Source organism: Emydura macquarii, unplaced genomic scaffold, assembly GCF_026122565.2.
Source record: "Emydura macquarii macquarii isolate MOO-44397 ecotype Brisbane River unplaced genomic scaffold, CSIRO-AGI_Emac_v2 contig_71, whole genome shotgun sequence".
NCBI lineage: Eukaryota > Metazoa > Chordata > Testudines > Chelidae > Emydura > Emydura macquarii.
In genome coordinates this window covers 6,669,004-6,741,092 of record NW_027130208.1, presented here as the reverse complement: position 1 = coordinate 6,741,092, position 72,089 = coordinate 6,669,004, and the positions used below count along the sequence as shown (strand labels likewise).

Below are 72,089 nucleotides of genomic sequence, written 5' to 3'. Positions count from 1 at the left end.
TAAATGAAAAAGCAGCCATTTCTGGGGAGGAGAGTAGCAGTCAATCAACACACAGCAATAACGCAGTAGGAGAGAGAAAAGTTGGCAAAGAACATGAATTCTTACCCCAAAAAATGGATTTTCAACAGCACTCAGCATCGATCTAACTCTGCTCCCATTGGAGTCAATGGTAAGATTCCCATCACCTTCAGTTAGGGCAATGTTGAGCATTTTTGAAAATCAATATCCAACCCGAGCAGACAGGATGTATGAGGCCAGTTCGTGTCCTGGTGTGAAGTCATTGGAGCTATGCCAGCTTGCACCAGCGGAGGATCTGGTCTAGTTTTTAAGGTATCATCCAAAATGCTCCCACACAATAAGCTGCATGAGACTCTATTTATCTTCTTTGGAAGGGTGAGTTTGGCTTGGCGGGATTTGAACCTGGGGCTCTAGGGAATCTAGCTATTAGGAGCCAGTGCTAAAACCATTACTCTCTTGGGTAAAGGCAAAGTTGCTCTTTGAAATAGCACTTGCATAGAGGTGAAATGGCACCTTCTAGCAAGCTGAAGCATTTCTTCATTGCATCTACCCACCTTGTAATCTACCAGCAAGGATTTGTAACTGTTCTCTGTCAGACACAAGCCGGGCAGGCCAATTGGGGGTATGGCAATGCCTTAACATATGATATCTCCATGGTAAGTTACAGGCCTTTATGGGACTGTAAGTATAACAGAGCAATGGAAGGCAAATTTAAATTTTGCACAAGTAGGCAGCTGTACACTAGGCTAAGCCATGACGTGGGCGGATAAAGACTCCTGCACTCCTCATTGGAAAGACTGGAATTTGAGGCATAGATTCCCTTGTAGCACAGACTCCCTTGCATAGCTACTGCAAATAATCATTGTACTCTAGATAGTTGTGCACGCTTCTGTCCTCTGAAAACTAGAACACAAAACTACACAGACTTACCCCATCAATTTTACTGCCCCTTCTGCACCTTTTTGATGTCTCTCTCTCTCTCTGTCACACACACACACACACACAGATTAGGAGTGTGTGTGAGAGAGAGAGACAGTGCTTGCTGCAGGTGAACTCGGAGGCATCTTAAACAGGGCTGCCGCCTGTGGCATTTCAAAAACAACCCTGCATGTTTTCTGTCTGCTTCAAAGCAGGTTTGCACGTTTTGCTGCTGGCCGTCGCCGTGGTGACTCCAGCCGCCAGCACTGCCAGCATTTGCTGTCGTGGGATAAAGACATACGTCAGGCCATAAAGCTCCTCGGGCAAACGCCCGACCGTTTGTCAGAATTCTCCAGGCCGGTTCCTGCCTTTCCCGGCACACATTCAGGGCCTGATTCAGGTCTCACTCACCGGTGTCAATGAGGAATAACGCAATGGCATTACAATGGCAGAAAACCAGCCCAAAGGACACCCTTCTCACAAGAGGCTCAAGGGAATCCTGTGATTCGGGCACTCTTTCTTCTGAGCCTGATATGTTTGAAGAATAATTTAGTAAGCAAAGACAGCAGATCAAGCTCAGGGTGTATAAGCTGGGCAAAGATGTGTGGTGATTATCATAGATGGGTGATACTCAACCTTGTCCATAACAGGGACCCCCCCCCAGGCTTCTCCTCTCATGGAACAATTCAGGACAGACAGGCTTCGTCACAGCTTCATGGCAGCGGTTAAAGTAGAGATGGCACTTCCCTTCTGAATCTCACCCAAACTGGAGGGTCAGGCTCATGGCTATTCCTGTCCCTGTTTAAAATGGTTTCTTGCTCTAATCTGACAGTAATGAAGACTAATTAGGAGTCTCTTTTACTTACTTATTTGGCTGTTACCTGGAGCCAAAATGTATTTTATGGACTCCCATCTAACTAGATTGTCTTGCTCATACTTAAGTAGCGAGGTCATTACTACAAAAGATGCACGCATGCATCTGCTATAAAAATGGGCTCTGTGGACTCTCAGCCTAGGCATGCAACAGATCTGATTCTGATCTCACTCACACCAGTGTAAATCCAGAGTAACTCCACTGAGGCTAAGGGGAGGTAAGCCAGTGTACAAGAGATGTGAGAGCAGAATCAAGTGTCTGCACTGACTGGTGTTGGGCATTTGTACAAAGTCATATTTTTGATTAAATAATATTAGCTAATAGTAGAAAGAACACTGAGAAGGGGCCAAATGGAGCCAATGATATATACTGAGGGCATGTGATGGTTAGGGCAAGAATGAGTCTAAAGTTATTGGGCTTGATTTTTCCTCTAACTCCCACTCCCATAGTTCATAGAATATTAGAGTTGGAAGGGACCTCAGGAGGTCATCTAGTCCAACCCCCTGCTCAAAGCAGGACTAACCTCAGCTATATCATCCCAGCCAGGGCTTTGTCAAGCCTCAGCTTAAAAACCTCTAAAGATGGAGATTCCACCACCTCCCTAGGTAACCCATTCCAGTGCTTCACCACCCTTCTAGTGAAAAAGTTTTTCCTAATGTCCAACCTAGACCTCCCCAACTGCAACTTGAGACCATTGCTCCTTGTTCTGTCATCTGCAACCACTGAGAACAGCCTAACTCCATCCTCCCTGGAACCCCCTTTCAGGTAGTTAAAGGCTGCTGTCAAATCCCCCTTCATTCTTCTCTTTTGCAGACTAAACAAGCCCAGTTCCCTCAGCCTCTCCTCATAAGTCCTGTGCTCCAGCCCCCTCATCATTTTTGTTGCCCTCCTCTGGAATCTCTCCAACTTGTCTACATCCTTTTTGTAGTGGGGGGGTCCAAAACTGGACACAATACTCTAAATACGGCCTCACCAATGCCGAATAGAGGGGAATAATCACTTCCCACGTCCTGTTGGAAATGCCCCTCCTAATGCAGCCCAATATGCTATTAGCCTTCTTGACAACCAGGGCACACTGCTGACTCATATCCAGCTTTTTATCCACTGTTACCCACAGGTCCTTTTCTGCAGAGCTGCTGCCTAGCTCATCGGTCCCCAGTCTATAGCTGTGCATGGGATTCTTCCTTCCTAAGTGGAGGACTCTGCACTTTTCTTTGTTGAACCTCATTAGATTTCTTTTGGCCCAATCCTCCAGTTTGTTTAGGTCCTTCTGTATCCTATCCCTACCTTCCAGGGTATCTACCACTCCCCCCAGCTTAGTGTCATCCGCAAACTTGCTGAGGGTGCAATCTACCCCATCTTCCAGATCATTAATGAAGATGTTGAACAAAACCGGCCCCAGCACCGACCCCTGGGGCACTCCGCTTGTGACCAGTTACCAGCTAGACATGGAGGCATTGATCACTACTCGTTGAACCCTATGCTCTAGCCAGTTCTCTATCCATTTTATAGTCCATTCATCCAACCCATACTTCTTTAACTTGCTGATAAGAATACTGTGAGAGACAGTATCAAAAGCTTTGCTAAAGTCAAGGTATATCACATCCACCGCCTTCCCTACATCCACAGAGCCAGTCACCTCAACATAGAAAGCAATCAGGTTGGTCAGGCATGACTTTCCCTTGGTGAATCCATGTTGACTATTCCTGATCACCTTCCTCTCTTCCAAGTGCCTTAAAATGGATTTTTTAAGGACCTGCTCCATGATTTTTCCAGTGATTTTTTTGAAGTGAGGCTGACCGGTCTGTAGTTCCCTGGATCCTCTTTCCTCTAGTTCCCCTAACTCCCTACGATAGTTTTACTATAGTAACTCTGCTGACTTATGTGGAGTTGCTTCTGAGCACACCAGGGTAGATGTAACTTCCATGAACGATTGTAAGGCTTGAGCCTCCACAAGAGTGATGCAGCTTAGCCCCACACCCTCCGCGAGGCCTCTCTGTTTGCAGGCACAATTTACACTCACTCTGAACTTCTGCTCAGACTCAGCCACAGCGAATCATCGGTGCAAATCCGAGAACTTACGCCTCCCCGAGCTGTGCTTGCAAATTGTGCCTGCAAAGAGGAGGTTCTGGCCCAGTTTGTACAGTCACAATCACATCTAAGACGCTGGTTCTTTTGCTAAATGAACTCCGACCCATTTCTTCAAATGGTGCTTATAATGCCTGGGAGTAAACCAAAGCAGTTGGCTTTAACATATTGTCACCTTTATTTTTGTGCTATAAGATCAATTTCACAAACTTTTCTAGGTAGGCTGATTGCCAGCAGCAGGAAGTGTGTAGTAAATTAATTATAGATGTATGCTAAATTACTTTCATTACCACCCTCCGTTCTGGGACGCAACCAGGAAGACTGATGAAACAGCATTTTTATGTAGCCCCCTGGTAGTAGACATTTTTACTCGACTGGCACTGTTGTTTCTGAATTCGGGAAAGCTGGAATGATGTGTTTCAGAAAGCCAAGGGCCAATGTAAAATAACCCCCAACTATTATAAGAGTATTGTGGCTAAAACATGCATGCTAAAATCTGAGTTCTTTAGCTTGATTCTTATGTTAGCACCCCTTAATGGAGCATATGACCACAAGCCACTACATTTATACATCAGGTAGAGAATATGAAGAAAGGAAATGGCATTTTCAAGTTGAATAAAATAGTTAGACATAATTCAAGAACCTAGTTAGCTACTGGGGACTATTTCTATAGAAATGCCCATGACATAGCAGCTGAAACCGAATCGGCTATGAAACAAATCCTTCTACATTTTTTTTCCCCCTGTGTTTACCTTTATATCAAACTTGGCATAGGGTATTTTCTACGGAGCCATGATGGAGTTAATAGCCCACAGCTGAACTTCAGTCGATCAGCGCTTCATGGGCAGTCATTAATCCCCAGGAATGATCCCATTCCATGATTTTTATTAAAATCAATACATCACATGAAGAAAAAGATGTTGCTAGCGCCTCATCATCATCCACCAACCCCAATTACTAGCTTTAGTACGCATCACATGACAAGTAAAATAACTACAGTGTAGTTACATTGCAATTATAATGTAATTACAGTACTGTCCTAATCCTTGTTACATGTGATTACCACTAACTCCTAAAACTGGAAGCTGTACTTAATGACTGAATTACTTACTATTATCCCTTCCATCTCATACCCTAATGTATCTACACTCTACTTAAAGAACCTGCATTCTGAAGTGTATCCATAACTTGTAAGTGACTGAGCTAATTTTACACTGAATGGATTACTTAAATAAATAGTCAAGGAGAAATATTTTACTCACAATCAGAAAATCAGAAAAGGTAATACATGTTGTGAAGAATTTAGGACAAGAGTGGAGAAAGAGGCAAAGATGTGAGAGGTGGGGCTACCTAGCAGCGTAGACTTTGAACACCACATGGTGTCTTCCTCAGAAGACGTATAGGTTTAAATGAAGATTAAATGGTGGTTCAGCTGTGGAATGAGCAGCTAACAAAGATTAGGCACGTAATCAGTCTTGCCCCATTAAGGGCGTATGGCAAGACCCTCTGCTTCAGTAAGCCATCCTCATTTATATACGACTAATCATTAATCGTGATACATTAATAATAACTATAGGCTAAGATTTTCAAGAGAGTCTAGCAAAGGGCTAGTGAGTTATAACACGGTTTACCTATAGAACAGCTAAACATCGGTGGCCAGATTGACCCCAAGAGATGTGATTTAGACCCAGAAATAAGGTTATCCAGAATTAGAGGCTACTTTCACAGAAGTGTGGCTCAGGGAACACCCTCTGAAAACAGGCTCTTTAAGCTAGTTCATGTTGGACACCATAAATGGAGGTACCCCAAATCACTCTGGGTAAGTGGCAGTATAACTCGCTAGCTCTCGGAATAAGCCACTCTTTGACTATGGTAAAATGGATAAAATGTTTGCACTTCATTCAGAAATCCTCCAGAGCTTTATCCCACTCTCAACACAACAGGGAGGTTTCACTCCGGGTACTAATTTATCACCACAAGTTATAAAGAGAAAATCTATCTTCTTTATTAGCTTCTTGAATGAAATGCAACAACTCATTCATCTTAAACGTATCAACTTGCTAACGTTATTGCCAGAGAGAATAATGACGGACATTGCGGAGAACACAACCTGGCAGGAAGGAATATATTTTCTCCTAAGTCATTCTGCATCAATGGACACACCCTTATTCTTAATAGCCTGGTTGTGGGAATAAAAACTCAGTCACTGAAAGGCCAAGTGACTTACTTAAGGTCACAGAGGAAATCTGAGGCACAACAAAGGAGCAAATTCAGGTCTCTCAGGACCCAGGCTACCACTCTAGCTTCTGGACCATCTTTCAGGAGAAAAGCACAAGGTCTTCCTTTAGGGACGTCTATCAGCTGTGCCAGCTTTGTCAGCATGACTCCTTCAGAGCGGCATTCCTCTGGGGGAGGAGTGCCAGTGGAATCCAAGAGCTAGGGCTTCTCCATCTCTGAACCTAGCCTCCTGCTGTTCCTCCAGGATCCGTTGGGTGTTAGGTGGAGGGAAGGAGACAACCAATGAAATCATGGGGAGAATTTTGCAGACTTCTTTCCACATTTCTTCTTCTTTCCATTATGAGGCCTTCCGTAGCTCCCTCCAGAGCTGTAGACATGCCAAAAAGCTGTAGACTTGGCAAGTCTGGTTTCCAAGCGCTGATTGCAGATGCTGGGTTGTAAGGAGGATGTGTGGGGAAGGTCGTCATGGCCATTCGGAGACACTTTGGAGCCTTGCTGAGACAAAGGATGGCCGGCACCGATTATTGGCCTTGCTACTGAATTACCTACAGATTAAAAACATGAGCGTGTCATCTGTTCAGGAAGAGAAGGCAAGCCCTGTCTCTGTGAGGAAACGCTCCCCCGCTTTTTCATTTCAGCTGTAGCAGCACATCCACCCCACTGATAGCAGCCACCAGCTATCACTCAGCGTTGCACAATGAAGAGAATGCAATATATAATACAGCTTTAATATGTTCTCATTTTAATCAGAATTAGACCCAGAAGATAAAGCTCATTGATGAATGATTGTCTGTGCTCATAAATTATAGCCTGTGATGGTAAAAGAATGAAAAGTATGCTAGCTGTTGGTGAATATCCCTATCAAAAAGAGCAATACTTCCCTATCTCCTGGTACAGAGCTGAAAGTTTCTGTGGCAGAGAGTTGTGGCTGGACGTCTTTGTGCTGATCAGATGCAGGTGTAAAAAGCGTTAAGAGACAAGCACTATTTGGTAATGTTTTGCTTCTCCTGGATTTAAACTGCAGGTCTAGCCTAATGACAAGCAGTATAATTTTAAATAGATCAGGGGTACTCAGTCTATAATACCTAGGTGCCCTAATGCAGGACTTGATGTTATACATTTTACATTGACGGGGGGAAGCTAGTCCTCTTCACGTTGAGGGGGAGATGAGCTACCTCTGCAACAGCAATCCCACTTTCCTCCATACCCCTCTGAGTGCTCGTTCTGTTTCCTAGAAACTATGCAAGACATGGGAGCAGGCAGTGGGTCGGGCCAGACGTACACAAAACCCTCCCACCAATACTGTAGCAGGCAGGGTTTGGTTGCCAGGGGCCAGACTGAGTGTGCTATGTTTGCAATGTGCTGACTAGTAAACTGTAGAACTTTGCTATGGAGCAATTAAATCTGGAACCTCATGAACTTAGCTGAGCAATCGTCTTCAGAGAATAACCCATCTGAATTTAAGAACAAATATTTGAAAATACCCAGCCAATCCTGACTCTGTGTGTGTTATACCAGCATTTATATCAGATGTGTGGTGCTGATTTCCGTGTGATGGATTGCAGCGAAATGCAATACTATGTGAGAAATAAAACGTGGCAATATTCACCAATGAGGTTCTTTGAATTACATCCCAACAAGTGCCTCACAGAAATCCGAGACCACTACATTATCTGCAAAACCCACAGGCAGACCAATGTGGGATTCAGCGTCGTGAAATTACCGCTCACAAGTTCCCAAATCAGAATGAGAAAGATAGTTTCCCATCATCTAAGTTGCAGGGGCAATGCATAGAATAACCATGCCAATTAATCATGTTGTCATTCACAATTTTGGTAATTCTGGCCAAGATTTCCAAGAGTGACGAGTGATTTTACGTGCCCAGATTTGAGGCATCTTAAATTGCCCTGATTTTCAGAAAGTGCTGAGAACCCACACTCCAAAAATCAAGCCCTTTTAAGGCGTTTCAAGATGGGCACTTGAAACTGAGTGAAAAATCACGAGTCATTTCTGAAAATCTTGCCCAAATGTGTGCAGAAACGAGCAGAGGACTAATTTATCACTGTGTTACTCAGGTTTTAATCTAGTGAATCAGGCTGAAAAATGGCAAGAGAAGTGGGAAATCTGGCAGATGAATTATCTTCTTCTGTACCATCATGACTGTATTAGAATGCTAAATGAACACAAATGTGGGGAAGTGCTAAATATTTCTTTTCAATGAGCTTAAGAAGATATTTTAGGCACTGTTATACTTAGAAGGTACAAAACGCCAAGGTCTGTACTAGACTGGGAGGGAAACCATCTAACCTCTGATGCAAATCGTGCAGTGCTATTCTCCTGAAAACCCTCTGCTGTGTTTGCAGCATAACAAATTTCCTAAGCTGGCCTGCAAAGTATCCGGCAAAGATACAGCTTGAATTGCTGAACAGAATATGAGCCGGGCTGTTTAATTGACTTGGTAAGTGTTGTAAAAAATGCTGAAACCGGAAAAAGTTGATTTAAAAAACAGAGACAATACGGTGTGACAGAAAAGGTCACTGTGAGTTTGGTGTGCCTTAATGAGATATCTTTTTTTAAAGCCACTGGAAGAAATATTTTAAGTCCATATACATTATTAATAGGAACAATGGAGAGCAGTAGAAAGAGATTCAGGTGCGACAATCTGCCATGCGAAAGCAGAAAAGTTGTACATACTGATCAAAACGGAAGGATTTCAGTGAAGTAAAATAGATTCCATTACAGTAATTTACACTCTTTCACTGTGTTAAACACGCACGTCCTTAGACTGTCTTACGCCCCCATGTTGCTGTGAAAATGAAGGAATACAAGTCAGTGTAGCTCATAGATTAAGGAACAGGAAGAACGTATAAGCAAATATAAAACTTGAGATTATCCGACTCTCACTAATGCAGTTTTATACTCTCCTGTTAGTTGCTTATCTTGCTTCATTCCTTTATTTTGGCCCATCGGTATAGAATTCAACCAGCTGAGAGCCCTTCTAATGCATTAGATTCAGTGGGTCAAATTCAGAGGCAATGTGTAAGAGAACGGGGAGGGGCCCTCTCAGCTGAATCGAAGTCTAAGAGACTCTCTAAAGGGTGTAAATTACACCATATTCAACCCCTTTTCTTGTGCTCTGGTTCTTTCTTACGCTGCGATAAAAGAATACCGCTCACAGAATATAACTGTTAATGAAGAAAAGGGGTAGATCGGGCATTCTCTTGCAACTAACGAGGTGCTGTTAGAAATGTTGAGTGTGTGAAATTTTTTACATCTCATTTTGTGGGATGAGTTATCGCTCAAGCAATTGGCGATGCAACGTGGGGGAGGTAATATCTTGTGCTGACCAACTTCTGTTGGGGTGAGAGCCAAGCCTTTGAATTTACGCACCCAAAGCGCTTCTTCAGTTCTGAGCCAACAGAAGTAAATGCCCAGCTTCACCCATAGATGGTGCTAGTCAGGCTTTCCTATGAAACAGCAGCCATTTTTTTTAAAAGATAGAGGAGGCTGCAGAGCAGAGCCATGGGATGCTTCATGGTTTCAGCTTGCCCGGCTTCTGTGACCCTAAAGCAAACGGGAGTGCAAACCCTCTGCGAATCACCTGTCAGTCAATTACAGGGCCATTGCAGGAGGAGAGGGGGTGGGAGAAATCTTTCACAGCCCTTCCTTTGCTTCTGTTTCTTCAAGGACTCGTTCATGGATATAGTTTTGCCATCTGTCCTGGAATTTTGCTACATAAAAGGGAATTGTTGGCTAAACAACAAAATAAGGATTCTTTGAAAAACCCCACGCAATCCCTGCGTGTCAGAGCAACGCTTTTTCCATTAGGTTACAAGTTAATTTAATGTAAAATGTATGTCTAGTACTTGAACTCAAGGGAAATGGTCTGAAAGCCATCCCTGCACATCTAAAATCTTAATCATGCCCCATGTGCCTGTTATATATGTTTATTAACTAACAGTCGTGCCGCTTGACTCACAGTCACAGATGCTTTTCAGACTTGAGCATGCATGTAAATGTGATTTGTGTGTCCAAGTTGCCATGCAAATCACCAAATTAGATGCACACTCAGAGTGCATTTCGTCTCAAGAGCACACTCTAAAGGATGGTTCTCATTTTCATTTTCAACACCTGAAAAATGAGCTTATCAAAGTTTACTTGCCGTGATTGTCTTTGGAGGCACAGTTTAGGGATTGATCCTGCAGGGTGCTGAGCGCTTTAGCCCCCAATTCAGCAAAGCACAGAGTTAATTTTAAACACATGAGTAAATCTCACTGGGGCTACCCATATGCTTCAAAGCTTTGCTGGATTAACGTCAGAGCGTTCCGCACTTTGTTCCCTGGCTCTATAAAGATTTGATGCTACAGTCATTCAGAAAGTTACTTTAGATCTAATGTCTGTTTTAAAATGTGCTGGCCTCTTGTATGATGGAAACTGTGTCGTAATCTTACAGAAACCACATAAATACAGAATAAGGAGCAGCTCAAGTGATAAAGAAAGAATATAGCTTGAAGGAAATGGTGAGAAAACTGGTTGTTTAACCAAAGGAGCGTTATTAAGACATAAGGAACTTGTTATTAAACATACTGACAGGCTGTTCTGTGCCAACATTAAGCTTTATACGTTTATTTATGCTTTACACATATGGATACTTGCATTTGGCTGCATTAGAAATGTTACTGTCTGTGGTAATGTTATTTTTTTGTTTATAACACATTTATTAAGCGCCTTTTGGATTCCCGTTCAATCATGGGGACAAGCCTCAGCCAGAGGCGGATTAAGAACATTTGAGCCCCTCACATCCTGGAGACCCAGAGGGGCCATGGCCCCCCACTACTTTTTAACATGGGTGAAGGAGCCTCAGGCAGCGGTCGCCGGGGCTGTGCTTTGCGGCGGGAGAGATGATAAAGTGATCAGCACAGCCTTAGCCAGCGGCGCCAGCCTCTTCTTGGTTGGGGGCTGAGACGGGCCTCCCTCACTATGGGGCCCTCACACTCTCCTCCCTGAGGCCCCCAAACCCTGGCCAGGCCAGAACACAGAGTCAAGCCATGGTAAGAGCCACCTAGGCTGCTGTGGGGAACCCCAGACCTTCCACCTGCCCTGGGTGGGAGCGTCAGGGGGCCGGAGAGCAGCCCCCAGCCCGTGTCCCCACCCCCTGAATATACCTCAGAATATTGACTGAATTGTGCCGGGTCTTCCTTTTAAAACAGTTATAGTAGAATAATATAACAGAAAAACACCTGACAAGAGGCAGAAAATGATTAGAAGAATGGAGGTGACCTTGGTCAAGACAAGCAGTACCGAAAGAAAAATACAGAGAACATTATGCTTCGGATATCTCGGTGAAGTCCAACCGTGTTTTCCAGGCCTTGGTATGAGAGATTACGGTTATGCTTATTTTTCACACTTAAGTATTAATGTGATTTTCTTAAGCCAATCTGTAAATAATCTTTCCAGTGTGTCGTAGCTTTTCTCTGGGCAATTCTTTATGAAGAGATCTAGCCACTATTTAACCTGTCGGGTTGTAGCTTTAGGAAAGACATTCAGACTTGCTGTTAATGGAAGATAAAACACGTGAGGGGTCCAGGAGAATGATCGTGAATGCTTGACTTAGATACAGAAATCCTGGCCCACATTATATGTATCTTAGAACACGTGCAAAAAAGTGGTTTTTTTTGACGTGTCCACCACCTTGGTTTAGCATGGCTGGAGCATGAGTGACATCTGAGTTGACCAGCAGGAGTCAAAGATCGACCTGATAATCCAGTTGAGGTACATTTTTAAGGAGCAACCAAAACTATGCAGTCCCCTGTGCTCAGCGTGGAGCTCTGCATGGTCAAACTGTTGTTAATAATAATAAATACTTAGCTCTTATACAGTAGATTAAGGTTTATTTCCTGCCCATTATTAAATGGGCTGAACTCCTGGCCTACCTGTGTCAGTTACACAGCATCCGTATCGTGATTGGCAGGTACCTGGCAAGCCAGTGCAGAATTATTGTTGTCAGGTGTTGGCTGCCTGTGTGTTCTCTCATTCAGCAGGCTTGGTGACACCCATTCACTCTCGCTGGTGTCTCCTCTCCCTCTAGTCATTCCACGCTTTCTCCAACCTTGGCCGCAGCCTCGGGAAGAGAATCCTGGTCCTTTTGTTCTCCAAACTGTGTTCGCAACTCATTAACAGGCGTTCCTTCCTGTTATTTGCCAGCCAGATCCACTTTTTCCACCCACTCAGCCCAAGGCATATCTATTCCTTCATTCACGTACCAAGCATTCATCCATTCTGCCACTCCTGGAAGCAGCGCTTGTAACAGAATCTGCTTTAACTCCTCCGGCTCTATACTCCCAGCTGTTAACATAACTTACGTTTGAATTCTGTCAGCCAGTGGAGCAGGAGCCTCTCCTGGCTTTCTTGTGATTCCTTTTAGTGTTGCTAAACCACACAATAGCTTGAAATGGTTCTGAGCCGCACATTTAACCTTTGAGCAACATCGTCATCGACACCAATAGCGTGAGTTCTTAATGGTCCTAGCAAGGTTTGCACTAGCGTCGGCGCCTGTGCTGTATTAATCCCCACTGATTTTAGCAGTAGTGTACATCTGTGTAACCATGCCAGAAACTCACTGAACTTTTCAGATCGGGGGGGCATAGCTCTGACGAAAGCAGTTAGTGCATTAATTTTCATGGAGCTGAGCCTGGCTGTTAAATGACTAACGTGGGATGAGGGAGGTGTATAGTGACCATATGGGGTGTAATATTTTCCCTTCTGTTACGAGCACTAGGGTGCCATCGTTGGGGCACTATTTCTTCTAATCCTCGAGTTGTGTGTTCTACATCACTTAGTGATCTCAAGCCACTTGGAGTGATTGGTGGAGTAGTTTCAAGGGTGAATCGGAGTACTTGAAAAGGCCTGTGCTCAGTTTCCAAATATGGGTCCCTCCCTCTTCTTCACCCACTGTTCCCATTCTCACAGGAACTGATCTAGGTTTTGGGTTAAGTTTTTTCCAAAACCTGGTTCGCTTCATAAGGTGGTGCTTGTGGTGCAGTAGCCCCCCCCCGGGCTATTGGATGGTGGCTGACCTGGGACATTCCACACATCCATGGTGCAGTACCCATTCCAATTATCCCATATTCCATCTTTCAACTTGGTTAGAGTGACCTGTTCCCATTTCTGCCCCCGTCCTTCAGGCACTATAAAAATCACCCAACGTCTGCTGGTGTGTAACAGGATGGCACCTCTTTCTTTTGCAGGTTTTCCACAGCTGGTTCCAAATTTTTAGTCTTCTACTTAATTTGTTCAAGCAGATTGTGCGTCTGGACTGCCTGCTGTCCTGCCCAAGAGCGCCTGTGCCTTCCAGTGCTCGACAGCTTGAGTTACTTCTCCTAAACCCTGAGTTAACTCGTCTACCTCCCTGATTTGCTCCATTACTTGCCTGGTCAGCGTTGTGACATGTTGTTTAAGCCATCTCATGGCCATGGCCATTCATTGCAATATTCTACATTTTTTACTCTTTGCATTATTTTTCAAAGAGTGTTTCTGCCATTGCTTTATAGTCCATGTTTCCCCACTTTCTTTTTGAAATTCATATGGACCTCCTTTGCTGGCCCCCCAGCGTGTCCATATCTCATCAAGCTGTGGGAATCTGCAGGGAGGGGCTCAGTGGGTTACCCAGCTTGTGGTTTTAATGTCATGTTAGATGGTGATTCCTGCAGAGGACAGCTCGCTTACTTACCAGATCTGCCGCTAGGATCACCAGCGTTGTCAGGTGTTGGCTGCGTGTGTTCCCTCCGTTTGCTGCGCTGGCTCCGGTCAGGGAGCCGGTACGTCAGTCTCCGATCGAACTGCTCAATAAATCCACAGGCCTGGCTTCAGTAACGAAGGCACCCGGCCAGGTTTATTGCCATCAAAGCACGGTGCTAACTCCTCTTACCTTGGACATGATGGGTCGATCAAAACATCTTTAGCCATCATTCTGTCGTCCAGACATTATCTTTGGAGGGGTCAGTGTATCCTTGTTATCATTGGGGAGTGTACTTGTACCAGGCCTGGTACTGGGGTACCACCTTTCTGGAATGTGCTCGAGTGCGTATCGTGTGCCTACCACTTCTTTAGGACTGTGTTTGCCCGATTCTGTGACCTTGGAAGCAGGCTCACAGACTGCCTCAGGCTCTTTACTTTGTTCTCTAACAGCAGGGCCCAACTACTGCTTTTAGCTCAGGCCTCAGTGCCGGCCTGCTACACTAGGCCTCATGTCTCAGACTCTCGCTTTCTACTGCAATGACGTTGTTAGGCCACATTTCATATGGGTTTGGGTTAAATAACATTCCACCAAGCGCAGAGCAGCAGGCATGGAGGCAAGAGCGGCGATTGTCCTGTTTGTTTAACTGCCATTAACCCTAACAAGAGTTATGCACATGCATCAAAAGGCGATTAGCCCCCACGGTTTCTGAATACATCAGGGATACTAGCCAGCAAGAAGCAAATCCCTATGTTTGACTTGGTGATGCTTGCAGGAGCAAATGGAAGAGCTTGCATAATCTGGAGAAGCCGCACCACTTTTCAATAAAGCTGCAGTAAAAGATCACTGTGTCAGCTAACTGTGCCAGGTACGGGGCTCAGAGAAGTCGATGGAAATCTTTCCATTTGGTTCAGTGGGCTATGAATAAGGTTCACAGTCCGCTTCCCATGGAGGGCAATGGCAAATCTATCAGATGTTATAGAGTAGCTACAGCAATATAAAATGGAACCTCCCCCCCTCCCCACCCCAATACGTAAAAAGCCCATTCATTTTAAAAACTAGGGGGGAACTTGGGAACAGCCAGACTGCATCAGACCCAGGGGCTCTCCAGTACAATAGCCTCCTGCTGACATTGCCCAATGCCAGCTACTCCAGGAGAAGGCCCACTAAACCCGGCTATATGTAGGTATGGCATGACCTGCTGCCAAGCATATTCTGCTGATGACCTTCTGTAATTAGTGGCTGGTTTATGCCCTGGGGCAGGAAGATTTATAGCCCTGCCTGAACTCTTGTTTATTCTTTTACTATTAACTATGCTAATGCTGTATATTCTGGTTATCCATATAAATAGCCAACCCCTCTTTGAATCCTGCTCTGCTCTTGGCCTCAATGATACCTTGTGGCAATGAGTTCCACCGGCTTGGGGAGCGGCAAGGATAAGGATTAGTCTCCCTCTCTGTTTGTTTGCAGTGATCTATACTGCCAGTTATCTGCAGCAGGGACAGATACTACTGTATATGATGATATCACCTGACTCTGAACAAAGGGAAAGAGCAATATTATCCTCACAAACGGACACTGAATCCACTTCAATTGTCTGTGTTGGTTTTTTTTAAAGAGCTTTATTGAATAGCTTAAAGCTTCCAAATGACACGTGCTGTCAGGCAATGTTCTGGCCCCTCCATCCACACCATTAGTTCTGAATGGTACTGTTCACAGAGAAACCAATAGTTACTTGACTGTGATAAAGAGTATGGTTTCTTTTTTTTTAAATCCTATGTCATTGGGATTGGCTGTCCACAATAAATACAAGATGGTGCCTAAGGATGAAATGCTAGCCCCACTGAAGTCAATAGCCAAATTCCCACTGACTTCAATGGAAACAAAATTTCAACCCCCCACCCCGCGTGTTGTGGAGGAAATTATTGGCCTGTCCTACGGTCAAAGGGCAGCAGAGTACATCGGAATGATTCATTTTTAAAAAGCGATCTTTCACAGCTCAGGCTATACACCAGGTTTAATTAAATACTATTCTCAGACTACAGAGCTAAGAAGTATGATTTGGCTTCAATATTTGCAGTGAGTGAGGAAGTCAGTGATAATACTTACACTCAGATCCTCAGAGATATGTAGGTGCCTAACGCCTATTGAAATGAATGGGAGTTAGATGCCTAAATACCTCTGAGGGACCAGGACCTTCGTGTTTATACAGATCCTTACCTGTTTAACTAATGAGCCCTCACAGTTCCCTGTGGTTATTATCTGCAGTTTATCGCTGGGAAAACATGGGGATGGGGAAACAGCTACATAGGACCGTGTTCAACACTGTTAGTGAGTGAAACCCTATGGAAGCCAGTGGAGTTTCCTTACTGGGGCCTTGATTCTGCAGACCCACGTGCTTGTCTTTATTTACATGAATCATCTCATTGAAGTCAATGGGACTAGGCAGGAGTGAAGTTAAGCATGTGTGTAACTCACTGCAGGACTCCAGTTGTTCCCACTTAGTTTTCCCTGCTTATTGAACTCGATGGAATTAGTGTTGCCCTTTTCTTGAAGGCTTAAGTGGTCCACAGGCCTCTTGCTGGTCTTCTACCCGGGGTGAATTTCACCCTTATTCAGTTACTCTGCTTATACCACCTGTGGATTTGGCTCAGAGCAGTTATCCCAAAGCCACATGGTTAGTCAAGCTGGCACTGGATCCTGGCTGCCGGTCCTGTGCTCAGTCCACAAGACCATCTACTGCGATCAGCTACTGCACACACACAATCACATACCAGCGCATACTGTCGTGTTAGAAGCCACAGCTTTAATTCAAGCTGGGTCTTTAAACCCAGCATGGCTTCAAAATGAAGATGAATCGTATTAAGCCATGCTACTTTTCCCCTGTGACGAAGACACATTAGTAAAAGTGCAGCTGCTAACTGAGGGTGTCAGAGCTGGCACGATAGGTCCTTACGCCCTGATCCAAGGCACGCTGAAGTCAGCAGGAGCCTTTCTGTTTGTTTCAATGGCCCCTGCTCAGGCCCATAATGAGAACAGTTCTGAAATGATAAATGATTCCACAGCCGTGGACGATTCCTCTCTCATCCAAAAGCTCACTGAAGCCAGTGGAATGCTATGCATTGACCGTGGCTCCATCTACACTACGAGCGAGCGACGTGATTCCCCTGCTCGTGTACATATACTTCCGCTAGCTGTCAGCGAGCTAGCCCGAGGATTAATAGCAGTGTCGCTGCATTAGCATGGGGACGGGCAGTGGAGGTATGCTGTGTACAAACCTGCCTGAAACCGGCATGTGTACTCGTTTCAGCTTAACCATGCCTCTGCTGCCGCTACCCGCGCTCCCACGGCTACAGTGCTATTTATGCTCATGCGAGCTCAATGAGAACTAGCCCCAGGACGTGTACACGAGCAGGGAAATCACACAGAGTGCCCCTGTAGCCTTTTATGGACATTAGAGCAGGCCTATGCATTTATGGAGTTCGACTAGTGTGAATAAGAACAGAACACAGGCTATATGCTTTTAAGACCCTATTGGTAAGAGAAAATACTTAAAGTCTGCAGACCTTCATCAATATAGGAACAGGTATTGCACTGTATGTTCCTTTTTTTTCCTTTAGGCTTTTCCTAGACAAAGCAAAGTGTAGAAATAGTACAGTATAAATGCAGAATTAGCCATCTAAAGGCATGTCATTGTTACAGTCAGTTTAAGAAACACAAAAAGCCATTTCCCAGTCAGCCTGTTAAACAGCACTAGACTTCACTGAGGCCGTTCACTTCTTTCTTTAGTCCCTCTTGTTCTTCTCTCAAAGGTTCCACCTCAGGACCATCCTGCATCTTTTCTTTGTCCCAGCTATTTCCGTCCTCTGTTTCTGTCCTTGTATGTTTGTTGTCCTTTGTTTTCTCCTCCATCTCTTTTCTTTCCTTCTCTTCTTTTGCCAGCATACGGTAATTGTAGTAATTCATGATGAACAGGAATGTTCCTGCCAAGACCATCACAGCTCCACATTTAATGAACATGTATTTGTAATCTCCAAAAGTATCTATAAGAGTCCCTGTGAATTACAAAACAAAACGTAGTTTAGACATGAAGGCAAAAATCTAAAACCAGAGTGATTTCCAATTCTGAACAGATGGGCGCCTGTTGTGATTGTGGAGTGGAATAGGACATTTTCTATACTTTCTAATAACTTAGGCTCGGATCCTCCAAAGATTTAGTATATGCTTAACTTCATGCCCTGTGAGTAGTTATATTGAAATCAATGAAACTGTTCACAATGCATAAAGTTAACCAAGTCTTTGAGTGATTAAGGCTTTGTATTGTAGTTTCCAGATTTCTTAGGCACATCAATGGATGAAAAATAGAACTATTTAATAAAACATTAGCACTCTTCATTAATTGTTGTTTTTGTGCTTGTAAGTGAATTTACAACTCGTGCAAAGTAGCAAATTACTGACGTCTTTTGGGAAGCACCAGCTTCCCTTAATCACCTTGCCATCATCAGGTGTCTGCCTTCAGCTGGAAGAATCACCTGACCAAAGCCCACTGAAGGCAGTGGGAATCTCGCCATTGATTTGAATGGGTTTTGGATCAAGTGCAGGGTGAATAAGGTCCACCTAGCTGAGTCAGTCCCCAGCCTCTCCTTTGAGGCTGCAGACCGAAGTGACCATTGTGACAGTGGCCTTTCTGAGGGGACACCTGGCCATTCAGAAACAGACATCAGTTCATTTCTTCACCAGTCACTAAACAGCAATCAGGTGGCAATGACTTTCAGGGTATGTACAGATGGATGGCGGCAATTTCGCCGCCATCAGATCGATCTATCCAGATCGACTGAGCGGCAGTGAAGACCCGCTCAATCGATCCGGAAGTCGATTTAATAAACCGCCTCCCCAAAAAATGGAGTGCTGCGTCGATGGGTACGCATTTCCTGTCGACTGCCGGTAAGTATAGACCAAGCTTCAGTCATTACCAGCCTTGTCTGCATTCGAACTGGTGCGCCACTGCTGAAAGGGCTTTCCATAGAACTTGAGAACATCAGGTGCAGGGAAAGCAAAGATGGTGCCGTCAGTGTTCAGTATTTTCAGTTAGAGCGACAAGGTGGGTGAGGTAATAGCTTTTATAGGACCAACTTCTGTTGGAAAGCAAGACAAGCTTTCAAAGAGCTCTTCTTCAGGTCACGTGTATAAGCTTGTCTCACCAACAGAAGCTGGTCCAATAAATGGTATTACCTCACCCACCTCGTCTTTCTAATATCCTGGGACCAACATGGCTACAACAACACTGCATACAGATATTATCAATGTCAGGAAAAATGTGACAGTTTCATCTCAAAGGTTAATGCCTTGGCAATGGATTTATGGAATCATTGAAAAGAGACAGTTTAACTGAAATGTCAGTGTTCTCCATTGTGTCACAAATATAACATAATGCAAACCTTGCTGAGATTGTGAGCCTGAATAGTAATGACCATGTATTGAAGTAATATGGACTGAATGTAACATCCCAAATCCTAATTAAAATGAGACTGACCTATCCTTTTTAGTTCCTTCTTGAAATTAACAGACTGCATATAAGCTCTGACTTTTTGGAACCAATTTTTTTCTTGAGAAGTGGAACCATTAATTACTTCCTGAGTGATAATTAATCTGTTGAAAGTCTGGTGATTAATGATCCCAAAGTACGCTTACACTAACTAGCTGTTTTATGACCATTGATTGTGGAAATTATTATTTCAACTGGTTTTGGCCAACAATCTTCTTTCTGCTTCTACAGACATCCCAGTACACTGCTTTCAATATATTGTCTTATGGATGTTACTCATGAAACATCAACCAAAGGCTGATTACAGCAATTCTTCCTTCTTGGTAATCAGGATGATCTGGAGGACTGTTAAATAGGTTTCAATGAGGGTTTTAATGAGTAAAGTATTGGAAAATTCAACAGTCGGACAGTCTCGCCTCTTTTCCTTTGAGAATAAGAAAAGTTATAAAACACTCTGGGAACAATTTGCTTAGTTCATTAAAGCAGAACCCTGCAGTGGGTTATTAAATGCCAAAGAACCAATAAATTTGTTGCTTATTAAAATGATGAAAAAAATACTCCAAAACTAATATTACTGACTATTACACAGCACTGTTTTGGCCTCATTAGCAGTCTTTGGCAATTAGCTTAATTGCCTGCATAAAACATTACAGAATTTAGAAAACAGTCATCTTAAAACTGACTTTCTTCAGTTTGCTGTGAATTATATAATGACTCTTCGTGACAAGAAGAGGATGCAGTTGCTTCTGCCACACAGTATGAGCTACACAGGGAAAGGAAGAATTAAATTGCGCTGTCAAATGTGAGTGATTGAAGCTTAGTCAGCTCTTAGTTTTTTATCCTATGAAATTGAAAACCATATTTGCCCTACCTTTGTCTTGTGAGTTCCTTGGATTTACTAGCACGTACTGTTATGTTGCAAAGAGCTATCACAGTTTAACCGGTTTATATACAAATACCTGCAGAACATCTAGCCTGGTTAAAAGTTGATGGCCATTCCATCACGTAAAGGTGACAGATTAACAGAACTAGCAGCAGACTGTTACACTATCCAACATGTAAGTGATGTGCAATATATTCCTCCATCTCACCTGCACCACCCTCTGCTATTCCAGCCACTGGCTCTTTGTACCCAGCGATATATAGCGAATAAATGGTAGGTGGGTGCACATACAAACTCATTTAACGCATGACCTCATGGGGTTTGATGAAAGGCCCAGGAAAAGTGTGTTAAATAATTATATCATGTAGATACTGTTTGGTCCTTGATGGTAGTGGAATTTACAGTAGCTGCTACATAATGAAATAATAGGAGGTAATTTTATTCACGGGAGAATTATGTATCCTTCTACCTCCTGCCAAATTACTCCGGGTATTGCCAAAGGTTTGAACATGTATTGTTAGTATGGACCCTTGAGGAGAATGAAGTTAAAGCTAGATGTCATTAAGTAGGTTAGTCCTCATCATGAGCAGCTGAGTTCAGTAGGATAGTTCATGGGTTTAGTTAAATAATGGACTGGGGCCCTCGGAAAGCTGACAAAGGTGAGTGCTGCTCTGCTTGCTTTACCAGACGGAGCATGCGCAGTAATTGCAACCAAACTGGGAAGCTGTGCACAAGTGGGACTTTTTTGTTCTTTCAGAACCAAAAGGTACTGAAGGTGCAAGGAGACTGGGTGTATGTGAGAGGGAGGGTTATAATCATCAAAGATGTCAGCGGATGCCCTTCTACTGACAGCAAATGGCCTCAATTCTGTTTGATGTAATGTGAACAATTTAGACTCTGACTTTAAATACTAGATAACATCCAGGGCTCAGTGGTATTTAGGTGCTTAATTTCCACAGAGGGAGGTAGGCCCAGACCCTGGTTCTTATCTCCCTTTCCAAGAGTTCTATCACATTCACAGAGACACTGGATAACTTTCCTGCAGTATTGATCGAGGGTTGTTACAGGTTGTTTTTGTATCATCAACTTGTAATGCAACAAATTGTAACATGGTGCTTGATAACACAGGGAAAGTGGTGTCTGAGGAGACCCTGTGACAATGCCGGTCAGTGTCGACAATTTGCCCCATTTATCTAACAGCAGTATGCTAGGCACTTCACAATAACATAGGTCCCTGCTCTGAACTGCTTTCAGGCTAAGATAAAACACAAGCCAAAGTTTTTCATGTGTGAAGGTCTGGCATATGAGATAAGAATAAAGGCATCCAGATCACTTATTTTCTATTTTGTCAAATATTTTAGGAATATACGATATGTTTTTTAAAAAACTATAAGAAGGAGAAGAATATTCTCAAATCTATTCAAAATAAATGATTTTTCCTTTTAAAAAACAGCCAATTTCCTTCATGACAGTCTTTCCAACTTGAAGGTTATTGGCCAAGCTGAGAGAATGGAAATCTGTAAATGGAAATGCACTGAGTGACTTTACAGCCAACACGTACAGCTGCATAGCTGTAAAAGTATTTACAGTTGTGGCTGCTTGGCTCTACTGTGTCCTTTCAGACAAATAAGAAACATCAGCCAAGACCCTGGGGCTCGATTCAGCAAAGGCATTGCAATGGGACTATGATCATGTTTAAAATTAACCATATGCTGGATTGTGGTCTTCAGCAATCAGTGCTCTGCAAGATAGAGACCCTGGCCTGTTAACACTTGAATAAGTTTACATCTATGTGTAGTCCCATTGCGTAAAGTCAGTCCTACATGTTTGAAAAATGAGGTCTAAAAGCCTCATCCTGTATCCGTGTCCCACACAGAACTGTTGATTTCAATGGAAATTTTACATATGGGACACATGCAGGTTCAATCCCAAGCAACAAACACGAGAGATGCTTTTAATATTGCTAAATCAACACTAAGCGAAATCATGGAGGACAAATCTATTACCTTTATTATTCTACACACAATTACTGGTAAAAAAAAAACATCCAAAAAGTGGGATTGAAGCGGAGAAGATGAAATTAGAAGCACCCCTCTACAAACTGCATTTATCCCAGTATCAATCTGGGATTAAGAGCAAAAGCCAACATCTCAGTAGAGTTATAGTATGGAAACATGCTCACCTCCAATAGGTGGTCCAAGAAGTATAGTGCAACACTCCGCTATGGTGACAAGGCCCACAGCACTTGTGAATCGTGCAGCTCCCACGAGGTCCATGAGGGTTTCAAAAAGCATGGCACAAACCATACCAAAGGCCAAGCCAAAAAAGACAGAGTAGATGACTAGACCCGTGTAGTCTGTAGCTAAGGGGCATAGGAGATGGCAGGCGCCATTAAAAGCAATTGAAAAGCTGAAAAAATACTGGATCTTTGGTCTCACCCATTTACTGTTGGCTATAATTCCGGTGGTGGGTCTGGCGATCATATCCACTATCGCAAGAATAGAAAGAAGGAAGGCTGCGGAGTATTCATCGATGCCAAGGTGCTTCGCGTAAGGGGCCAAAAAAACAATAGGGGCAAAAAATCCTAGAAACATGAGCACGTTTCCAATCAGGTAAATCAGGAAACCTCTGTGCTTAAAGAGGGACAAATCAAGGTACTTATTAAACTTTTCACAGCAGTCTCTGTCCTCCTTCTGCTCCGTTCCAGGCAACAAACTGACAGTTTTGGGATGGACCCTTTCAGCCGAGCCTTTATCAGGCTGCTCTTTGGCAGCCTTTTCAGTTTGCTGGATGGTTTGTTTCTGGACAGGGCCAGCCGCCATTCCAATGGGCCTGAAGAGGGCACCAGCCACACAGCAGTTCAGTAAAATTGCCCCAAGAATAAAGAAACTGCCCCGCCAGCCAAAATTGTCAAAAAGGTACTGGTTCAAAGGAGCAAGGGTGGAAAGCATTACGGGGCTTCCAGCCATAGCAAGGCCATTCGCAATCGGTCTCCTTTTCAAAAAGTATTTCCCGATGATTATCACCGAAGGCTGCAGGTTCAGAGCAAGGCCAAATCCTGTAACGGAGGGGGAAAAAAAAGGTGACAAAAGGTATAAACTCTACTGCTAATTCCTCCATTTGGAATACGGCTCTGTCTATATCAAGGGTCAGATCTCACTGCCACTCTGGCTCCTTTATTCCAGGAGCAAGGGCTGGAGTGGCATGAAGTGTCCTAAAGCTCCAGTTTTGGCCAGGGGAAGGATTCGCCCAATGCAGGACGTGAAGGAGACAGCCATAGAGCTCCCTCCAAGGATCCCTTCATAAGCCGTGACAAAGGGGGGGAATGCTGGGGGCAGAAGGCTCAAGTGAGGCAGGGACCCTGTTTCTGTTCTGTTTGTACAGTGCCTAGCACAAAGGGTCCATGACTTGGCTCCTAGGTGTTTAATTAATAAGAAGTCCGGACATGATGCAGTAGGCAGTGCTGAGGCGATTTCAGGCAGTGCTGTGGCCCCTAGAGTAACCTGGAGATGCTGCTGTAACTTTGAAAGGCCTATGGTGCTGTCTAATTTACACCTGAGGCCTCTTCAGTTTCCTGAGCAGCCCAGGATCAGGAAGGTGCACATGTGGTTTAAGCCATTTTCCAGCCCCTTCCCCATGGGCTGCAAATCTCACCCTTAAAGTCATGGCTCCCAGAATATGGAAATCTGTCTCTCTAAGAGGCCAAAGAGAAGTTAACAGGTCCCAAGTGCTTTTGTCCAGACACAACAGCTTGTCGTGATAACAGAACCCATCTCTCACAATAAACTATCATTGCTTTGTCACCACTCGCTTTCATACTAATATTATGGCCTGTTCTCTGTGACATGACCACACATGCTTTCGTGACCGTGCTGCTAGGCATACCTGGACTTGGCTGGCTCTTTTGACTTTACATCAGGCTTTTGACCATCTCATGGTGCCGAAATCACCCTAGTTAACGTAGCGGCTGCTAAACTCAATCTGGCAATGAGCAATAGACCATGTTATTTAGTAACCACGGTAGGTCCATCAGAAGTCCTGGAGACCACTGACCATCAGCTGTAGGTGAAGATGGTGTGGTCTCTGGCTCAGATCTGTAGCGCTGCTTTCAAATGGCCATGGTCATTCCTGAATACAAGACCTAATGGGGGTGCACATGGACACTTGCCTTTTTCACTGAGGGGCAGATTTCATTCAGTCCGCGCTGCTGTTCAACGGCCAGAGATGGAACTTGAGGAGTCAAAGTAACTTGAACTCTCAATTCTTTGACAGCAAAGAGGTCCATCTAACAGTGGTAGTCAAGGCTGCTTTCTTACCACTGCTGACTTATGTATGCTCAGATACCACGGTGATAGGCAACCTTCTAAAAACTTGAAACAGATGAATCAACTCACATGCAGCCCTCCCCCTGGTCACCCATGCTTTTGTACATCCAGGCTACACGATAATATGCTCCTAGCTGGGCGTAAATCAGTGCTTAGACATTTGCCCGATTAATAAATAAATATGGTGATGTCAACATTAGGGCATACATAGCATTTGGTATTCAACCACTAGAGGGCAATATGCTTACATGCTTGATTAGGACTGACATCCCAGCCACTGGAGGGCTGTGATGGGCTGAAGAAGGGCAAGCATACATCTAGGGATGAACAAGTGCAGTAGCAGCCATCCCTTCCACGGTTAGCGTGATGATCTGAGCAACTTAGTTTAGAGGCAAGAGATTAAAAGGCCTGCGAGGTTCAGAGCACAAGTACACTGCAATAGCAAAAGTGACAGGCCCTGCCGCTCAGACTCATTTAGAAGGACCTTAGAGCTATGAGATATTTAAATTAAAATTCCTTTTTATCAACCACCTTAACTGGCCATTAGCTCTTCGACTGCATGAACTGAAATCTGTTTTCTACAACAGATGAGGAGTGTTGTCACTGGCTGAGCATTCTTGGGTTCTTTAGTAAAGAATCTGTTCTACTTAAATGATCTTTTTAAGTTTCTGTGTGCTGCTTTCCTTTACAAAATAAAATTAGGTAAGTAATGCATATTGATCTGAAAGTTACATTTAGAAAAATATCACACACATTTTCCACCCTAGCACTTAGCTAAAAGAATGATCCCCTGTAAAACAAAATTGAAATGTAATGCGTGAATTGAGAATACTAGAGAATATGAATTGTAAAAACAGGGCCATGCAGATTTTTTCCAGTTCATTGATCTATACAATGACTTTATTTAATTGTGCAGTACCCTGATTAAGCATATCACTTTACAGAATAAAATGTAGGAATGTCAAGGTCCTTCAAACTAATTACGGAAAACTATTGTTCAGCTGGTATAGATTGCACCCCTGTGCACAATGCATGAAATTCACAACTGTGCAGAGGACTGGCTCAAGGCCTCTAACATTAAAGGCCAGATTTTTCAACGTATTTACACATCCAACTTGCACTGAAATGAATGAGAGTTAGGCCCCTTATATACATTTAAAAATCTGGCCTAAAACCTCCAGGAAAAAGGTGTAAGTGAGACAGCATATACAGCTCTTCTGCTGGCTAAGATAACGCACTGATCACAGAGACCTGCAAAAGTGTTAGGTTAAAGAAGTAATTTCATTTTTAACTCCAAATTTCCCAGCCTCTATCAGACGGAAAGTCACCATTAATTTTAATGGATGGTCTTTCATAAGAATCTACCATATGAACTGGCCAAAAGAATCACTTTGATGAGAATAAAAATTAGGTAAGATGCCAACTATCCATTTAATTAATAATCAATTAGAATCCTATATTATCTGACCATTAATTTACAAGTGACATAAATTAATTTAATATAAGCTCATTCTGTTCCTGCTAATTAGGATCTGATCGTTTCAAACTGACAGACTGGATGTTCTAATTACCTTAAGCTTTTTGCTAATTTTATTCTGAAATATTAATATGCATTTTGTTCTCATTTGCTATCACAGCAAGAGGGATCCCAGACCTCAAATTGCTCCCCGCAGATGGCATTTTGTCCCAAATAAATCAGTGAGAGGGTGTATCATGGTGGGTCTACAGGAGGAGGGCAGAGATGAAGAGAAGTAAATTTGAGCATGAGGGAAACCATCCTTTCACCCTATTAAATATATTCCAATTGTTATGAGAATCGGTGCATGAGAGAGTTTTATAAGGAGACCTGCTCAATAAATGCTGTTCTCTGTTACATGTCTGTAGCAGGATGTCTAGACAATACACCCAGGCTAGCTTTAATCTAGCTTCTACAGGTCCTGGAATAGTGAAGCTGCGACCGCATGCACTTCAGCACTGATTAGCCCCATGACTAATTAGCCGGGGCGCCAGGTGGGTTTGTACAGCCTGTGCTGCGCCGCTTGTTCTGCTGCGGCTCCATTGTTCCAGGACCCACGCTAGCGAGATGAAAGCTAGCTGGGGTGTGTCGGCTCAAGCTGCAATCACATCCCATGATCGGCTCACGTGCAGTGTCCTCAGAGGGGGTCTGATTTTCCAAAGACACAGGGCTAGATTTTCGAAGAGCCCAGTCCCCACCACCGGGGCCAGATTTTCAAAAAAAAGCTCAATCCGCAGTATGCCGTGGATTCTGACATCTCCTTAGTGTCCGATTCAAAGCCCATTACAAATCAATGAGTCTTTCAATGGGCTTTGGATCAGGCCCTTTAGGCCAAAATCCCCAAACCGTCCTACCGAAATCAACAGGAGTTAGGCACCTCAGTACCCCGGACCCTCAGCCTTTACTCAGCAAAACTCTGACCGAAGTCAACAAGACCAAGGGCCGGATCCTGAGAGGTGAAGAGCTCTCTCAATGCCAGTGATGACAACAATCATAATAAATAAACCAGTATTTGCATTTCTATGGGGTCTTTCCTCGGAGGATCTCCAAGTGCTGTGTAAATAAGGGTTGGTCATAAAACTTTCACAAAAACAGCATTTGGACAAAAACCAGAAACAAACATTTTTTTGACAAAGTTTGTGAATTGTTTCCATTTTCCTCCTAGCTCGCTCTGCCGGCGCTAACCAATCCAGCCTCCCGACCGTCCTGTGGGCTGACATCACACCACTTGAAATGCTGCAGCCTCTGGGGTGGAACACGGCAGCTGTTAAACAGCACACAGCTCCACTACAAGACCGTTTCGGAAAGGAAGTGAAGATTACAACCCTACCCAACTGACACAGCAAGGGGAATTAGAATGTATGCACTTGAACTGGCATGTGGCCAGAACAAGGCAACCAGCTCTCCTCTTACTATATATGCGAGGGGATATTTAATGGCCGCTGGTGTTCAGGTATTTGGTTTATGTCTCATTCAAAAGATAAGGTGGGTAAGGTAATATCCTTTATTGTCTCTCTAATATCCTGGGACAGACACAGCTACACAACACTGCATGTATCATCCAAAAGATGGCAGCTCCCACAGTGCAGTGTTCCCTCGCAGTAGGCAGGGTACTGCTTCCCCGACTCAATTATTACACAAATTTGCATCTGATCTACATATAAATGGAGAAAAGACATATCTTAATCGAGCCAGCAATTGAGAATGGTGTGGCTAATCTATTCAGCATAAACTGCTGCATTCCTACGTCCAACCTAGACCTCCGAAGAGACACTATCAACACGCCAAAGGCAAGGGACTCCAGCAGAGATCTTGGGCTGGTGGGTTTCTCGTTTTAACTCTGTCCCTTGGAAGCACACAGGGCATGTTCTTCTAAGTCAAAGTGTGTTTCCGTGTCAGACTAAGCAGGAGACTAGTAGAGGTATAGTTCACTATCAATTGCTGTCTATGTCTCTTTCTGATGACGACTTTTCCTCAGTCATGTGATCAGCAGGCTGGCTTTATAATTGCCCTTAAATGCTCCCTTGTCAGATCTGACCAAACGAGGTGAAAAACCACTTCGAATATAATTAGCAGCATCAAGCAAATTAGGAGCATCGGAAGCATTTTCTTTACTCTCTGGAAAATCACCGTTCTCACCAGAGCACACTAGCAGCCGACCTAGGCAATTCTAGGTTAGTGTCTATGGCCTTGTGTACTTGAGGGAGTTTTACCAGTTACACCAGTACAATCAATAAGTAGCGGGTGAGTTCTGCGCTGGAACAATCAGATCACACCACTCCCTTATTTTCAGTGGTGTTGGAGGGATCTTGCAGCTGTGTCAGTTTTTATGACCAGGACAGTTACGTAAACCTCTTCAAAGACACTCAAGTTGTGTTGTAATTCTTTGGGGGCAGGCCCTAGTGGGAATTTTGAAAGCATATAGGCCCATTGGGAGCTAGGCACCTGGCCCACCCATTACTTAGCCACATCTTTAGGTGCCAAAATCTGGGCCCGGGTCGTCTTGTCCAGCACTTAGGACAATAGTAATGGCCCTCATTGAGGCCTTTGCGTGCTAGCCTGATACAAATAATAAATAAGTATTGTTCGAAGGAGAAGCTTCCTCTAGGGGCAACTTACTCCATAATTGTCCATTATAAGGAGGAGTCTAGTATCTTCCTGTGCAGCAGCTGGTACAGGCCACTGCCAGGGACCGGCTACCAGATGAGACAGTCCTCTGGCCTGATCCACCGTGGCCATTTCCATGTTCCTGTGTTAGGAAGGTCGCTCCGCGTTTACTCCAGGCCCGGCGACATTCCAGAACGGTGCGTACCTATTCACCGTTGACAGGGTGAATTGCTTATATAGGCTAGAGCAAAGGGTTTGTGTTTTACATGAACTATTATGATTTCTTAGCCGGCATTGGTTTGTAAGGCAATGCTGCAATCGGGCCCACCAACAGCAATGCCCATGGCAGAGCAGCCAATGGCCCTCCTAGAAAGGGATGGCTGAGGTCTGAGGGGGCTTCCGCCAGAAGTTTTTACTTCTTTATTATGCGCCATGCAGGTTCCCGGGCGGCGGACTAGGCGGTATCTGCTACTCAGCTTCCCGAGTCCCTTGGACTCCCCAGGGAGATTTACTGACGAACCCGGGAAGCTGAGTAGCAGATACCCTCTCCTCAGCCGCCTGGGAACCTGCATAATAAATACGCTAGACTCATGGAAGGGGCAGAAAGCGCGAGAGGTAGGGGACCTTGGGGGAAGGGGGTGTGGAGGAGATGAGGATACGTATCTATCCTCTCATCAGCCCAGGCCCTTTTAATTCACCAGGCCCCTGGGCAAGTGCCCCCTTGCCTCCCCTATCGACAGGCCTGGCTGCAATCAGGTGCTCAGCAATGGCTTATAGCTGGGTCCGTGACCCCTCTGACTAGCACAGGAGGTTAAGAATTGCCGGTTAGTTTTATTTCTGGAATCTCCTTCAGAAAGAAGCTATGAGAATTGCTGCTCGCTCAGGTCTCACCTAAATATGGTGGCACCATCAGAGCAGGGTAAGAAATAAAAAGCGAGGTACATGAAGTAACATTTCACCACCAGATTTAATGAGACAGCCTTGCTGTCGGGGAGCACGGTGACAAGTTTTCTATCCCAATTAAATATTTTTACCCTTGCCGGTAAACTGGGTTATTAATCTTACAAGTCCAGCCCGTGGAGTTCATTATCAGAAGTCTGGGATATCTAGTGCAGCCACAGTGACACAGAGTATATCATTCCACATCTTGGATGCTGTAAGGTCAGTGTTTTAGCTTAACGCCTCATGTTTTCAGAGCGACGCCCTACTTGCATTGGAGGCAGCATTATCAACATCTATTCCAAAATGATCAAATGGATGCTGAAAAGTAGGCACCTAACTTCAGGCGCCAAGATAAGTGGCCTAATTTTCAGAGCCCCCCCACACACACACCTGTACCTGTTCCTGTACCCAACTCTCATTGACATCAACAGCAAAATCCTTACTGAGTTTAGCCGTGCAGGACTGAGCCTACCGTTGAACTCCAGGAAAGGGAAACTTCTTGGCTTTGAAGGGTTATTAGAATTCCGACTTTTCAATAGAAAAAAAAAGGACTAAATTTTGCCAACCAACTCTAGTTTTTATTATTTGTACACAAGGAACCCCTCTTCCACCCATCACCAAAATCTGAACCCTTGTAGCTCCACTCTTTGTGTGCTAGTGGCCACCTTCAGAGAGAGAAAAATATTAACAGGTAGGCCTATTCGTAGGGCTTTGATCATGCAAGGTGCAGTGTGCACTGCACCCCCACTGACTTCAGCAAGAGTTGAGGGCGCTAATAACCATCTCCATTACTGTCCTAGGAAGAGAGCAATCTGCAAAGAGCCTGCTGCATGTTAAACCCACACAAAGGGAGCTGAAAACACAGTTCTTAAGAAGCACAGGCCCCGGTCCTAAAAATATTTCAGGACGTATAACTTTACTTGAGTGAGCAGCCCTGGTTGTGAGACGACTCAGCTGCGTAAAGTTACGCACAAGCGTAAGTATTTGCAAGATACTTTTCCTTGGAAAAGAAATCTCCAGCGCAAATGAAAAAGGAAAGCTTGTTGGTTACCTGAAATGACGCCGACGCAGATGTACAGCTGTAAAATGCTTGTGCAAAACGCCGCTGAAATCATTCCTATTCCGCACAGCAGGCCTCCAAATATAACCACCGGCCGGCTGCCAAAACGATTCACAAGAATACTGCTAATAGGACCTGGATAAAACAGTCAGAAGGAGAATCCCCATGTTAAATATTTTCCAAAGAAACTGCATTTTCAAAATAAGGTGCTTACAGCTCACTGTCGTTTCATTAATACTTAAGCTGTTGGTAACAGCTGCTTGAATTTCCTCATGCTAAGAAATGAAGAAATGCTAAATGATTTGTGTTTCTGTGGCCTGTACAGGCCCCAGCTGAGATAGTGCAATGCACCGTAGATACACATAACGTGTGCAGGGCTGTTACAGAGAGGACGGTGATCAATTGTTCTCCATTGCCACTGAAAGTAGGACAAGAAGTAATCAGCTTAATATGCAGCAGGGGAGATTTAGGTTAGATCTTAGGAAAAACTTTCTAACTGTAACGGTAGCAAAGTTCTGGAATATGCTTCTAAGGGAGGGGGTGGAAGCCCCATCACTGGAGGTTGTTAAGAACAGGTTAGACAAACCCCTGTCAGGGATGGTCTAAGTTTACTTGGTCTTGTCCCAGCGCAGGGGCTGGACTTCTGGCCCCACATTTCTATGAATCTATGAAAATAACAAACATTCCCTGTGTACGAGGAGATTTTGCTAGATCAGTAAAAGGACCAGGACCACGTGATAGTGTAATATTGATGATCATATTTGTTACTAACAGCCAGACGTGGTAGGCCTTTCTGCAGGCCCGTGCAGCCTTGGCATGACTAAGCCAGGAGGGGAGCCTCTTGCTCAACCTTTTCCTGACTCTGCACCTCCCTCCCTGATGCTCTGGTGGATGTGCTGGAATCTGTGTTTCAGGAAAAGACCAATAAGCTTATTTATGCATGTCCTCTGGGAGATGTTCGTTCAGGCCTCAAGACACGCAGAGTCTGTAGGAACACAGCTAGTTAATTAAGTACTCGGGCAACCTTTAGGTCTAGCTTTTGAAACTTTTTTTGCCTCTTTCTTGACCTGTTGTTGTCTACTAACAAGGATAAATAGGGGGGGAGAGGCTTGAACTCTTTGAGATCTCTTCTTGGACACTGCTTCTGGATCCTCCAACAGCAGCTGGAAGATCAGGTCAATCGGAAAGCCATCGCTGTTTCCACTCAAAAGCTGCCCCAGACTTCGGTAATTATTGAGGGTTGAAGGCATTTTACTAACCTGTTGCAAATATGTGTAAGTGCTTGAGCCTAAGTAAAGTCTAGCTTTAAAGTAAGAGCACGTTTGTGTTACTCTGTTTCTATCAGTCCATCTATTGGCTGGACGGCCATGTCTCCATTTGCTTACTTCCTGACACCACCTTGCACAAGGTAAAGTTACCATGAGCTTTGGGTTGGCAGAGCCCCGGGTAACACCTGCACCTTGGCGTCTACAATATAAACAGACCAAGAGTGGGAGGGGAAATAGAACCACAGATTGGTTGTCCAAGGTCAGACACCAGGTCAGGGGCAGAGCTGGGAACAAAATCTAGGTTTCCTTGAGTTCTGGCCAATGTTCTAAACTAAAAACGTTAGACTGGTACAAAACCTGTGTGTAGACCAGCCCTGCCTTCTGACACAATCTGCACTAATGACAATCCTAAAAGCAGGAAATAGCTAGACGCAAGTTCTGTGTTTCTGTTTAACAAGGGACAAAGGCGCAACACTGTAGATGATACATATTTTGGTTTTAAAGCCCTCTCCACGCCCTTGGTCCTGTGACAAAGTCGGCAGCCCTCAATGGTTCTGAACACTCAGATCCACATACAGCAGGGCTGAGGTGCACATGTCAGGCCACGCACCAGACCCCCAGGGTAGGAAGGGAAACAGGCACAGAGAGGTTGTTCAAGGTCACATTCGGCTGTTTTATCTGCCTGCCCAGCGCAGGAATCTGCAGCTGACATGTCACACCCCCTCCCTTGTTTGACTGTAAGGTAGCTCTGACCACTTCAGAAAAAAGACTATTTGTATATTTCTCCTAACTCTTCTGCTTTGCAAATCTTTGCTAAGAGCCTCTGGGTACATCAAGTCCCCCTCTACTCCCCCCCCAGCTTGAGAGCCCATACTCCAGTAAAAGTTGCATCATCAAAGCAACATCTACACAGCTCTTTATGGCATGCCAGTGCGAACCCCACCAGCAGGAGTCTGCTCCCAGATGCATGTAGACATAGCCTCTGATGCTGCCCGGTGTGTGATGCTGGTGGTGACTGTTCTTGGCATGAAGTGATACAGAACTGGGCCCTCTGATTATAGCAGAGCCTCCGTACTCGATTAAACTACTGTCTGTCTAAAAAGAAGTGCGTTGTTTGAAAGAAGTGACGGCCCAGAAGAGACTGAAAACACAGTGAAATAAAGAGCCAATGCCACTGAGCCTTGGAAAGACAGTCACTGACTTCCAACAGGATTTGGATCAAGCCCTAGGTGGACAATTGGGGTTGTGGAGACCAAAGTTGAAGGCAGGGTGACAGTTATTCCTAACAGAGATGCACATCACATCTCACAGAGCCAGGTGACCTGCGTCAGAAAGAAAGAAGAGATTCTTTCTGCTCTTCATACTGGTCCAAAACCTACATTGAGTCACATCCTCCACACACACACACACACGACCCCATTTGCTTCAATGCTTTGCTGGGTCTTCATAGAAATGAATCCACTGTTTTTAAGTGATTCAGAGGAGCGAGACCTTCAAAATCACAATATAAACCATCTCCCTGGAAGGTCACATTACGAGTGTCAGCAAACGATAGTGAATCACATTTCTTTTGTGCAAGCTGCCTTCACAATCTGAATGACGATACTCTTAATATCTGTAGAGTGTATGGTACTTTGTGAGATTAGTAGACACACATGAAAAAATATGTATTACATCTTTTAAAACAAAATAGCCTAATACATGACTGATTTCCAGTCCAAACAACTCTCTGCACCTTTGTTAAATTCACATCATTAAAAGTATCCATTGACCTTCTTTCTAGCTAGATACGTAAGTCTCTCATAATGGGGAGAAACCAGAATGGAAGTGACAAGTGTGAAAACAATTTCTCTATTTTGAAAAAGTAGGACACTTTTCATACCATCTTGCCCAAAGAGAAATCCTAAATCAAGTGAACAAACAATCTGAATGCAGAAACTCCCTAATTCGTAAGGACTTTTGATGTACTGGTATCTAGCCATATGAGAATAACAAATGGTGTATACAACTTGAATGACTAGTTTAAAGTCAGCGTGTCAAATGCAGCCTACATCAAAGATGGAAGATCTCTGATTTTTAAAATACTTTCAATCCGAACAATCAAGACATTTTTTAAAATAATTTATACAAAGTTTTACTTTGACACTGTCCCTCTGATAGCTAGATAGGCTCCATATATTGTATTGGAATTGAATATGCAATTGACTATATATATAGGGGTCCTGATTTTGGGAGTTTATTAATTTCATTTTTCTGGTTTTATTTTTAGCAATTTTTTAGTTCTATGCAGATGTTCAAAAATCAGGGTTTTTTCATGGCTTTCTCTTTGTATATACTGTAATGAGTAATGCATACCATAATGAGTAATTGCTTCATAATGTTTCCTAGTGTGCTTTAATGTAGTACTGTTTCAAGCAGCACGACATTGAAGTGTACTCGGGAACTTTCAGTGTGCATCAGCAGGATCTACACGGACCAGTTCGTGCACTTTAGAAACCATGCCTTCATACTCTGCATTACAGCTCCATGTAGACAAGCGCTTAGATCTAAATATCCATTTCCTGTGTTTTTCTAGAGTTTATTGGATAAACATGCATTTCATTTTTCTTTTTTTGTAACCAGGATTTTTTATTGGTGTTTATTGATTAAAAGCTAAAATCAATACTCTGTATATAACATATACATATTAATTATTATTATTATTATTATTATTAATCTATATATTACTGTCCCTTTACTTAAATATGTTATATGGATTCCACTTCATGTATCATTCAGTTAAAGGCACAGTGTGTAGATAATTAAGGTTTCTAGTTTTATACCCTAATCCGGTAATGGGTCTATGTGAGCAGCCTTTTTTGCCTACAGCTACAATGAAGGTAATGAGAGGACCTGGGGATAAGAGAGATATACTGGATCAAATGTAGCCCTGCTGTAAGCAGGCCTGACTCTCACTGAAGCTCCATTGATTAGGCATTGTATTTGCTTACATCAATGTTGAATTTGTCCCAAAGTGTCCTGCAATTCAGCAGAGAGAGTGAGCCAAGGTCAAAGAGCCTGATAAAGGCACCAACCCTTTGACACTGGGCTGCAGCCAAAGAAGACTTGAGCCTTAGATTTTTCAGTTTCACAAAATGTCCATGTCTCACCATGTAAACCTAATTATGCAATTGGGAAAATGTGACTCAAATTACATTCTCCTGCAAGCTTACATTAGGGCTTTGTAAAACAGTGGAACATTCTAAACAGTACCGGAGCACATAAAGGCCTTTATGGCTTCTCCTATGCCTTAAATGAATCTGTTAACCCTGTCTTCAGCTAGAATAATGACTGGAGTTAGGGGATGGGAAGACATTGTCATATGCAACTATACCCACCCATATCTCCTATGTTATGCTCGCTTCTATACTGCACTTACCTATGTTGTACCTGAGCGCCTTCCAGTACTGTTAAGTGACATGATTAGCATCTTTAATTGTGGTCTTTCCTTCGGTCTGTCTTCCTCTCCCTAAGGGGAGTGATTTTTTCACAATAGCTTATTTCTGTGTGCTGTGCAGTGGGTTTTTCTAAGTGAAGGCGGGCCAAAGTGTAACTTCCACTGGCATGGAAGGAGAAGGGTTTGTGGTGGTTCTTGGATACTGAGAGAGTTTGTTCCAGCCCCCAAGAAAGCTCTGTTTCCTGACCAAGCAAAATATTCCTATCAAGAGCCTTGATCTTAATCCTATTTCCATCTATTAAGGCACGGCACAAGATTTTATCTTCAATGAATTGCTTTATGGCAGGCCCATGTGACCTTCAACAACCCAGCTTCATGTTTATGATCAGTGTTATCATCTATAGCTGGTGATAAAAAATTGTTACAAACCTTCTGTAACTGTTGTTCTTCAAGATGCGTTGCTCATGTCCATTCCATACTAGGTGAGTGCGCGCCACGTGCATGGTTGCTGAAGATTTTTTCCTTAGTGGTATCCATAGGGCCGGGCTCTATTGCCCTCTGGAACCATGCACGTATGCGCCGGTATAAGGGTCACCGCTGGCCCCACGCCCTTTCAGTTCCTTCTTGCTGGTAACTCCAAGTGCGGGGCAGGAGGGTAGGTCATGGAATGGAAATGAGCAACACATCTCAAAGAACAAGAGTTATGAAAGGTTAGTAACTATTTTTTCTTTTTCAAGTGTCTGCTCATGTCCATGCTACGCTAGGTGACTCTCAAGCAATATCTCCAGAGGCGGGCTTGTCGTTTCGTGGACGTGCTGATTGCAACACTGCTCTCCCAAAACTGGCATCGTCCCAGGCCTGTTGAGTAATAGCATACTGGGACATGAAGGTATGGACCAATGACCATGTCGCAGCTCTGCAAATGTCCTGGATTGGTACCTCTGCGCAGAATGCTGCTGATGAAGCGTGGGCTCTTGTGGAATGAGTGGCCATGACGACTGGAGATGTGACATTCACCTGCTCATAGCACGCCCTGATACAGGCAGTTATCTAGGACGAGATTCTTTGTGGTGACACTAGTAGTCTTTTCATCCTTTCAGCTGATGAAATGAAGAGCTGTGTGGACTTGCGGAAGGACATAGTCCTCTCAGTATAGAAAGCGAGGGCCCTAACATCTAACGTATGAAGCCGCTACTCTTCAGCAGACTTGTGAGGTTTTGGGAAGAAAACCGGTAGGAAGATATCCTGGCTGTTATGAAACTTCGACATCACCTTTGGCAGGAAGGCTGATGAGGGCGCAGTTGGACCTTGTCTTTGAAGAACACTGTGTAGGGTGGTTCTGACGTAAGGACTCTGATTTCAGAGACCCTTCTGGCTGGTATAATGGCCTCCAGGAAGGTGACCTTCCAAGAGAGAAGAAGCAGGGATAACAAAGTTAACGGCTCGAAGGCGGCCTCCATGAGTCTGGACAGGATCAGGTTCAAGTCCCATGGGGGTAGGCTTGTGAATTTATTATGGACACCCATGCTGGGCTGAAAGGTGACAGTCGGTCCAAAAATAAAAGGGGGAGTCTAAAGCAGTGACTGGTATAGCGCCCCCAGGCACACCTTCAAAAGGCCTGCTTGGGGCTGCCCAAGTATATCTGGCAGTCGCTTCCAACCTTTGCATTTATAGGCCTGTTGTATGGGAGCCCCAAAAACCGTAGGGGCTGCTGGGGGCCTGAAGTGCTTCCTGGAGGTTGACAGAGCATAAAGGCCTAAGAATCAAAGAGTTGCCCTTGAGTCCTTCAACCCCTGCAGCCTCATGTCTGTCTGTTCCAAGACGAGGATGAGGCCCTCAAATGAGAGGTCATAAATGGACCACTGGTCCTCATGGGGAAGGCCGGAAGACTAAAACTAGGAGCAGCACTTCATAGTGACCACTGAGCCCATTATCTGGGTCAGTGAGTCGGCAGCGTCCACAGTGGCCTGTGTGATGGGATCCCCTGGGTGCAACTCAAAACTGGGTACCGCTGTGCACTCTTAACTCTCCAGCCTGGGCCGTCTTTCACAATGCTTTGCCGGTTACAAGCAGCAAACCCCTCCAGCTGCTGTTAATAACAGCACGTAGAGACCCACAACCAGCTAAATTGCGTGAATGCTCTCTGAACCACTCATGAACCACACAGAGAAAGGCACCAGCCGATTCCCCCCAGCACCCCTGCCTTGAACTCTACCACCTTGCCCTGGTCAGAAGCCTGACCACTGTAAGTTCATCACCCAGTCCACCCGTCCCTTGATGTGGAGAGGACACACACAAACCTTTGTAAACTGAACTGAGATTTCCCAAGCACTTTAACCAAAACACAGTTTTATAAATATAAAACAGATTATTAACTACAGAAAGATAGATTTTAAGTGATTATAAGTGGTAGGCATAAAAGGTCAGAGATAGTTACCAAAGAAAATAAAAAATAAGCACAGTCTAAATCTTAAGTGTCATTATGCTAGACAGTATTTAGATCAAGCAGCTTTTTCACCACACTGGATGTTACAGTTCTTAATACACAGGCTTGTCCCTGAAGCCTGGGACCCATCTTCTCAGTGGAAGTCTTCATCTACCAGCGTTCTTGTTGCTTCCAGCATAGCTGGGGGGAGAAGAATGGCCAAGGCATGATGCCATTGTCCCTTATTTTATACCCTTAGTCCATATACCTGGAAAATACTAGCCCAGACATGTTCTGGTGGGCTGCAGAGTCACAGAGTTGCACAAACCCTCCGGTGTGGTCTTATGCAACTGAGTCATAGAGTTGAGCAGTTCCCATTGTGTGGTGCTTGCACAACTATCACTGAATTGTAAATCCTTTGCTTAAAACACCCCTGCTGGTTAGTGACTGTTTAACACTCTCCTCAGCGTGGATAACCTCCTTTGTCATCACTAGCAAATTTACAACGTATTTCAGTAACAACCATACAATAAAATCTCGTAACTTCATACACACTAACGACATACATATTTGGACAGAACGATGGGTTTCAGCAGATCATAACCTTTCATATGATGTATTAATGGCATGCTTTGTATGAAATATATCATAATTATATGATGGGGTGAATATGGGGGTTCCAGGGTGCTGCTTTGAGGTACAGTGTGTTACACCTCCCCCCTTACTTTACTGCAAGATAGTTAGTCACTGACTAATTCGAAGGCAGTATGTGCAAGGTCCTCTTTCCTGGACAGTGAATCTGCTACCAAGTTCTCCTTCCCCTTTATGTGTATAATGTATCTTATCACAAGGTTTAACATGAGCTTCAAGATTCTTATCACAAAGTTTAACATTAATACCAAATCTTTTTATCACAGATAGGCACTTACAAGTATCTTTATTATACCACACCCTCTGTTCAGACCATCTGGTTTTGAAGCTGGTTTGTTCAATACCCACTGTGTCATTTAACTCCTTTCTGAACCTTTGTATGAAGTCAATCACTGGCTTTTTTTTTTCCCCTTCCAATGCTCCCTTTTGCCTGTGTCTCTGGGATCCTGGTACCTCAGGATCTGATAAGGGTCCAGGGATATCCTGCATATTGGCTGGCCCTTTGTGGAGCTGTCCCCCAACCTCAGGACTGTACATATGCAAAAAATCCATCTCCCTTCTTGGGGTTACCCTGTGTTCCCCACTCCCAGCACTGAGTCCTTCCTCGCCCCCTTTTCTCAGAGGGTTCTGATTTGTTCTCTCTGTGTCTAAGCTTTGATCAGATGCTCCTGTTTCCAGCAACATTTTTTCATTTACTCTCTGTGTCTTATCAGCCTGGCGGGGCGAGCCCCCTTCCCCACCGCCAGCAAGGTCAATTGCATGCTCATAGGCACCTTCTTCTTCAGTAGAATCTGGATCCTCTCTTCAAGAGACAAAGTTACTTCCCACAAGCATATCAAGACCGGTGTCCTGGAAAATGGGGACCTGGATTGGGGTACCCTCCATCACCCGCTCTTCTAGGCCTGAGCGGTCAGCTGTGTGACTGCTCCCTTCCGGAAGATCAGTTACATAGTTCCCTCTTAAAACTTGAGTCACAGACAGAGTGCCTGGCTGCACAAATGCACACAGCCACTCTGTCCTGGGCAACCTCTCCCAAGTGACCAGTGTGGAGACAGTCATGTGCCTCCACTATTCCTTCCCCAGGACGCTGGCTAGGCAAAGCCAATTGCTTACAGGGTTGCTTATCTCCAACAGAAACCCCTTCCCCGTTTTCTCTTTCTGGGGTCCCCTCTAGGACCTACATCTCTCCCTGCTCTCTAGCGCGGGATATGTCCCTTGCCCTGCTGTAAAACTCTGCCAGCTAACACCTGGGACAGTTTCCTCAGTCACTGACAACACCTCCCCTGCCCTTGATCCTGAGGGAACATTACCTTCTGTTGGAAAGGAGCTAGCCTCACCCCCTCCCATACTTGGAAGTATGCTGGTTCCCTGTGCTGCAAGTTAAAGGAACCTTTACCCACCTCCTCAGTGGTTTCTAAGACTCCAGCACCCTTCTCTGGGCTCCCCTCTGGGACGCATCTCTCTATGCTTCCTAGAGTGGGGTCTATCTCTTGTTCAGCTGCAACCCGCTGGCAGCACACAACCTGGACAGTTTTCTCACTGACAGGCACCACAGCCCCCTCCCTTCCTGAGGTGGTGTTGCCTTCAGCTGCAGTGCAGGCGCGGGTCTCACCCACCCCCACAGCTGGCAGCATGCTACTTCCCCCAGGTGCAGAGGAAACAAGGAGACTCTGTTCCTTTCCTTCAGAAGTTCATAGGACTTCACCCTTTCCCTCAGGTGTCCCTTCATGTTCCTTCTGGAGCCACACTCTGCTTAACCAGAGAAACTGGAGTCCCTGTATCCCTCCATCCTAAGCATTCCCTGCTATTAACCCTGACAACCCTGCAGTCTGCTCCATACCTGGTTCTGCAGAGACTAATCTCACAAAACCAGTATGACAAGTGGCAGGCGCCTGAGAGGCTTCTGTGCTGAGGACAGCAGCATTCACATGGGCTATTGGCTGCCTGCTTCCTCCCAGCATAGTGCATTTATTCCTCAGGTGACCAGTGGAATTACAGTGATAGCAACTTACAATATATTTCAGTAACAACCATACAGCAAAACCTCCTAACTTCACACGCATTAACAATATACATATCTGGACAGAACAATGGGTCTCAGCAGATCAGGACCCTTCATATGATGTATTAATGGCATGCTTTGTATGAAATATATCATAATTATATGACAGGGTGAATAGGGGGGTTCCAGGGTGCTGCTCTGAGGTACAGTGTGTCAGCCTGTAGGGAGGTTCTGGCCATGCTCTTACCTTCCTCCAAAAGGGCCATGAACTCCTGCCTCAACTGTTGGGTCAGGGAGCCCTTAAATTTGTTCACAGATTAAAATCGTATCTCCCTAGCATCGCCTGCTGAGCAGCGATATGAAGTTGGAGGCTAACCACGGAATAAATCTTTCTTCCGAAAAGGTCTAGCTTCTTTGCGTCCTTTTGTTTTGCTGTAGCACTCGCCTGGCCCTGCCTGGCCCTTTCATTTGCTACCACCAGGGACCCCAGGGGAAGGTGGGTGTACAAGGAGTCGAATCCCCTCACTAGCACATAATATTTCTTCTCTGCCCTTTTTGATGTGGGAGCCAGAGAAAAAAGGTGTTTGCCAGAGGGCCCTGACTGGTCGCATCACTGCTCATTAATGGGCAGGGCCACCTTGGCTAGAGCTGCTGCATCCAGGATGTCTATCAGGCTGCGTGAAATCTCTCTGGGCTCCTCCACTTCCGAGCCCAGGTTGGAAGAGACCCACTTTGGTGGGTCCTGATGGGCCCTGAAATCCAACTGGGCAGCAGGTTGTTGGGCCTCACTACAGCTTGCACCAGAGGGCTCCTTCCTCCTCGATTATGTCACATGGAGGCAACTCGTGGACTTCGGTACCGGAGTTGGTACCGGAATCAGATTCCAGTGCCAAACAGAAAGGGGCGGTACCCCATCTCTCAGAGACCACCAAGAATGAGCAGTGCGAGGGAAGTGGTCCGAGGAAATCCCCAGGTGTTCAATTGGCCAATGACCCACCAGCCACGTGTCCGCTGGAGGGCCGGTGCCAAAGACTGAAGAGGGGTAGGCTGGGTGCCTCTGGTGGCCTCTCCATTGCACATACGATTCTCCCTCGGATTCTGAGGAGGATTCCTCTCCCAGCGACCACAGCGGAGCGGTACCGGCTTCCATCTCCATATGGCGCCAGGGTTCTGGGGACTGGTGGTGAACTGGGATCGGGACACCAGAGTCAGCTGGGGTTTGCCCCTGGAGGGTGCCTGGGGCCAGGAAGATGCTTGACATTTCCTGCTCTTAGAGGCCGAGGTGCCAGTGGTCCCGTTGGGGGGGGGGGGGGAGGACTGGCAAACAAAGGAGGTCTCTGGCCACCTGAAAGGCCTCTGATTGAACCGCCATGCTGCTGGTGACGGGGTGGTTCCCCAGAGTTGGTGGAGGGTCCCACACCACACTCAATGCCCTCTGCAGAGTTGACACTGCTGATGCGGGCCCCAGGGCCGCAGAGTGGCTGAGCGCAGGTCTCATTCCTCCTGCCCGCTTGCTCTTTTCTACACCAGCAAGCGCCCTCTATCCATGCGCTGCTTCCTGAGCTTCTTTCTTGGCACGGCAGATGGTGAATGAGGTCAAGAGCTCGGTGCCGATGGCACACGTGACACCAATGCCAGCGTGCTCAGTGCGGAATCGGAGCGGCTCAGCTCGGCTCTGAGACGGGTCTGAGGGCAGCTTCCATGAGGACAGCCTTCAGACTGGTGTCCCGGTCTTTGTGCCAGGTTTGAAGTCCCAACAGATTTGGCACTTGTCCTTTATGTGAGATTCCCCCAAGCACTTCAACCAGTTAGCGTGCGCGTCACTCACAGGCAGGTGCTTGCCACAGGAGCCACAGGGTTTGAAGCCTGGGGACTGGGGCATGTCTGGCACCTGAGGCAAGAAGTCCCTCGACGACAGGGACTAAACACTGACGATATACACTAGCTTATATACTCTAAACAATACGCAACGAATGGAGGAAAGTTCAAAAACCACTGGGAAGAAGCCTTGCCGGAGCAAGAAGGAATCGTTCCAGCAACTGTCGGGGTGGTAAGAAGGAACTGATAGGCCATGGGACTGGCAGTGCCCCTTATACCGGCTCATATGCATGTGGCTCCAGAGGGTGCTAGAACCAGCCCTATGGCTACCACTAAGTGGAAAATCTCCAGCAACTGTGCATGGAATGGACATGAGCAAGTATTCGAAGAAGAACCAAATGAATTTGTTAATTTGTACTGATATAAGAGCCGCAGACTCAGTGGTGCTCTCTGGGTGGGCTGTGTGGTATCGACAAACTTAAGGAAGAGGCAATATACATCTTTCTCTTTGAGATTCTGGCACTTCAGCATTAATTCCCATTTCTTTTTGTAGCAGTCATCGGTGGGGTTTCCAAAAGCACCTCAGCAAGTTGAAAATCCCAGGGCCTCATCCTACACCCACTGAAACCACTGGGAGATTTGCCATCGACTTTAATGGAGCAGGCTCTAGAAAGTTGCAAAGGGAGAAGGTATTTCACACACGATCATCACTGCAGAAACACCCATGCTACATGGCTAGCACAGCCCTCGATCATGTGCAGCATATTACATGTCTGTGCTTGTTACAAGCCCAGCTGATTTTCACAGCTATGCAAAGCACAGGCAAATACACCCCCGCCCATTTCAATGTCTTTTCATGATCAACATTGCACCGCTGCCCTGGATGCCCCTCACCAGTCCAAATACACCTTTACTTCATCCCGCCACCTTCCACACGGGGTCACTTACATGCTGGCAATTCAAAAAAAACGTTACGTAAGTAAAAACTTCACCTGAAATGTTCCGGGGAGCTTTAGAAAACATCAAACAGCTCAGTACAGCGGAATGGAATTAGGAAAAGCTACCAAAGGAGCCGGTGCCATAGTGACAGAAAAAGGAAACATGGTTATTGCTTCGCTTGGGGCTACTGCAAAAATTAAATCTGCGACAACAGCTCTGGGAACTGCTGGCGTTGAAAGGCAGGACCTGTCATTTACCAGCTCTTTAGAGTACATGGATGGAATAAAGACACTGAATATTACCACGTAGAAACCAATTACAGCACCACCGTGCACAGCTTAGATCCCAAGCCAACATTACTTGCTGATATCTGCGTGGCCAAATGTGCAGGAGCCGTAGGCTTCCTGTCCTGCAATCTGTGCTAAATCATCCCGATTTCTTGTAAGGATGAAAGAATGGGGGGCGAAAATGAGTCTGTGTGATTTTTTGCCTCTTAATTAATAGAACTAGGGGAAGACAGAGCAAGAGAAACAGCTGGCATATCTCTACCATACACTCATAAAGCTGCCACTTCCTTGCCTTGACCTTGCAGAAGAAACAACGCAAGCACTGACCGATCTCTTGAAAAGTCTCAGGAATGAGGAAAAAGCCTTTGAGGTCTATTCAGCAGCTGTTGAGTGTGTCACCAATAAAAGTGCACAGCTTTCAAAACCCAAACCACCAGAGATCCATCATTATTAGCCAGAGCTTCACAAGGAAAGGGTGATCACCTGGTATCTTCTAATGAGGAAATAGGAGATAAAACTGAATACTGCCGCTCCTTATTGCACCAAAATATATTACGGGTGTTTGATTGCTTGACATGGGGGACAGACATCAAGATTTTTGCAATGGAAGTTTTGCTTATAAAAATGAATGCACATTCCCCTCCACCCCCAGCACAGTGAGTGAGGCAGCCAATTACATGACTCAGGAAAGCGCTTCTTTCTCGATGAACTATCAGCCTCTGTGAATTTCATTAATTATCTGTCACCTGGGAAAAGAAGTGAGACAGAAGAGGGTATCCAGAGATGGCCCTGATTCCCCTCTCTCTTCCACTGGAATTAGTCCAGGATGACTCCGTTATATTCAGTGGGACTTCTCCTGATGTGTCCCCATGTAAGTGAGAGGGGAACTGGGTCTGGACAATGCACGGTATTCCCTATGTTAAACCATTCAGGGCATTCATTATAGTAGCTCCAACACGCAGTTGTCAGAGCATTTAGTGCTGCTGGAGGGTACTGGAAAGCAAGTGCCACCATCTGGGTCTGTGCATTGCTGGTTCCTTCCCTGGGAAACAAAGGCAAAAAGGATCCCGTTGAGGTGGTGAAGAGATTTGCAAGATTTACAGTAAAAACCAGTGTGAAAGCTCAGACACAGAGACCTGCATGAACTGTTTTCCATCCCCGAGTCCTTCCGCATCAGGGGTGTGTGTGGACTAGCAAGATGTCCTGTCCTCCAGAAAACCTTATGGACCGAGGAGCAATGTTCTATACCAAGCAGCCCCAAAAGGCTGGAAGAATAATGGGCACCCAGCACTGCTGGGAGACTGACAGAATGTAAAGCACTGTACTTAGCCCTTATAAATCACACCAGTTTAATGCCTGTTTAAAAGATCTATTTTTTCAGACCCGTGGCAGATTTCCATTCATTGCTTGCTTGTACATGAAAGGCCATGTCAGAGAATCAGATTTGGGTGGCAGCAAAATACAGTAACTTGCCTACGGAAATAAACCCAGGCACCTTCTCATTTATTATGCTGTCCAATTACTTTTCACCTTGAGCCTTGAGCTTTCAGAAAAGAAAGTGACCCTTGAAAAGGAGTCTGTAAAAATCAACATAAAAGAACTCAATGACCTGGAAGCCCTCTTCCAAAACCAGGCCACAACTGAGAAGGAAGACGTCTCAAATCTTAGTTGCACTAACAAATACTCCTCGGGTGTTATTCACCACTGTGCAAACGGCTTCCTTAAAATCTGTTCCTTGTCAACACTGGACTAATTAGCATGTATGAATATTTATTGTTAAATAAATGCGCATCAGAGTGACACACGTGGTGGCAGCTCTGACAATTAATAAGACGCTAGTGTCAGCCACCATTCATGCTGGGTAAGAAAGGTGTGTGTGTGATAAACCTGGACTGGGACAATAAAATCATTTCTTTTAAAAAGCTGAAGCAAATGTTATGGAGCTGGTACATTTTCATGACATTAACATTATCAAGCGTTGTGATGCTAATTTTGTGTGCCATACTTCTGAGATATAGAGGGCTGGAGTCTCTCACCTCTGAACAGAAAGAAGTCAGTCTGCCACTCAATGTAAAAAAGAGAAGACAGCTCTGAGGAGACAAAGGATCCTAGTTCTTATTGACTGGATTTACATTTTAATTTCCAGGAGACATGTCCTACGTGCATGGGTTCAAATGGCAGGTTTAAAAGATTTTTTTTTTAAAAGTCTAAAGTGAGGCTTCTACATTCATATTTAGGCCCCAAAATAAGTGTACCTCAATACTTTCAGGAGTGTGAACATGCCACAGTTTTCATTGACGTCAGTGAGCAATTCTGAAAAATCGGGTTAGTTAGGCTGCTCACACATTGACGTAACAGCCCAGCTTCAGACTCCCAGTTTTAGAAAACCTTGGCCTTGCATTTTTGTGAATTTTTCCCCACTGATCTTTGTTGAAATTTTGACAGAACTATACCCCTCTAATAATCTGTCTCCATCCAAAGTCCAGCTGCAGACGGCTGGTTTGCTAAACCACTGTGACACCTATTTCCTGACCTCAGGCGGCTTTGGTTTACATCCCGCTTGATCTACAAGGAAGCTAGTTTTCTTCATGTATGTTTATAAGGGCTCTTTGTCTCCTTCCACAGCAGATATAATTTGGCATGAATAAGCCTGGCTGGAGACACCTGGGGCTAGAATAGTTGTAATCTGGCTCGTCACCACTAATGGTGTTAGTAAAGCTTTGTGAAAGCCCCAGCAGATCCTTTTTGTCCACGTTTGGTACCGTCTGTCTAAGGGCAACGTATGTGGCTGCAGTTGCATCACCAGGATGAAATTCATACTCTGCAGATTTCATACAATAAGCTTTAATATGTTGGCTTTACAACGTACTTTTTTTGAACGGATGGTAATTTACCGTCTGGGATTCCAAAAGGTTAACACAAAACCCTTTGATTTTTTTCCTCACTAGCACAAACTATTCTCTGTTTTTGTTAAGTCTGCCACAACTCTGTTACTCTGTCCGGTGACCTTGCTCGCTGCACTGAAGGACAAAATGATAAAGCTTTCTGACGACGGAATACCAAGAACACTGAAATAATTCACCTGAACCCATGGTGCTATTATTGCTGTTAGCTAGAATGGGGCTATTTAAAAAAAAAAAAAAAAAAAGATACAGCACACATGCGGTGACCTCGCAGGGCTTGAGTGGTCTGTGATGTTCAGGAGAAGTATATGAATTTACTGGGCACCATCAATGACAGGTCCAGAAGCATTATGTACATGGCTTTCTCCACATAACCCCACATTATAATGAAGATCCTTTCCTGGGGACTGCATCTCAACTGGGTGGGAAGGCTTCTGGTTTCCAATGACACAGAGAGCTATGTTGGTGGTGGGAGTTTTAATTCCTGGTAGGGCCATCCAAGGCAGACAGGGTAAAAGGCAAGGAGCAAAGGAAAAGCAGCCGACTGGTCCTCCATGCTTCCCACAACCTAGCCCTGTCACAGAGTCATAGGGTACATCTACACAGCAAAGTGAGCCTCAGATCCTGGGTCAACTGACTTGGGCTTCCATGGGGAATCTAAAAATGGCAATGTGGATGTTCCCGCTCAGGCTGGGGCCTGGGCTCTGAGACCCTCACCCTCCCCGAGTTTCAGAGCCCAAGTTCCATCCTCAGACTGAACATCTGCATTGCTATTTTTCTCCCTGCAGCACAACCCCCGTGAGCCCAAGACAGTTGACCTGGGCTCTGAGACTCGCTGCCGCAGGTCTTTTTTTGTTGTGTAGACGTATCTAGAGAGTTTAAGGATACCAGATCATCTAGTGTGACCTCCTGTATATCATAGACTGCTAAACGCAACCCAGCCAGCCCCGCCCCACACCCAACAATTAGATCAAAGTATTACAGCCCTCAGGAGACTGAACTACTGTGTGCTACAGGCAGAGAAAGAAGTTAAATTATATAAACACAACGAGGAGCCATTCCAGCAAACAGCTCCATAGACAGGGATGGCAGAGCCTTGTTCATGCCCTATCCGACATCTGATGCACAGGAAGGATTCAGATTATAACGAAGATACGTGTTTAACAGCCAGGGTTTTTTGTTCTTACAACAAGTTAAGGACTTAATGGTAGATTTTTAAAGTATCTAGGTACCTAACTCCCAATGAAGTCAATGGGAGTTAGTTAGATGCCTAAATACCTTTAAACATCTGTCCCTGGGTTCCTCATCCTTACAACACTTACACACATGCTTCACTTTATTTAGGGGAGTAGTCCCAGTGAACTCCATGTGTGTAAAGTGAAGTCTGTGTTTAAGTGCTGGCAGGCTTGGGACCTTAGACCCTGCGAATTAAAACATGACCCACAAATGCTAAGCAAAATCCAGGTCCAAAAAAAACTGCTTGGTGCAAAAAGGCAATAGAATTAAAAGTCATGAGAATAATACGGAACAATTACTATTTATTGTTATTTCTATTACTGTGGAACTTAGGAGTCCCAGTCATGGACCAGGACGCGGGTTGTTCAAGGTGCTGTACAAACAGTGAACAAAAAGATCATCCCTGACCCAGAGCGTTTACCATCTAAGTAGAGCAACGTTTTTTTCAACAACTGGCATTTAAGGCTTACATGTAATTACCCTCTCATCATTCCAGTCCCTCCCTAGGAATCATTTCTTCCGAGATGGCCACAAGAAGCGAGGCGATAATTAGTTATTTTTACATATAAAATACAGAAAAATCTTTGTCACTGAACCAGCGCCATGTACACACCTCTACAGTGAGTGGACGGGTGGTTGTATTACTGTAAATACGGTCCTTTCTTCTCCCATCCACTCCCCACTCCACTCTATTGTTACCCTCAGTTCGATACTAAATGTCTAAACCCAGGGCTTGATTCTTCATCGCTTCCCTCTTTTGTCACCATTTGCAACTGCCCAAGGTGAGTGCAAATTATTAGTAGCATTACGGTAGTGCCAAGAGACTCCCTGACTCACTGTGCTAAGCTATACACACTTGTGGTGGGACAGTCCCTGCAAACGTACAGACAAAGGGCCCAAGGGGAAACAGAGGCACAAAGTGGCACTGGAGATCAGTGGCAGGGCCAGGAACAGAAGCCAAGTGCAGGACAGTGGAGAATCAATCCCCCTGATTATAAACTGCTCAGGGCAGGGGCCATGCATTTCTTTTTGCTCCAGTAGAGAACCGGGCCTGGCTTAATCATAATCAGACGTGGCAGAATTCGATTTTTATTGTTTTATAACAGAGAATATCGACGTTTATTGTTTGGCATTTTTTTCCGATTTTGATCTATTTCAGTTTTCAAAGTTGTGCAAAATTATGGATTTTAAGCATTTTTAAAATATTTTATCCACTGACGTTTTCACAGTTGTAGGGAATTATGGGCAGGGTGAAACAGTAATTATTCAATGACAGCAGACACTCAGTTTCAAAATGTTTTAGCCTCATAATCATTAAAACTCAAATTGTCAACATCACATGTCAAAATTTATAATAAATATCCTTAAATCAAACACTAATACGTTCTCAAACAGCATTTTTCTTCCTTTGCCTATCTGAAAATTTCTATCAGCAGCGATGGAAATATTTTGTCATCGATTTGCATGTGTTTGGTGAAATCGACATTTACCGATAAAAAAAACTAATCCTTCCAAGCCTAATAATAATGTATGTGGGCATACAGACAGATTTTAGATTCCACAAACAACAACACTAAATCACGTCTATCAGTGACAGTATTATGGGAAAGATTGGAGATAGGCCAGACAAGAAATAGGCATTAAAAGCATGTAACAGGGAGTACCAATAGCTGAGGGATTAGAATCATAGATAAACCCTGAAACGGTGGTTTTGGCCCAGATCCCCAAAGGGAGTTAGGTGCCTAACTCCTACTGAAATCAATAGGAGTTAGGCACAAAATACCTTTGAGGCTCTGGGCCTTTGTCTCTATTTAGTCTAAGTTATATAGAACCTCAGGCCCCAATCCTGAAACCACTTAAGCACATGTGTAGCTTTACTAAGAGGACAGGTCCCATTGACTTCACATAAGTAGAATTACATGCATAAGGGGTTGCAGGACCAGGCCGGTGGATTGTTTCTGGGGAAGGCAATGCAAGAGTTGCTGCACTTAATGCTGCAGCTGTCAATCGTCAATGACGCTAGACTAAACATGCTGCTAACCGACCCACTGCACGAGCAGAATGCTTGGTTATATAATTTCACTTTGGAGGAAACATGTCTTGAACTGGACCCTGCACCATAGGCTTCTCTTCTTTGAACACAACTGCATTTAAGTGGGGAGTTGAAAAGATAGATGAAAATACCCATATGCAAAAGGGTCATTGTAAAATGTTAACAGGCAGCATGATCTAAAACAGTGTTTCTCAACCTTTTTGATACCAGGACCGACTTGCCGCCTTCCTAAACTGTCAGGGAAATCTCAGGGACCGCCGCTGGTCCACAGACTGGTCGTTGAGAAACACTGATCTAATGCATACAGCTTTGGACCTTCTGAGTTTTAACCTGATATGCTGAGTGTCCCTGAGCAAGTAGCTTACCCTTTCTGGTTTTCCTCCTGTAATGGGGAAAACACTATTTTACTACTATTTTGAGATAGGGGTTACCTGCAGACTAATGTTTGTACAGTAATTTGAAAGGTTAAAGGACCTGCTCTAAGGCCCGTTGAAGTTGATGGAATGATTTCAATGACTCTTGAATCAGGCCTAAAATTACTATTGGGCCTGCTCTCACAGCCCTTATTTCATTTAGAGTTTTGCCTGAGTCTGCAGAATCAGGCCCATTATCTATAATGCCTTATGTAGTTGCATGTCCCTTCTATACCCATCACTGTAATTTATAGTACTAGCAGCATAGTGGAGCTATAAAATTCTGGATTAAAATGTGCAAGGTCAATTGTTGATCTTTCAACTTCCCAAGTCCAATATAATCCCAGTCATGCTGTTTTACCAGATGATGTATTAAGAATTTACAAGCTTTGAGAGAGGAAAAAAAAAACAATTGAGGAGATCTCCAGAATTAGATCTTCTGGCTTTTTCATCCAATTTCAAATTGATAAATAATAAATAATGACAGAAATAAACACTGCCTGGCTCAGGGATCACAGTTTTATTCAAACACAAATCACGATTTCTTTGGCGTTTTCAGAAGCTGGTTTGTATAGTTCTGTATTTCTAAACATTCAGGCAGTGATTCTCAAAACTGTAGCATAAGCACTAGTATGTGGACATGGCCTTGACTGTCCCTTGCTTTATTTATTATTATTAATTGTAGTATAGTAGCAGCTAAAGGCTCTAACAGAAACCAAAACCTCATTGTGCAAGGTGCTATGCAAACACACAGTAAAACCCTGTTGTGTCTTTGCTCGCTACGCAACATTAAGAATATGAGGAAACCACATGGACACAGCTAGGGTCCAAATCATTGTACTTACAACCCTACAAGTACACACATACACAACCATATGCACACACCCTGCTGCTCTGTTAGGTTCTGGGAGCTTCTGCAATAGAAGACAGAGAGGAATCCCAAACAATTTAAAGGGATACTACTCAATTCCTATATGCTACAGATGCACATGGTTTACAATCCAGACAAGACAGACCAAGGAATTATTAGTATTCCTGTTTTACAGATGGGAGCGTTATGGCACACAGAGATTAAACAGCCTCTTGAGTGGCTGTCCTGTGCCTTAACCACAGGAACAGCCTGCCTGTCATGGTGTCCATGGAGACATTGGTTCCAGTCATTAAGAGCCAGAGCTTATCACTTTGCTCATATTTTTCCACCACATTTTATTTGATTCGGTGTTTGCGTTCTCCAAGGGAATCAGCATTCCCGTCTGATCTAAGAGCCAAGTTACTGCTGCTTTAAAAGTCTTTACTATTTTTTGCAAAACAAGTGGCTCAGCTCAAAGTATCGGTGACAGAGGAGGTTGCACCCAGGTTTTGAATAAAGGCTGGCACCTACCATTTCCAAATCGTGTGTGCACATTTGCTGTGCCCAACTGCTGTTGATACAAGTGTGCAATGCACCTTTTCTTAAACAATTTGCAAATCTGGGTGTAAACTTATAAATTGTCATATTCACTGCACAGTTAGCATGATTTTCATTACTCACAAAACTAACAATTACTAACAAATTCTTACTAACAAAAACTGTCAATTCAAGATGCTGTCATCTTCACCCAGAGACGCAACCCATTTATTTGTTACAATTACAACTTAAGAGAACATCATTCCTTTTCTCTGCATTGTTGCAACATGACTCCCCTTCACCTTTCCTATACGATGCACATTCCTAACAGTGTAAGGCGTTTACCCTGCAAAACTTTTAAGCACATGCTTAACATTAAGCATGCGAATAGTCCCACTGAAATCAGTGGAATTATTTGTGCTTGAAGTTAAGCACCCGCTTAAAAGCATTGCTGGATCAGAGCCTACATACTTCAAGAAAAACATATTTTTCAAGAAAGAGGTGAATTCCAGAATGTCCCAAATGAGGCCTTGTCTACACAGAGCGGTTGCAAAAAGGAGGAATATTTTTCATAATGAGCAAAATTAGGTGCATATTTCTCATGATGTAGCCAGGGCCACTCAAGCTAATAGAAAGAAGTGACTGACTGTGCTTCATGATTTTGTCTGTGGGTTTTGTTGTGACTGGCATTAGTCCTTGATGATGGTGATGAAAGGATCTTTTTTGGCCACACCTTCTCAAAATGCAGATATTGCACTGGATATTAAATTGCTAGAACAGGCCAGGGTGTGGAAGTTTTTTGTTTTGTTTTAAAATTTGTGGCTTGTTTCTATGACAAATAAAATAACCCCTCTGGTGCATTACTGAAGATTTAACATTTCTTCGGTTCCATACTTAGTGTTTTTCTTGGAAGCTCAGCTACTTTGGGGGTGGGGGGCGGGATGATAATTCCCTGGGATTTATTTGAGGTCTAATTTGGGACATTTTTTTCAGAGCTGAAAGGCACAATGATGCTTTGTATCATGAACCCAAATCAGTCTTTGGGACCTAACTCACAATCCATAGGGGCCACACACGCCAACATCTACCATTCAGGCCCTTCTCATGACATGAAATCCAAGCCTACACAGAAGGCTGGTACCAAGGAGCCAAGTCTTGTGCTGTTATGTGCAAAGCCCTAGGAACAGGACTGTGCACACAGAAGTCCTGCCAGGGTCAGAGGAGATGGGGATGATCGGTGGCACGTACCCAGCAGGGCTGTATTTGGCCACTGCTGAGTTTGGGTGGAGCAGCAGTGGACATTGGCCCTTACAAGACCATGCACCAGCTCAGAATTAGTGGAGCTGCACCCTACACCATAACCACCTCAACATGACCTCAGCACGGGGTGGATGGCATAAAGAGAGGAGGTGCATTTAAGTGGGGAGTCCGCACCTCCATCCTTTATGCCAGCTGAGAGCTACCCCCCATAAGGGGTGAGTCTCTGCTGGCACAGACAGATTCTGATTCCTTTGCCCCATCTGGGTGGTAGAAGGGAGCCAGACGGGAGACGACAATCTAGTCCACACAGTTTTTGTTGTGGTTGGCTCTAATATGCCCATATAAGTGGGCTAAAGAATAAGCCCTGTATGACTATAACCACAGTACATATATCCCACAATGGAAACTTATTTTATAATAATTAACTGTTCTCTATTATTTCTCCTCAGGTTTTTTGGACCTAATTCTGAAGGACTTGAACAGAGAAAACTCTCATTGAAAGCCATGTCACTTACTGATCTTTACTCACAAACCTCTTCATTTACTCTGTGCAACTGGAAACAGAGTAATCACGACATTTGAGAGAAACAAAATGATCTTATCATAAATTCCAGGCAACCCGTTTTACTGCACGTTTTGTTTTACTACTCATACTAAACTGGCATTATCTCCTGTGATCTACAGGGTTAAGAAACTAGAGCAACTGTTTTCAATATTTTTTCATTTGCGGACTCCTAAAAGACTTTCGAATGGAGGAGCGGACTCCTTTGGAAATCTTACACATAGCCTGCAGATCCCCTAGATATAATCTGTGGCCCTCCAGGTGTCCGCGGACCACAGATTGAAAACCACTGAACTAGAGTATAAGACACGGCAATATAAAGCTCCAGCTCTTCAGCAAATGTAAACCAGCACAAGTCCATTGACCTCAGTGGAACCCATGCCAATTTGCAGCACTTGAAGATCCAGCCCTCTGATTCCAGATTAGTGGAGTTAGACCAGGGAAGTAAATTTTCATTTCAATCTGTGCCTCGTCTCCACTTGTGAGAGTGCAAAGTCACACGTGCACACACATAGCTGTGCTTTGCAGGTGCAAACACCTGCACAAATCCTAATGCATTCTAACAGTGAGCCCCAAGGAGCATGCTAGATGCAAACAGTAATACTTTGCATACATATAATAATAATGCTTTTCATTGCTTTTCAGCTATAGAGCTCACAGCGACACTGACCTACTTTGTGAAGTGCTATCTCCATTTTAGAGATGAGGAAACTGAGGCGAAGTGACTTGCCCAAGGTCACTCAGTTGGCCAGTGACAGAGCCAAGACTTGAACCTAGATCTCCTGAATCCCAGTCCAGTGCTCTCAAGTGTCAGACTATTTAAACGCCAACTGCCAGTGGGCTAGTACAAGCCTTCACATTTCAGCTGAGGGCTGAACATTTTGCTCCTTCTGCACACTTTGTCTATGGATGTGATGAGCATATTTAGTGGGAAACTGCACCAACTGCCTGGGCAGGTATTTTGAATAGACCATTTGGCCAGTGGGACCCAGACATAGCATCTCTTTTTGGCTGAGAATGGCTACCCTGACTGAGCGCTGCATTGCAGAGTAATGGCTTCTCTCAAATGTAACAGTGAATGGATGGACTGATTTCTGTTCCTGTATGTTGTTTGCCTTTGGTGAACACCCCCTCCCCCCAAATCAATATCAGTACTGTCCAAATCCCTCCAGAACAAGATATAATTTAATAAAGAAACGCGTTGAAATGATGCAAACTTTTATTTATGAACATTCAAGTCATGGGGGTAGGGGGGAGTGTCCATTCTCTGTCTCAAGGAGTAGGGTGGTAGCTTGCTGGCCAGCTGTCAGCGTGTCGGCCGCTGCTTTCTGCTTGCCCGAGCTCGTGGAGGCGAGCACGTACTGCAGCCTGGCCAGTCTCCTCCGAGACTTCTTGGGGCGGGGGGGCGGAGGGCAGCAAAGCCCTCCGTTGAGGAGCATTAGGGAGGGGCTGCAGCGGGACTCTGTTCTGCCTCTGCTCCTCCTGAAGCTCCACAAGCCGCCGGAGCATGTCTGCCTGGTCCTGCGTGATTCGCAGCATCTCCTGCGTGGTGCTGTGATCATGCTCCTGCATTTCTCTGAGACTCTCACTGTCCATGTCCATATTCTGGGACAAGGTCAGCCGCCACGCTCTTTGCTCTGTCTCTGCGGCCGCTGAGGCGTTCATGAGCTCGCCAAACATGTCATCTCTCTCTTTTTTTTTCCTCTTTCTAATCTGTGATAGTCTTTCCACAGCATTTCTGGAGGGTGGAGCCAAGGTCGAGGTTTCTACAGAATGAAAGAAAAATAACAAGGCAGCCATCGTTAGCAGAGTGAAGAAAATGACACAATTACAACAATGTGTAGACAATACTCCCCATGCAGTGCACAGGGCAAACACAGACCCTCGTTCCATTCCTGACATCCAAGAGGGGTCTGCTCGCTGCACCCTTACAGAGAGGATCTGCGCACACGGGGGGGGGAGCAAAGGGTTTATAGTCTCTGCCTAAACCAAGTAAAAGTAATCAAAGTGACTTGGTAGGACACTGCAATGGGGAATACAAAGGCACGGGGCATCTGCTGTATAGCTCTGGTATTTTAAACATGCGCCATCATCCCTAGGTGACCATGAGCGATGATAGTCTCCTGAGGGGCACGCAGGAGGAAAGGGAAGATTTGCTGCACACAGCGGGGTACCAGCTGTGTTCCGCCATGATTGCAGCAAAGTATCCTACCGTGGAGGGAGGAACAAGGCAGCCCTCCCCAGAAAACGTTTGCAAAGGATAACAGATTACCTACATGAAAGTTTCTGTGAGAGATCAACTGATGATTATCGGAGCATATCTCATCACAGAAATAAACTGTTCCCTGGGGAACCCCCCACTACAGTCACCAAAACGCCTGCAATCCCCTTCCTGCCCCGCCCAATGTAAAAGGTCAGAGCTGCTAAGAAGAAAAAAAACTCACCAGATGTGCCTTCCCTGGGATTATTTGTGCTGTCCTGTGTGCTGCTGGACTGCTCGGGGGTCTGGAATATGTCCTGACTTTCAGGGAGAACATACACCCTGCTCTTCTGCACCCTGCTCTCCTCAGCCTCCTCCTCCTCCTCGTCCACGGATTCCTCATCCCTGTCCATGGACTGTGACCTAGCGGAGGTATCGATGCTGTGGGGTGGCACCGTGATGGGATCGCCACCGAGAATTGCATGCACCTCATCGTAGAAGTGGCATGTTTTGGGCGAGGAGCCCGAATGGCTGTGAGCTTCCCTGGCTTTCTGACATGACTGACGCAGCTCCTTGATCTTCACGTGGCACTGCTGCGCGTCCCTCTTGTGTCCCTTCTCCAGCATGCCCTGGGATATCTTCCCATGAATGTCCAGATTCCTTTTGCTGGCTCTAAGCTGAGCCAGAACGGACTCCTCACCCCACAGCCCGATGAGATCTAAGACCTCTGGTCGACTCCATGCTGGAGCGTGTTTGGGCTTTGCAGTAGCCATGCCAAGTACAATGACAAAGCTCTCTCCACGCTGGCAGCCCAGGAAATGAAAATTCAAATCTTCCCGGGGTTTGAGGGGAGGGGACATTTCCTGGTAGCATGACCACAGAGCAGCACAGCGCGACTGTCCAGAGCGATCACAACAGGGCATTGTGGGATACCTCCCGGAGGCCAATAAAGTCGATTTAAGTGAAATTTTGTCTACACAGACACTAAATCAAACTAACAAATTCAAATTAGGCGCTACACCACTTGCAGAGGTGGACTTATTAAGTCGACTTTTGCCGCGACTTAATTCAACTTAACAGTAGTGCCAGTGGAGACGCAGGTGTCCAGAGGTCGACGTAAGTGACTTTACGTCGACCTAAGTCACCAGTGTAGACCAGGCCTTTGAGTCCAGGCCTCACTGTTGTAGGCAACCCCTTAGCTGAATCCCCTTCATAAACTAACCGAGTTCTAGCTTAAAACAAGGTAAGTTGTTTGCCTCCCTGAACACACGTGAAGAAAACTATAAATTGTTTATAACGATTAAACGAAACTAGAGAGGACAGCAAATTATTCCATTTCTTCAGTCTTGTCTTCAATCTCACTTCCCCCAAACCCCTGCTGCTTTGATATCATGGGCCAGCCACCCCTCAGCTAGTATGAATCAGCATAGCTCCACACTGAAATCAATAGATCTACACCCATTGACACCAGCTGATGATCTGGCCTGGAATATGAAAGAAGTACCAGAAAACCGGCTCTCTCTGACTCATTCATGAAATGCAGACAGAACATGGTATAAAATAAGCAGTGAAGGCCAAAAGCACAGCCTTGTAATGAGGATCACGCCGAGGAAATGAGGGACAGCAGGCTGACAATGTCTGAAAATAAAAGCTATTACTAATCAGAACATCAGCCTCTCCATATTTTGTTGAAACACACAGGTTTAGCTCCCCAAACAGTGTGAACTGACTTTCACGGAGCTAGACTGGTTTCCAGAATACCACCCCAATGCCTTTCAATCTGCTATGGAAATCTGCCCAGTTATTTGGCTGGGTCCGATTTAGAAATCCCATTTAAAGATGTCTTTCTCGAGTCATCTACCCCTTTCCTCTTCCTCAGCATGCAAGCAGGAAGTTACTCAATAATCAAGGACATCCTTCTGTTCACTATCGGCGAAGCAGGACTAAGAGAATCACATGAAAGAACGTTGCCCATGAGCAGGTGCCAGCAAAAGGACGATGGCTGAACAACCTTTCAATGAACTGAGATGAACAAATAGCACAGACTGTTCACTTTGAACAAAGCTTTTGATCTACATGGCTGGATCCCCTAATAACTGCATCTGGCCTTTTTGCTGTTGTTCAACATAGCCAACTTTTGGGACCGCGCTGGGGTGGGAGTTGGAACAGTGCCACACAGCTGCAGGTGGAGGCTGGGTCAGTACTGTGCCTTGATTTCATTGCTAAAAGGCTGACTGCTGGTGTGTGAAACTGGTTACTTCTCTCAAAGCCAGAGTATGGACACACACTCTTTTGAATGAGTTCCAGAGGGGCAGCCTTTTTAATGCTAACACCAGCTGGACAATATAGTTTAATTCAGTTTGGCACCAGACAGTTACAACATATTTATACTGGTATCAAGTGAACCTTTACTCTTGGTCTATTTTAGACTGTTTTGTTTTACAGTGCCACATCTAGACACCCACATTCACCCAATGCTTCAAGCAGGATGAATACATGACCGTGGCTTTCTAAAGCGACCAGGGATTTTGGGGTCCCAATTTGAGACACTTCAAAGGGGCACTTTGAGACACTTTGATTTTCAGAAAATGTTGAGCACCCACCCTCTGAAAACCAGGCTCTCAAGGTAGGTGCCCAAATATACAGAAAATCTGAAATTATGATTTGGGGGGAGGGGGGTTGCTTCCTTCTTTTAAGATACCGGGAGGGAGGGGGAGCAGGAAATGAAGGTCAGATGCGCCCTGTCAGCCAACTAAGTGATGCCCATCTTTGGGTCAAAAGAGCCAGGGTCACTATCCTGGAAAGGCCTTGACAAGGACTGCCCTTGAACCTTGGCATTTTGTCAAAGGAGTGTTATTGCCTCTCTCTTCTCTTTCTTGGTCTGAGTCAACTACACTGACTCATTGAGGTTAAAGGAGCAGGTCATAAAAAGATATTAAAGTTTCAGTAATCTTCATTTAGGCTCCATGAAATTTTTGGAGACTGGTTGCATCTTCCTACCATGTATATTATTCTAGCACTAGGTTCTATTACACAAATTACAGCTAGGTAGATTTGATTATATAAAGTATAACGTGATCCATTAGCTGGAAGTTAAAAATAGACAAATTTAGACTGGAAAGAAGGCATACATTTTTAACATGAAAGTAATTAAACGATGGAACAATTATCAAGGTTCCTGGTTGGTTCTACATCAGACAATTGTTAAACCAAGATGGGATCTTTTTCTAAAAGATCTGCTCTAGGAATTATTTTAGGAAGTTTTATGAGCCAAGTTATACAGGAGGTAAGAGTAGATGATCACAATGGTCCCTTCTGGCCTGAGTATCTATGATTCCATTCGAGTTCGTATTCCCTGCCCATCAGTGCAATATCTAGTCACCTGTGATGGCCTGGTTTTCTCCTGGTTTGGAAATAGCATTATTTAAAGTTCTCCAGTGAGGGCAAGATACCCTTATTGATCAGAAAAATAATAAGCACTCATGCTGTCATTTGGTATTATTTAGAGAAGACCCTAAACCACAGAGTACAGATCTAAATCCAGACCCAAGCTTCTCCAGAGTTCAGGGCAGTTGGGATCTGGAGCTCTGGGTTGGCCACACAAGCTGGCCACACCAACTTGAGAATCTAGATCTGGGTTCCATTTCTTGCATCAGTAACTACAGCCAATGTTCCAAGATTTTTGTATTGTTTTGCTGGTTGAAACATGTTGAAATTAGAAACGCTGATGACATTTACATCAAAATTTCAGCAAGATCAACAAACAACAGGCTAAATTCTTGTGAAAATTAAATTTTAATTTAAAATGTAAAGCTCTAGTAAAGGGCATCTATATAAAAGCTTACATGCTTACTTTATTATTTCACATTTTTAAAACAAAGTTACAAAAACCTATCAAACTACTAACTACCCTGCATAGTAAAACAGGCTTATTATACTGGTTTGCAGACAATTGCAATATCTGCTTTAGCAGAACAAAACTCTGAAAACTCATACAAACTAGGGCCCTGTTCCTTTAATGAGATCTTCCAAATCACTCAAGCTGTTTATGTCAGCCCGCTCTAGTGTTAAATACCCAGTCGATCAAATTAGATGTGTTAAATACACTCCTGGGCAAGTGTGTTTCAAGTGCTTAATGTTCTGTAAACTCCCACTGCTACCTTGTCTGCAGTCACTAAGCAACTTGGCATCTAACTTGCACCAACTAGAGGAAAGCTCAAGCAAACATAAAGCCAATGCAGGAACAGAGAAGGGGAGCAGAGGACAAGTAAACGTACATAATTCTGAAGGATTGCATGGCAAAGGTGAGGTTCTGATCATACAGCTGATCCAAAGATGGATCTCTATGCATGCACTGACTCTGTGTTACAATGTGGTAGCATCATATGTGGTAACGTTTAACATCCTTTCAATGGGGCAGTTAGCTAATTAGGATAAAACACCTTCCACTGCAATGTCCTATTTAAAGAGCATACACTGTATTTTAGCCCTATTGTTTTGAACAACGTAAGAACCAGAAGAAAATGAATTGCAATGTAGGAACATGGGACTTGCCAGACTGGATCAGAACAGTACTGTAGCTAATCCAGCATCTTTTCTGCAACCAATACCACATGCCAGAGGAAGAAATCCTGAATTAGGTAGTTATGGAATAACCTACCCCTAGGGAAAGTTTCCTTCTGATCCTCAATAGTTAGAGGTTAGATTGACCCCTGACGCGTGAGGGTTAACATCCTGTCCAGAACTCGTTTCTGTTTTAATACTTATGATTCTAAATGGATATTTTCATTACCCAAATAAATGTACATGTCCTTTTTAATCCTGTTTTGCTCTTGCCCTCACTGATATCTTGTGGCAAGGTGTCCCACAGGCTAACCACCTACCTGATATTCCCCAGTGACCTAATCTAGCCTCCATCTCCATGGTGTGGAGGTCCCGATGGCAGCAGAAGAGTTGCACTTTCAGTTGATGTGTGGCGATGTCAGGGCTGTCTGACCTAGCAGTGTGAGCCAGGAGTAGCATCAGGATCGTGATCACACCCAGGGTGAAAGCTGGAGTCACGTCAGAAGTCACACTAAGGGCCAAAGCTGGAGTCAGCAGCTCGGGTCAGGGAACGGTGAGAGGAACAGGGACGAGGCATGGTGGGAAGAAGAAAGAACAGGGTGAGGTAGCAAGAACAAGGAGTAGGAACTGGGCGAGGAAGCGGGAACTTGGTCTCAGAGGCTGCCACAGGCCTAGCAACTAGTTGTTCAGACAAGGGATGGGACAGGAACAGGACGCTTTGTACCCAGTGGTACCCAATCAGTAGCGTGCTGTTAGTCATCCGACCCAACCTGTGTAGCTTCTGGTGGTGGGGTATTAGCAGCAGCTCCCTTGTTGGTTCGGTGGCACAGAGGATAAGGCTCCCACTCGGCAGCCCTGAGGCCTGGGTTCAAGGAGGAGGCCAGCTTGAGTGGCCCACTGAAGCCAATGGGAAGACTCTCACTGAATTCGGTGAGCACCGGGACAGCCCTGAGATGCACACCTTGGGCGACCGTCTCCGTGGGGCCTCGGGCTGGCAGCTTGCAGTGGTCCTGGGTGGGCTGGGAGAGGAATGGGGCTGGGAGAATACACAGAGCCGCACCTGTTCTCGTCCCCCTAGCCCACCGGGAGGAAGCAGCCTGGGGGGAGTTGTTCCGCCAACACATAAGTAGCCCGTCACGACATGCGTCTGCCCTGCCTGGCGCTCAGAGCTGGTGCTGGGTGATGGATTTAGCCCACAGAGCATGTTCCTCGAGAACATCACCCCAGGGTGCCATCACCCCAGGCCGGCCCGGCCAACAAGAATTTCTCAGAGTGAAGCTGCTGGTGAAGACTAGAAAGAGCCCTCCTCCCGCCAGGAAAGTGCTGGGCCAGCTGAGCTAATCAGGCCGCTGCCAGCAAAGGCTTCTGCCACCCACAACTCAAGGCAAGGGATTGAACGTTACACAGGTCTAAGGGCCTGGACTTGCTATACTAAGCCAGCATACTGCTAGTCTGAGGGCCCATGATAGGTTTAGGGGGTCTCATGTCTTGCCAGGGACTGAAATACGTTCTTTACATTCCCAAGGGCCGGGGTTTCCCAGCTTTCCACGGCTGCATTGTACTCGCTTCTAGCCATGACAATCACATCCGAGTCCCATGTTAGGCTTTTTTTTTTCTTGAGTAACATTTCTACCTGATTTAGCAGCTACAAACTGACAGAGCCACTCTACTGGAGAGGCCAAGCCTTTATACCAGCTGGACTAGGTGCAACTCAGCTCTGCCACTGGCCTACTGGGTGACCTTGGGCAAGTTACTTCACCTCTCTGTGGCTCTGTTTACATTTCTGTAATATGGGGCTATCGAGACTGACCTCCTTTATGAAGCGCTTTGAGATCTACTGATCAAAAGGTGCTATATCACAGGTATTAGCCAGAGATCCCAGCTTCCAAGCATCATTTGTAACTCTAGAGGTTCATGAGGTACCAGCTGAAGTGGGTCGGGGGGGAGGGGGAAGGCAAGAGAGCAATCAGAATGACCTGATCTGAAAACAGGGGTGTCACCTATTTTATTAAATTTGTTACTGGATAATAAACGTGATCAAACGTACTGGCACTCCATGGTTACCCTCACTGTCCCATTCTCCAGCGTCCTCTTCTAGACTGTAAGCTCTTCGGGGCAGGGACTGTCTTTTACTACAGGTCTGTGCAACACCTAGCACGATGGGGACCTGGTTTGATTTAGGCTTCTAGGTACTCCTGTGAGACACCGAACAGCTGTTACTGGACGACAATTTGGCGACTCCTCCGTTATGTCCCCTTCCCCTCTGGTCCCCTTCCCTAGTCCAGCTGGGGAGGTCACGGCAGTCAGAGTCATAAGCAGCTTCCATTGCCACGCCCCAGAGGAGCTGCCCCAGCCACTGCGGTGAAACGGTGAAAACAGTGAACTCCACAGGCCTCCTCACAGCCTTGTGTCCTGCAGCCAGACCACGGGGCCTGCCACCTCCCATTGCGCTTCTCGCTCTCCACGGGAAAAGCCTCCTGCCCAGGCCCTCCTGCCAGGGCTCCGTAACAGTGGGCTTTGGCTGCACCGCAGTGCCGTACTTCGGGCTGTGGCGCTCCAGGGGAGGAGAAGCAGTCTCATGGGCCTCCCCCTCCGCACAACTGGTCTCTCTGTCCACTCCCCACGCCCTCGGCGGGGCTGCTGCTCTGAGCATGGGCTGCAGTAGGTGAGAGGCAAGACTGTGAGTTGCCTCCTCGCACAGCATTGTGGGATAGCTCAGTGGTAGGGCAGGAGAGGGTTAAGGGAGAGCTCCCCCTCACCCTTCCTGAACACGGAAACAAGGACCTATTTATGAAGCAGTCGCTACATGGGACTAGCCCAGCCTTCCTCACCACGACAGAAGCACACGTATTCAAGCCAAATGCTCAGCGGGCGCTAATCATTTAAGTCAGTGGAGCTTCCCGGCTTGCACCAGACGAGGATCTGGCCCTTCTCTTCTATTTACATTTTGAGGATTTACAGAGTCCGCATTCAGTTGAATGCACAATTGAAAACAAGGCTATTTCTACACTCGGTGACACCCACTCACGATCCCATGAGGCAGACCCGCAGAAATACTTCAAAATTCTGCACACCAGTGATCGTCTTTAGCATGTTTAAATATACTGGCTAAAATCCCAGTATTAGCCACAGCCAGAAAATCTACAGCAGTTTCCCCATGATCATTTTTCCGAGGCTCTTCTGATGTCCCCGAGTAACCCAAAATTAGCCATCTATTTTGGAACTTACAAACAAAGCACTTCCTAAAGCACTTGTTTATCAGCATCAAAACAGACAGGTAAACTAAGGCGTAAACTGGTGGCTTTATTTTCCAAAGTTGTTTTGCGGTCTCTGTTTTAGGCCTGCTCTACCCTTACAACTTAGATCGACCCAGCTGCGTTGGGTCACAATTCACACCCCTGCGAGATGCAGTTCTGCAGGCCTAACCCCCAGCATAGACAGTGCTTCCATTAACCTGCCTCTCAAGGGGGTGGATTAACTACAGCTTTGGGGAAAACCTTTCCTTGGTTGTAGCGAGTGTCTAGACTACGGTGCTACAACGGCACAGCTGCAGCACCGTAGCAGTGCCACTGTAGTGTCCATAGTGTAGACAAGCCTTTAGACAACATAACATTCCACATGACCAAGATCCAAATGGCCAGTTACTAAGGGTGAAATTCAGAGGGGCAGCATAAGGCTTATGCACCACTTCGGATACATTTAACCCCTAAAAGAAGCTTCAAGTGGCTCTTCTGTGATGCACAGAACATGTGCTGGCCCTCTGCACAGGGGTGAATTTCACCCTGACTGCAGCCCAGATCCCAACACAGCTGCAGTTAGAGGGCTTGTTTTTTAGCCTCTAAGAGGCCTGATTACAATGTCTGATGGTCTGTATCAATGATTCACAGACAAGCTGGAAGGGCATATGGAGAGGGGTCCCGAAGGGATCTGTCCTGGGGCTGATTCTCATAGACTCATAAACTTTAAGGTCAGAAGGGAGGTCTAGGATGGATATTAGGAAAGCTTTTTCACTAACAGGGTGGTGAAGCACTGGAAGGGGTTACCTAGGGAGGTGGTGGAATCTCCATCTTTAGAGGGTTTTAAGGTGCGGTTTGACAAAGCCCTGGCTGGGATGATTTAGTTGGGGTTGATCCTGCTTTGAGCAGGGGGTTGGACTAGATGACCTCCGGAGGTCCCTTCCAACCATAATCTTCTATGATTCTATGTTTCTAATATGATCATCTAGTCTGACCTCCTGCACAATGCAGGCCACAGAACCTCACCCACCCACTCCTGTAATAGACCCCTGACCTATGAGTGAGTTATTGAAGTCCTTAAATCATGGTTTAAAGACTTCACAGTACAGAGAATCCACCAGCAAGTGACCCATGACCCATGCGACCGAGGAAGGCGAAGAAACCCTTAGGCCTCTGCTAGTCTGTTCTGTGGGAAAATTCCTTCCCAGCCCCAAATATGGCAATCAGCTAAACCCTGAGCATGTGGGCAAGACTCACCAGCCAGACACCCAAGAAAGAATGCTCTGTAGTAACTTAGAACCCACCCCATCTAACATCCCATCCATTCAACACCTTCATAAATATTCTATTCTACATCTTCATAAACGATTTGGATAATGATATATAGAGTACACATAAAGTCTGCAGATGATACCAAGCTGGGAAGGGTTGCAAGTGTTTTGGAGACAGGATTAGAATTCAAAATGATCTGGACAAACTGGAGAAATGGTCTAAAATAAATGGGATGAAATTCAATAAGGACAAATGCAAAGTACTACATTGAGGAAGGAATACTCCATTGCACACAGACAAAATGGGAAATGATTGCCTAGGAAGGAGTGCTACAGAAAAGAATCTGGGGATTACCGGGTTACAAACTAAATATGAGTCAACAATTTAATACCACTGCAAAAAAACCCAAACATCATTCTGGGATGTGTTAGGAGCATTGTTGTAAGCAAGACATGAGAAGTAATTCTTCCACCACTACTGAGCACAGATAAGGTCTCAACTGGAGTATTGTGTCCAGTTCTGGGCACCCCACTTTGAGAAAGATGTGGACAAACTGCTGAATGGCCACAGAAGAACAACAAAAATGATTAAAGGTCCAGAAAACATGATCCATGAGGAAAGATGGAAAAAACTGGGTTTGTTTCATCTGGAGAAGAGATGACTGAGGGGGGACATGACAACAGTCTTCAAGTACATAAAAGGTTGTTACAAAGAGAACAGGGTAAGAAACTGCTCTCCTTATCCACTGAAGAAGTAAGGGCGGTTTAGGTTAGACATTTGAAAAAATGTCCTGTCAGGATAGTTAAGCACTGGAACAAATCACCTAGGGAGGTTGTGAATCTCCCTCACAGGAGGTCTTTTAAGAACAGGTTAGACAAACACCTGTCAGAGATGGTCTGGATAAGATTTGTCCTGCCTCAGTGCAGGGGACTGGACCAAATAACCTACCAAGGTCTCTTCCAATCCTACATGTCTATGAGTCTATGGCTGGTTACTGATATTGATGCAAAAGGGATTAAGTCCACAGGAAATAGTGAGCTCCAGTGGGAGCAAAGAAACCTCTCCCAATCCCTGCCACGCCATGCATTTCACGCATGGGGCGTCTACGATGGTGAGGGAGAAGGAAGCTGGGCAGGGTAGCTACGGCTGGAGTTGGTGGGACAAAGCTTGCATTGTTAAACTGCTGTGTGAACGTCACCCCGAGCAATGACCTTGCAAAAATTAGACAACCTTCCTGTGGGTTAGCGCTAATGGGCCTGCCTGTTTCTGAGCACTCCTCTGAGGCGACGAGAGCCCTGCACTCCCACTGGAGGAGGTGCTCAGGTCCTCGCAGGGCCAGCCTCTATGGGACTGATCCACGGGACTCCACTGAAAGACTCCCACTGATTTCAATGGGCTTTTGAATCATGCCCTGAGTCAACAATACAAGCCACGGCGCATTCGGCCATACCTGTGCCTTAACCTTCCCAGAGTGCATTACTCCAGGAGGGAGGAACACTGTATCCATTTTACTTTACTTTATTTTACATTAACTGTATCCATTTTGCTTTAAAATAAAGCCAAGGGATAGTTTATTGCAATAAAAAAATGGAAGGTAAACTCCTGTGACTCCGATAAAGGGTTCAGTATCGACATGCCACTACACTGATTTAATCAAAGACCTCCCAGCTTGTACACAGCCTGTTACGATGGCAGTAGCAAGAGAATAATAGCTAACTAATATGCTCTGCTGGGTGAGCTGGTGGGGGTGACTAGCTATTGCTGTTGTATTTTATTATAGCACTTACAGCTTGTCACTGCAAACAATAAGCGACTATTCGGGGGACTGCTTCATGTACTGCTCTGCCCAAAGTTCAGCTTTGGCTGAACACCATAGACAGTTCTCTGGTACTCCACCAGCTACTCCGCTGAGGGGCTGTTCCGATGCCCATGGAAGTGAGTGGAAAGAATGGAAAAAATCCTATTGGCTTCCATGGGCCTTCGACATTTGGCAGTGCTACTCCCAAAGATCCTGACTGCCTTTGCTGCACAGGCAGTGCTAACTTTGTCACGAAAGAGGTGCCGGGGCTCAAGCAATTTTTTTACTTTCATAACTGACGCAGCAAGCCCAGTAGCACCAGGGTTATGAACTGCCAACCCTAGCCCTGGCACCAATTAAACCTGGTGTAAAGGCCAAATCGCTTCACAACTGCCAGCTTGATTGGGAGAAGTACTTGCAAGGGACAAAACAAGGAAAAACATTTCCAGCATGCTGTCAATGCAGACATCCTGTGTCCCCTTCACGCTGACGTACTATGGGGAACAAAGTGGGGTAGAGAGTTTCATTAGCTCCCATTGAGGGAAGTCAGGAGAGACTTTATCATGGGTACAGAAGGTCAAAGTCACAGTTCCTGCCAATAATGGGCCAGACGCGATGTAAAATTTGCTCTGGGTATCTGGAGCTAGACAAAACAGGAGGTCAAACAGGTTGCTCCGATAGCGCGAAGCAAGCAGAAAACCATCTCGGGATCGGGTCTGCAGCAAATCAGGGGCAAGGGTGAACAACCGTGTAATGATAAAGGAGGAGACACAAAACATCACGCACGCCTGGGAAACCATCAGAGCAAATAGTTAATGAGTCCGACTGCACTGCCCGAGAACACGAGAGCGCAGGTTCAAGGGCCCACTGAGCAACGTCGCTAAATCCCACACTGCCCCTGCCCTCTGACAGCGGCACGATCACTCAGGCCAGGCTCCTGCAGACATCCGTGTCCCTCAACTCCGATTGATATTTTCCAGCATTGACATACTTGGCTTTTGTCCATTTCTTTCATTCGGTCTGCACTTCTGCCATTACGGCCCCACTTCTTCCCATCTCTGCTCATGCAGCCCAAATTCCCCACAGACGCACTCTCATCTCACTGCCCCCATGCAACCTATGCCCCCCCCCCCCCCGCTTTCTCCTCCCTCAGCCGCCTGAGTCCCCATATATTGCCCCTGTTCACACGAGCTATAGGATGTGGCGGAGTGTGTTGAGGAGCTTGTCACTAGAGATGGAAGAGGAGGCCCTGGAGGACAATGGGTGGAAAATACACATTAATGCTGATAACTGGCCATGTGTCTTACCTCTCAATTCTGATATATACCGATTTTAAAAACCAGGGAATTTCCCCCAAACAAACACTTGGCTTGGAAGGAGTTCCGGTTGCTCAACTGCAAATTCTACAAAGACAATCACTAAAGGTCAAGCAAAGTATAATCACTACAGTTTAGCTCTCAAATATATTGCAACATTTAAAAGTCTTAGAACAAGACTTAAAATACCACAACACCTTTATAAAAAGTTACAGGTAACATTTTCATTTACTTGAGAGGTAAATTCCTATTTTCAAAAGGGACTGAGTCACTTAAGAGCCCAATTGAAAGTTAATGGGATTTAGGCTCTGAAGTTCCCAATGGCTAGGTTTTCAAAAGTTATGTAGGCACCTAAAGATGCAGGCAGGCACCTAGCAAGATTTTCAAAGCCACTTAAGTAGTTTAGGTGCCTGACTTCCATTGAAATCAACCAGTTAGGTACCTAACATAGGTGCTTTTGAAAAACCCCACTGGGCACCTAACTGCATCTTTATGCATCTAGATACCTTTGCAAATCTGTCCCTAAATCACTTTTGATAATGGCATTTAGGCTCCCAAGTCACATTTTGAAATTTTGACTCTAAACAGTATCTTAAGCATGATCTGTGGAAGCCGAGATTTTTTTATTCCATTATCCAAAGACAAGTGTTACTCCAACACATGGTAATAGAGGGCAATCAGGATCTAGTTTATTTAATTTATACTCCCTTATTAGAAGAAAACAAAAATAACTGAGTATTTCTGATGTACTCACCTCCACCATAGGTTGTGGCCAACATAATTGAAGACACCCATGCAACCTCACTGTAGGAAGCGCCAAAGAAATCCTGGATTTCTTTGAAGAAGATTGCTATGGCTTTAGGAAAAGCATATGAAAATCCAATGGAAATGAAAGCTCCAAATACTACTGCCCATCCCCAACCCCCATCAGGAGGGGTGTGGGTTAGGCCTGTGTTAGCTGGAGGCGACATGGCCAGGCTAAATTAAAGCCCAGAAAGCGCTCCTCTGGAAGCCCTGAAAAACAAAGTGCACACACGCAAAGTTAGTCCATGGGCAAGTTCCCCGCGCCAGCTCCCTCTCTCTCTCAGTGGGCAGGGTTTGAAAAAAAGGCAACTACTGAGCACATTCAACAGAAATGCAAACATTGCCTTAGAAAACAAAGTTCCTGGTTAAGTCTCATTGTGGGTTATTGTGCTTCCCTGCAATGGATAGCAGCTAATTCTGAATCTATTAACACCCTGCCCAAGTCAGACAGACAGACCCAGTCACTTTTAGCTACAAACACTGAGTGGAGGGATCTCCATGGTTATTCTTTTGGGGCAGCCATTGCTTAAGAATAACAATCCAAATTTTGACCATTTTCACACCCCTGTGCAACTCTTCAGTTGGCTCACTCAAGGAGGCATGTCCAGGATAAATTCGTTCCGTGGGTAACATTCCAATTTTTTGGACAGAACAGAATTCTATCACTGTATCTCTCTCCGACAGCTGCTCAAGGGAAGACTAAGCCCCCACCGGCACACACAGAAGCAGGAAAAGGCAGAGAGCGACCGCTTGAAAAGCCAGCCAGGAGCACAAAGACAGCGTGACGGCTACAGAGCCGTCCGTGGGAACAGGCACACTCGCCATACACGTGCACGGACGACATGCAGGACATGTGCATACACACAGAGCGCACCACGGGCAAATGCCAACTGGCCCCAGATCCACGGGGCTCTTAATCGAGGACCCGCTCTGAGCAGTGCTCATGCCTGAAGAACACGCATGGAGCCACAGAAAATACGCATGCATATGCAGACAATATCGCTGCAGCCAGACTGAATATGCAGACAGCATGCATATAGAGCACACATCGCCCGTAAACATGAGACTCAACACACACACCCAGCACACACACAGGCACTGGGAGTGCACCGGGATGCACAGAAACATGCACACCGAGCGTGCAGACTAGACATGCAGGTGGCACACAGATCACATAGGACAGACAGCCCTGGGCATGCACGGGACCCATAGCACGGCACACGGCATAGCAATAACACACACAGCACGCAGCGCGGGCACATGGAACACGGACAGTACACGGGCTACACGGGCAGGTGGCAAACCCACTGGGCTCAAACACACGACGGCAGCACCGTGCACAGAGCGACACACACACACACACACACACAGGTGCATGCAGCTGGCACGGGGGTAATACCTGGAGCACACATGAATGCCGCACACCCGCTGTAACCAGGAGACAGGCACATGAAACTGCACATAGTGCACAGGCCGCACACACACAGGCACACGCAGGGAGCACACGGGCCGTGCGTGCAGGACACACACTGGCACAGGCAGGGGGCACACCGGCCGTGCAAGCGGGGCACGCACGGGCACGGGTACACGCAGGGGGCACACACTCACGCACTCCCTCCCTCCCCGCCGCCCTCCCCAGCCCAGCTACCGCAGTTCCCGAGCAAGTTCCCAGCCGCACGTCCCTCCGTCCCTCCCCCGGCTGAGCGGAGCGGAGCGGAGCAGCCCCCGGGCCGGCCGGCCACCCACCTGCGGGCTGAGCTGGGCACTGGGGCTGGCCCGGGTCGCGGGCGGGAAAGCGCCAGGCGGAGTTGGCGCCGGCGGGGTGTGGGGGGGACGACACAGACCAACCAAAGCCGCCCCACACCCGCGGGGCGGGGCTGGAGAGCCGCGTGTCCCCTCCCCTGCAGCCGGGCGGGTTCGGGGGGGTCATCCTCTGCGCCCGGCCTCGTGCTGCCACGCGGGGGTGTGTGTGAGTGTGTGTGTGTGTGTGTGTGCTCTGGGGCCGAGGCCTCTGCCCCGGGGCCCCGCCGGGCGAACCTGGAGGTTGCTGAGTTCAGGCCGCACTTCAAAAGTAAAACGTGGCGCTGGTCTGCAACGCCAGCCCCTGCCGGTGACAAGGGACACGGGGCCAGGCGCCAGCCCGGCTCCAGATCTGCTTACCCGGCGGACTAGATCCCCCGCCCCCCCGGCGGACTAGATCCCCCCCGCTATGAGAATCGTGACGTGGGAGGGGAGAAGTCGAATTCGCGGCGAGCAGCAGCTGCTTTGTGCGGCTTGCTCCGGTTCCCACACGCGCCCCTGCTCGCTTGCACACCGACGGGTCCGTTTCACTCCTGCCTGTCCTGTCCTGTCCTGTCCTGTCAGTTTTGCTTTCAAGGGCCAGCCCGAGGCCGTGGCGTGCGGATTGCAGAACCTGCAAGGCCACTCTCAGGGCCAAACTAAAAGTTGTTTGTTCCATTTTTTTTTAAATGTAAAGGCAGTTGTAGCCTATAGGACTAGCCTGCTTGCATAGATGATATCTATCTATGTAGCTCTTTCCTTAGAGATTGAAGTATGGCTGTTTGATTATAATAGAGTTATAGATTTATACTGAAGTATCGTACCTTCATAAAAGCTTATACAATTATACACATTCAGCTGTCACTAAGAACCTTCCTGTTGTGCACCCAGGGTCCCTATAAAACTCTTCTCGAGCCTGGTTTCGGGACAAGAACTTTTATCGTCTGATTAGAAAGCAATTGGCCACCCTATAACCCCATCCAAATGACTAAAACGTCCAACTATTTCTAACACTATTTAGTGCCACACAAAAAAAGGGGGGGGGGGTTAAAAGAGTATAACATTTTTTTTTAAATTTGCCAAAGAAAAGATTTGCAGCACAAGAGAGTAGGTCTTTATATTAAAAATAAGTGGGAAATAGTTTTTATTCGTTATATACAGCTATTTAAGTTCTTTTACTTAGAAAAGCAAACCAAAATGCTAAAACCATGGTTCTAACCTGGCTGATAATGTTCTTAAGGTTCACTCCCATTTCCCCATTTCTATGACACCCAAGCCACATCTCCACTCACCTCACACATCCCAGATTGCCTTAATAAAAATTGTAAATGCAAAACAATCATGAACCAAAGAGCATTTGGAGCTTTTGTGTTGTGTTTGTTTAATATTCTTTTATACCCTCTGCTCTCCATAACCAGGTATCTGTAAAAGCATACAAATAAATGTTATTTCTGAATGATGATGAAATCTGAGATTAAAATAAAAACCTCTGACCTTGGGAGATATGAGAATTTACAGAAAGTTTAAAATATTTATCACAAAATCCTGGATATTATTTTCTATGCACAAAAAAGTGATTGTAGATTTGAAAGAAATACCACCTAAGGGAGAACTGCCCTTACAAACAATGTATCTTAACATTTAACAATTTGGTTGAAATATAGCTGATAAGGTGAGCATAGAAACCGTTGCGTACATTTTATTAAATAGTATCTATTCACTTGTTTGTGTA

At 45.4% G+C, this 72,089-nt stretch overlaps 1 protein-coding gene across 1 annotated transcript; it reads right to left on the bottom strand.

Annotated features, from left to right (window-relative positions):
- Positions 1-15,459: 15,459 nt before the first annotated feature.
- LOC137147790 (monocarboxylate transporter 2-like) lies at positions 15,460-60,595 on the bottom strand. The gene is made up of 4 exons (XM_067540157.1): positions 60,473-60,595; positions 30,741-30,884; positions 22,482-23,357; positions 15,460-17,926 (listed from the first exon to the last, which is right to left on the bottom strand). The coding sequence occupies exons 1-4, from the start codon at positions 60,510-60,512 to the stop codon at positions 17,625-17,627; spliced, it is 1,362 nt and encodes a 453-aa protein (XP_067396258.1). The 5' UTR covers positions 60,513-60,595; the 3' UTR covers positions 15,460-17,624.
- Positions 60,596-72,089: the final 11,494 nt, after the last annotated feature.

Bases quoted from the DNA above. Each gene is read 5' to 3' on its own strand.
- LOC137147790 (XM_067540157.1), bottom strand. From the start codon at position 60,512: ATGGAGATGGAGGCTAGATTAGGTCACTGGGGAATATCAG. The intron at 30,885-60,472 runs GTAGGTGGTTAG...TGTTTTATCCAG, and splicing joins AGGTCACTGGGGAATATCAG to GTCCTATTAGCAGTATTCTT. The intron at 23,358-30,740 runs GTAACCAACAAG...CCTCCGTTACAG, and splicing joins CTGCGTCGGCGTCATTTCAG to GATTTGGCCTTGCTCTGAAC.